The following is a 72,089-nucleotide window of genomic DNA, read 5'->3' as shown; positions in this document are numbered from 1 at the left end:
TTCAGCCATTCGCCAAATCTTGTTAAGTCCCCGAGTATTCCTACAAATCCTCTTTAATCCCAATGGACCCAAATCATTACAAAATTACTACCCGTTACTCAATAAATACCGAACTCATTTTATGTTCCCAAAATACCCCTAGGCTCCTCCCGAGCCGGGTATTTGATCCCGTTGTGACTTTCTAGCTAAACCGCTCCCTAGGATCGTCTCAAATCACACATCTCAGATATATCCCCATAACACTGGGGTCTCACTCACAACACATGCATATTTACATTTATGCCCCCCAACAGGAAAAAATTACAAACACGCCCCTATTCACAGAAATGGGCCCACATGCATATTTAATACACACAATCATGCATGTCCAATCACATAAATACCAAGTTCATACAATATCACAGTTAAATCAACTATTGCCCTCCCGGCACACTAATCAAGGCCCTAAGCCTTATTAGAAAATTTGGGGCGCTACAATTTCGATGGAAATGGTTCAACACCGATGCAAGCAAGGGTCGAAATGTGACTGAGAATAACATAACTAGTATCATGATTAATTTTGAATGGTACAAGAACGATCAGTTTATTCTCGCCACTCAAGCAAAACAAGTTTTCTACTTGGAAGATCCTTCAAGAAACAGAAATTGGAAGGTAGTAGAAGAAGTCAATCATCGAAAGATCTGGGATCATCCAAGTATCAATGATGATAACGAGGTTGATGTCATGCATGATAGCACTTCATCAAATTTCGTACTCACTGTGGAATTAGGAGAGTTGGAGATATGCATTTATCGACCTGGTCACGCTAGCATAGTTGGGGAAACGTCTTTGATAAGGTCATTTTTATATTAATATTTGATTAGTTTTTCCATGCTTATATGGTGTTATGATAGCATTTTTAGTAGTTTTAACTTAGTTTCGTGACTCCACAACATATTTTCTACATTGCATTTTATGATGATAAATCTGACATTTTGATGGCAAGTGTAGTTAAAATGAAGTTTTAGGAGTATTCGAGGCTTTCAGGATTGAAATGTTGAAGTGGCGGCAACGTATAAGCTGTCTAAGGTCATGAATTGAAGAAATTGAAGACAGGTCGCGGTTCATAAAATTCAGGCCGCGACACTTTAATTGGAATTAACGTTTCAGTTTTTTCTGTTCCAGACAGGCTGCTGCTCATTTTTTCCAGGCGACTGCCTAGTGAGTCAGGCCACTGCTCAGTTTTTTTAGGGCGCTGCCTGCGTGACCAATTTTTGCACATATTTTGTTTTAGGCCGCGACGCAAATTTTCCAAGTTGCAGCTTGCGACGTCGTTTTCAGATTTTTAATTACTTTTTAGTTAGAATTTAATTGAGACTATAAAAGATTACTAGGGTTAATTTTAGAGGAGGTTTATTATTACGGTTTAGGAGAGAAAAAGACTCAGAAAGGGCTGGAGAAAATACTACAACACTATTGTCCATCAATCTAATTTTTTTTCTTCCCTTCATCTCCTTAATCTTAATTATAATTATGTTTGTGATTATGATTACTATTATGGAGTAGGTTCTTTTTAGGTTAAGGGTTAATTCAAAGCCCAAGACATGAATTCTTGATTGTTGATAATGAGTATTATTCTTTAATTTCTCTCAATATTAAATATTTTCTATTTTTCCAATTGAATGCTATGAATTTTGTGATTTCTTGTTAGGTGGCCAACTAATTAAGGTTTTACATTATTCAATTGTCTTCTTAGAATTACTACTCACCTAATAGTTTATGATTCTAAGTGTAAGTGATAAATTGCAATTGATAGTGATGTCAAAAGAATTGTTGATTGTGATGAAAAATAGAACCTAGGTTAAATGAATTATATGCTTCATTAATTTATTGCCTAGATTAACTTGTTTCCATAGGAATTAATGCTCTATCTAAGTTAAACAGATTGTATGCTTCATAGATTTATTGCTTAGTTAAAAGAGTTAAATATTGAGTGTTATATTATCTTATAATATAATGTAATATTATATTATATTATAATATAATGTTTTATATTATATAAATGTGTCAAAGAGTGTCACATATTGTAACATATAATAGAGAGTTACAATTTTTAGGTATATGAGATATATCTAAATAATGTAACATATTTGGTGTTACAAATTTGCAACTTCCAAATATTACCCTTTATTGTGTAAATTTGGTGTTACACAATATTGAGATGAATTTCATAAAGCCATATGTGAAATGGCTGTTAGAGATATGATTTTAACACCAATAATATGTTTTGGGAGTTACAAAATCATTTGGGAGGGTTTGGAACCGTTTGGAAAAACAACACATTTTTAAGTGCTGAAAATGGTCAGTGGCCGTGGCCACTAAATGTTGGTGGCCACGGCCAGTGGGACAGGGGTACTCTTGCCGCGGCCACAGGCCAAAATTGACCATTTTTTCTTCTTCAGTTTTTTCAATCTTTGTTGAACGACACAAAAAACTCAAATAACTCCCAAATCTCATTTTTAATTCCATATTAATCCAATTAAACATTGGTAACAGCCATGGGGGTTGGTGTAATTTGAAATTCAAAGGGTGTCTCTAAACTCTATAAATAGGAGCCTATAGCTCACTTGAAAGACACAACATTTCTATCCATTAGAGCACTTGGCTAGAAACACCTTGACACTTGATAATTTCAGAAAGAATTTCCAATATATGAGAGAGATCCCTTAGTGCTTGAGTTAGGGGGAAATAAGCTTTAGGACAAAGGTTTTAAACCTTGTTCAAATTGGTGATCCCCAACCCTCTTCACTTAGGTTGTGTATGTGAGAGTTTACTTGTGTTTCTGTTCTTCATTTTATTCTATTGTTTTTCTTCTTATTCTCTTGTTCTATTTACTTGTATATTTTGTTTAAGAGTTGTAATCTTTTCTTTTGGTCCAAACACTTTATTTTACTTGTAATCTTTTACTTAGAGTTGTATTCTCATTATTCTCTTCTTCATCATCATCTTCTTCCTTTTCTTTATTTATTTGTAATTTTCAGTTATAGAGTTGTAACCTTATTTAATCAATCTATATTTATTTGTAATATTATTGCATAGAGTTGTATTATTCTTACCCATTTCCATTGAGGCAATCTATTTGTTCCTAACATTCAAAAGCTTACCCTTGTTTGTTTCAATGGAAGGTGAGACCATTAAGATCATGAATCAAGACCTAGTGAGATTGGATAGGTTTGATGGGTCCAATTTTACTAGATGGCAAGACAAGGTGAGGTTTCTTTTAACCACTCTCAAAATCGCCTACATTCTAGAACCTCTCTCAACGCCGTCCGACAAGGACACTCCCGAGGAGGTGGAGAAAAGAAGGAAGAGGGAGGAGGACATTCTCCTTTGTAGGGGTCATATCCTCAACGCCCTATCCGATAGGCTCTATGACCTCTACACCGAGACCAAATCGGCCAAGGAGATATGGGATGCACTTGAGAAAAAGTTCAAGGTGGAAGAGGAAGGTACCGAAAAGTTTTTGATATCTCAATACTTCAATTTCAAATTTTTTGGTGATAAACCTATTCTTCCTCAAATTCATGAATTGCAAATAATTGTTAACAAACTGAAAGTTTTAAAGATTGAGCTTCCCGAGGCCTTTCAAGTTGGTGCTATAGTGGCTAAATTACCACCAACTTGGAAGAGCTATAGGAAAAGAATCCTTCATAAAAATGAGGATTATTCTTTGGAGGAAATCCAAAAGCATATTTGAATCAAAGAGGAATCGATATGTAGAGATAAACTTGTGGAGGGGTCTAATGGAGATACTTCCAAAGCAAATCCGGTGTAACAACCAAAACATCCCAAAAACAAAGGGAAAAAGGGTAACGAGAAACCTTTGGGTCCAAAAACCAACCCAAACAAGTTTAAGGGCGAGAAAGGTCCTTGCTTTGTGTGTGGGAAAGAGGGTCATTATGCTAGAGAGTGTAGGCATAGAAAAGACCAACAAGGACCTAAGGTGAACGCAACTCAAGAGGAAAACATAGTTGCTACCCTTAGTGAGGTGAATGCGGTCAAAGGCAAGGTGAAAGGGTGGTGGTATGATACATGTGCCACCGTCCATGTCACCTATGACAAATCATTGTTCAAAACCTTTGAAGAGTCAAAGGGCAACCATGAGGTTCAAATGGGCAATGAGGGCAAATCCAAGGTACTTGGCAAAGGTACCATTGAAGTATTTTTCACCTCCGGCAAGAAAGTTACATTAGTGAATGTACTTTATGTTCCTGAAATGAGTAGAAACTTGGTAAGTGGTGATCTGTTTGGCAAGCCCGACATTAAAGCCGTTTTTGAGTTCGGTAAACTTATACTTACCAAATCAAATATATTTTTGGGAAAGGGGTACTCTTGTGAGGGTATGATTAAATTGTGCACCAATGATGTAACTTTCAATGTTATCAATAAAAATGCTAATTCCGCCTATATTGTTGAGTATGATTCTTTATTTTTGTGGCATCTTAGACTATCGCATATAGGTTTTTCAACCATGAAAAGAGTACTTAAATGTGGTATGATTGCATGTAATATTAAAAACTATGGTAAATGTGAAACACGTGTTAAGGAAAAAATGATTAAGAAACCATTTCCTAGTGTAGAAAGATCATCTAATTTACTAGATTTAATCCATAGTGATCTTTGTGAATGAAATGGTGTTTTAACTAGAGGTGGTAAAAGGTATTTTCTTACTTTTATTGATGATTTTAGTTGATATACCTATGTGTTTCTTTTAAAGCATAAAGATGAAACTTTTGATGCTTTTAAATTGTATAAATTAGAATTTGAAAATCAACTAAATAAAAATATTAAGGTGCTAAGAAGTGATAGAGGAGGAGAGTACTTCTCTAATGAATTCAATACATTTTGTGAAGAAAATGGTATAATTCATGAATGCACTGCACCTTATACACCACACCACAATGGTGTTGCCGAAAGGAAAAATAGGACTTATCTAGAGATGATAAATTCTATGTTGGTGTTTTCTAAGTTGAACTTCAACTTATGGGGTGAAGCGCTTTTAACCGCTTGTCACATTCTTAATCGAATATCGATGAAGAAAAATAAGATATCTCCATATGAGTTATGGAAAGGAAGAAAACCCAACATAGGGTACTTCAAAGTGTGGGGGTGTCTTGCATATTGCAAGAAAAATGAACCTAATAGAACAAAGTTAGGTTCAAGAGCCATAAAGTGTGCTTTTGTTGGTTATGCCAACAATAGTAAAGCTTATAGGCTATTAGACTTAGAGTCTAATATTGTGATTGAATCTAGGGAAGTTGAATTTTTTGAGAATATGTTATGTGACAACAATTCTCAAGCTTCAACATCTCTAAAGGAGAATTTGTTATATGAGAACAATTCTCAAGCTTCTACATTTAAAGTTGATTCTCAAGAGGAGAATTCTCAAAAGGATGTAAAGCAACCCTTTGAACCTAGAAGAAGTCAAAGGCTTAAACATCATAAAAGTCTAGTAGTGGATGAGATAGATTCTCAACGAATTTCGTTCTACATGGTAGAAGGAAATAGAGAGGAAGTTATTAGGAGAATTCCTATTGTACTTCTCGTTGAGGATGATCCTAAGACTTATAGAGAAGCTATGCAATCGACCGATATTGCATTTTGGAAAGAAGCCATCAATGATGAGATGGATTCCATTCTTTCCAATAACACTTAGGAATTGGTAGACCTCCCAACAGGGTCTAAGCCAATTGGGTGTAAGTGGGTATTTAGGAGAAAATACCACACTGATGACACTATCCAAACCTTTAAAGCTAGATTAGTAGCTAAAGGATTTATGCAAAAAGAGGGTATCGATTATTTCGATACCTATGCGCCTGTTGCAAGAACAACTTCTATAAGAATTTTGTTCGCTTTAGCTTCTATACACAACTTGTATGTTCATCAAATGGATGTCAAAACGACATTCCTTAATGGTGACCTCAATGAGGAGGTCTATATGGAACAACCCGAAGGGTTTGTCCTACCAAAATATGAACATAAAGTATGTAGACTTGTAAAATCCTTGTATGGATTGAAACAAGCTCCTAAGGAATGGCATAAGAAATTTGATCAAGCCATCATGTCTAATGAGTTTAGACATAACAATGGAGACAAGTGTTTGTATTCCAAAACTTGTAAGGGATTTGTGATCATTGTTTCCTTATATGTAGATGACATGCTTATTCTAAGTAATAGCATGAAAGGGACAGAAGAAACAAAGAGGTTTTTATCATCAACCTTCAAGATGAAAGATCTTGGAGAAGTTGACACCATTCTTGGTATCAAAGTAAAGAAACATAGTGGGGGTTTTGCGTTAGGTCAAGCCCACTATGTTGAGGAAGTATCGAACAAATTTAACCATCTCAAGGTTAAAGATGCCAATACTCCATTCGATCATAGTGTAAAACTAGAGAAGAATGAAGGAAGAGCGGTGGCTCAATTGGAGTATGCTAGTGCTATAGGGAGTCTAATGTACGCTGCCCAATGTACTAGACCTGATATAGCATTTGCGGTAAGTAAACTCAGTAGGTTTACAAGTAATCCAAGTGTGGATCACTAGAAGGCAATTGGAAGAGTCCTAGGTTATCTCAAGAAAAACAAAGGACTAAGCTTTCACTACTCCAAATTTCCTTCAATTTTATATACAAATGTAAGTTGGATATCCAATCTTAGGGACAAATTGTCCACAACTGGTTGGGTATTTACACTTGGTGGAGGTGCAATTTCTTGGGGTTCCAAGAAACAAACATGTATATCTCATTCCACTATGGAAGCAGAGTTCATAGCTCTAGCTGCTATCGGGAAAGAGGCCAAATGGTTAAGGGATCTGTTGATAGAGATTCCCCTAATCAAAGAGAATGTATCTACTATATCGATACATTGTGATAGCCAAGCGACATTGGCTAGAGCATACAGTGGAGTGTATAATGGGAAGTCTAGACATATTAGTCTAAGACATGGATATGTAAGAGAATTGATTCAAAGAGGAGTCATCTCAATATCCTATGTGAGAACAAGTGAAAATTGATGGTATTATGATGGTAAAAATTGATAAGGTCATTTTTATATTAATATTTGATAAGTTTTTCCATGCTTAGATGGTATTATGATAGCATTTTTAGTAGTTTTAACTTAGTTTCGTGACTCTACAACATATTTTCTACATTGCATTTTATGATGATAAATCTGACATTTTGATGGCAAGTGTAGTTAAAATAAAGTTTTACGAGTATTCGAGGCTTTCAGGATTGAAATGTTGAAGTGGCGGCAACGTACAAGCTATCTAAGGTCAAGAATTGAAGAAATTGAAGATAGGACGTGGCTCATAAAATTCAGGCCGCGACACTTTAATTGGAATTGACGTTTCAGTTTTTTCTGTTCTAGACAGGCCGTTGCTCAGTTTTTTCAGGTCGCTGCTTAGTGAGTCAGGCCGCTGCTCAGTTTTTTCAGGCCGCTGCCTGCGTGACCAATTTCTGCACATATTTTGCTTTAGGCCACGGCGCGAATTTTCCAGGCCGCAGCTTGCAACGTTGTTTTCAGATGTTTTATTACTTTTTAATTAGAATTTAATTGAGACTATAAAAGATTACTAGGATTAATTTTAGAGGTTTATTATTACAGTTTAGGAGAGAAAAAGACTTAGAAATGGCTCGAGAGAAGACTACAACACTATTGTTCATCAATCTAATTTCTTTTCTTCCCTTCATATCCTTAATCTTAATTATAATTATGTTTGTGATTATGATTACTATTATGGAGTAGGTTCTTTTTAGGTTAAGGGTTAATTCAAAACCCAAGACATGAAAACTTGATTGTTGATAATGAGTATTATTCTTTAATTTATCTCAATATTAAATTGTTTCTATTTTTCCAATTGAATGTTATGAATTTTGTGATTTCTTGTTAGGTGGCCAACTAATTAAGGTTTTACATTATTCAATTGTCATCTTAGAATTACTACTCACCTAATAGTTTAGGATTCTAAGTGTAAGTGATAAATTGAAATTGATAATGATGTCAAAAGAATTGTTGATTGTGATGAAAAATAGAATCTAGGTTAAATGAATTATATGCTTCATTAATTTATTGCCTAGATTAACTTGTTTCCATAGGACTTAATGCTTTATCTAAGTAAATAGATTGTATGCTTCATAGACTTATTGCTTAGTTAAAAGAGTTAATTATTGAGTGCTTCGCCTTGATTACTTATAGTAGGGAGACTGGAATAATTCATTGCTTCTGTGTTATCTGCAGAGTTAATAGTTTAATTGAGAAATTGGAATAATATTTATTATTAGTGATTGGGAATGATTGTTGAGGGTAGAGATTAACCTTTAACTGTTTCTTAATATCGTAATATAAATCTTTATTTGTTTTCTAGTTTATGTTATTTAATTTTGAGTTAAAAAATCAAAATCCTCTTCTTTGTTAATTTTTATCTTTTGAATAATAAATTGAATAGTAGTCCTCGTGGGTTCGACCCTTATTTATCACTATATTGAAATAGTTGGTATAAGGAATTAATAAAATCAATAATTAAATTTGATACGGCATACAACACCCATCAGTCTTGATCTGTTCCAGATGTGGATGATGATTTCATCAATGACGATGATGACGACGAAATTAGTGAAGATGGTTTAGAAAGTACAGATGATGATGTGGGAATCGACATTGATGAGGAATAATATTTTCTTATGCATATTCATATTTGTAGGTTTAATGTGTATGTTGTAATTTCAAGACTTTTCCATCAATATATGATTTTTCTCAACAATGTTTGTTTTTTAAGTTATGTAATTAACCTCCAACTATAACTGAATTTAAGTAAATAATTATTTAAACTGCAAAGATATGTCTGCTACTGTTGCTCGTTCTCATGGCGGTGATGGAGCGGATCTTCCTCCTCCTCCTCCAGATCCCACGCGAGTTCCTACTTCATGTGTGATAGGTAATATACTATAATTATTCTATCTTTTATCAATAAATGACAAACTATTATTATTTTATTCAATTTAATTGTATTATTCAATTAACAAATGCAGTGGCTGCCGCAAAAAGAAGAGGTCGGTATCGATCCAAAATTTGCAGTATCTCGTCAACGATAATAAATGTCTGTTGGCTCTACAATTTGATCTGAAGGAGGGAACCTACAAAACAGTTTGTGATTTTGGGACGTTGTTCACGAGACTTATTGGCAACCTTATTGGTCACCATGTTCTGTTATATTATGACTCGTGGCAGAGTGTTCCAGATGAGCACAAGATTGGATTGATGCAAAAGCTTGAGGTAAATTTATCTACTTATTCACATGTCATTTTTTTAATTTAAAAATCTCACCATTTTTTTTGAAGGAATTTTTCATTCTTCCCCGAGCTCTCCCTGAGTGGCGACTAGAGACTGGGATTGAGCGAGAGTTTTTGGATCGCTACAAGGATTATTAAAAGGTCTCAAGAAAAGACACTTCGATGAACATAGAAGGTATGATGATATTGAGACAACCAAAATGAATCCACCGGAGGACATTGACAATGAGAGTTGGCAGAAGTTGGTTGACCTTTTCACCACTCCACAGTTCATGGCATGCTCAAAGGAAAATGCTGCCAACAAAGCAAAACATAAGTATCCAAGTCTCCATGGATCGACTTCTTATGCTTTTTCTCGATTTAAGAAGGTAAATAAAAAAAAATATATAATTTCAAATATTTTAAGTTATCTTAATAATAATTTCAATATTTAACTGAGATTTTGTTAAATTTTGTTTTCTAAAGATGAATCTTCAGACTAAGGAACTGCCCATCATTATCGATACGTTCCATGACATGCACAATCATCTGACACGTGGATGGGTGAACACGAATGCTAAGGATGCGTATGTAAGTAACTTTCTAAGTTTTGTATCTATGTATATTATTCAATTATATTATGTATTAATTATCTTGTTTCTAAACTGCAGGATGCCTTGCAGCAAGAAGTCCAGACACAATCCCAATCCCAATCTCAATCTCAATCTGAAGCAGGAAGTGCCACTGTCAATGAGACATAAGTCGTCTCAAAGGTACTTGGTTAACGTCGTGGCCACAACCGATGTATTGGACAGAAGTTGAAGGGCACTAGTACCTTTGCCTCAAGTGCCACTGGATCCTCTTCACAATTAGAAGCATCACCGTTTCCATCCACCACAGTTGGCCCTCCAACCATACCGCCTGAGGCTTTCCAATCCATGATCCAACACTTCAGTCAAGCCTTTATGACCTAGAACAACAACTTCCAGCAAACGCAACAATATTTGGAAACAACAAATCCAACATTCAACCTCCACAATTTCAGCCTGTCAACTTGGACATGAACATGATACAGTCCATGATGACAATCTTTCAACCACAACAACCACAGCAGCCACAACTACCACAACAACTCGACGATAATGACTTTGGAATTGATTTTGATGACATTTAGTTTTATTATATTACTATTTTTAAATTATTAATATTTTTTGTTGTTTTTTATTTTATATTGGAGACAATACTACTTATGTTTTGTTATCTTACATTTTGGAGACTATCGATATTGTTAAATTGGTTTTATTATTTAATTAATAAATTTGTTTTATTATTTAATTAAATAAGTTGGTTTTATTTATTTATTTAATTAATATTTAATAATTTATTAAATAAATTTTAATCAATATAATTAATTAAATATATATATTTTTAAATTGTATACATATAGCGATGACATGTCGTCGCCGTAGGGTGCACACTGAACACGAAAATACGAGTTTTCGTGACACTACAGCGATGTCATGTCGTTGCTGAAGGCATATAAACCCACGCACTCTTCAGCGACGACATGTCGTCGCTGTAGAAGTCTTTGAAATTCAAATTTTCAAATTTTGCAACCACCAACAGCGATGACATGTCGTCGCAATATCCCACTCCAACCGAAAAAAAAAGATTCCCTACTGCGACCGACATGACATCGCTGTAGTAAAACACTACTGCGATGACTGCGTGTTGTCGTCTCCGTAGATTGCTACACATACGAACCTACAACGACACCGTTTTGGCGACAACATGTCGTCATTGTATACCTACAGCGACGATTTCTTAATCTACAGCGACGACTATAGACTCTTTTTCTTGTAGTGAGAGTGGGAAGTTTAATGAAATGGGTATTATAGTCAAAATTATACAAAATGTCATATATTTGAGATGCCTATTAAATTTGTCATATAGATGAAATAGAGTATATTATTAAGCATATAACTTGAAATTTCCCTTTATGGATTACGGAGTCATTTTTATTTATTTATTTTTTGACAAAGCCTCTTATGTCTACCACTACCAGCCGATGATTGTGAGCAATAAGTCGATGATTGACTGTAGTGAGAAATATTTTCTTCTCTAACAAAAGTTGAAAAAAAAAATTAAAATATTATTTTAGTAAAAGAAAACATATTGAAGTTAAGAAATTATCTGTAAGATTGTAATTTTCTCAATACTTGCAAGTCAAATGTCGAGTATTTCAAGTTTATAATTTTCTCAATATATACTTGTCAGTCAAGTGTCGAGTCTTTCACGATTATGATTTTACAAAATATAAAAATAATAAGGTAAATGTTTGTATGATATCTTGTGTTTTGTCAAAATACACAGTTGATACTCTCTATTTTGAATAATGATCACTTGGTACCATCAGTTTGCAAAAACTACCCACTTTGATACCCTAAGTGCATTTAAAATTTTAATATTCCCAAAATACCCATATTTAAATATTTAATCAGATTATTATATATCTTATTTTATTTATTTAATAATAATAAAAATAAATATTTTAAAATAAATTATAAAAAAAATTAAAAAAATTATTTCTCTCTCCCCCCTCACACGAGCAGCCCCCCGCCGACCCCCACAGCCCCCCTCTGACCACCCCCCAGGCAACCCACGACCCCCGTAGGGACCTCCCTACAGCCACCTCGACCCCCCTCGACGAACCAACCTCCCCGAAGCCCCCCACTCCAGTCCCGAGCCTCCCCATCCAACCCCCAGCCTCACCATCCTGACCTCCCACACCCTTCCCTCCCTCCACCGGCCTCAATCCCAACTGCTCCTTACCAGAGAGGGAGAGAGAAAGAAAATTTTAAAAAATATATTTTTATAAATTATTTTAAATTATTTAAATAATTTGTTAGTTATAAATTATATAAAAAATATATAATAATCTAATTAAATATTTAAATGGGGTATTATGGGAATATTAAATTTTTAAATGCACTTAGTGTACCAAAGTTGTTAGCTTTTGCAAACAAATAGTACCAAGTAATCATTATCCAAAATAGAAGGTGTACCAAAGTTGTTAGTTTTTGCAAACAGATAGTACCAAGTAATCATTATCCAAAATAGAAGGTACTAAGTATGTATTTTGAAAAAACACATGGTACCAAAAATGGGTATTTACCCTATATAATAATAAAAAGAAAACAAATTATTTCTTCAAAGCAAGATATATATTAATTATATAATTGGCAAACATCTCTTCCAATAATTTTTCTTAGAAATAGCACACATTACCTAACAATAATAGAGAGCTTACAGGTTGGTTTATGTTTGTTAATTCAAATTTTTCTACGAATGGTTGGTGCTGGCCGTTTGCTGTGGATTTTATTTCGAAATAATTACGATAAATATTTTTAAGCTTTGTTCTTTGAAACATACAGAGTTTTGAGAGAAACCCAATGTCTAAAAATCTGTAGAGTCCAAGAACTTTACTTAGCTAGTTAGATAGTAGTAGTTGTAGTATTTTTATGACTGTGAATTTTGGTTCAAGCTGAGACTTAGTTGGAAACTCCTAGCAATAGTTATGAATTTTATAAGTTTAACTTATAGTTTAAGAATATTAATTATAACATAAGGTTTGATTAACATTGCTGGTTATTAATATGATAATTATTATAACCTAAGGTTTAGATAGAGCTAATAAGAATATGACACTTGTCATGAGCATGGTTATTCCTAAGGTTTAGATAGAGCCAATAGGAATATGACACTTGTCATATGTATGATTATTAATGAATTATTATTTTAATGATAAAATAAGGGAAATATAAGACTTAGTCTTCACCAGAGTTTTATTTATTTGAGATTAGATAATTAAATATATTTTTCATAATTTTAGGGTACTGTAACTTGTGACCTATTTTTGACCTAATTATGTTATGAATTTCGAAAAATAGTATTTCCAGAAAGTTGTAGATAATTGAATTATCTTTCTAAAGCTATAAAGAGAGTTTAAATCGGAGTCCTACAGCTCCAAATATGTTGATTTTACTGCAGGTGAGTTTAGAGTTACGAGATTTAGGGAGTTAGAAGTTAGGATTCTATTTGCTTTTATTATTTTTGTTTTAAAAATCAAGCTTTGACTCCATAAATCTCTCTGAATAATTTGACCAAGTCCTAAGCCTTTGGCTGAAGTATATTCAAATATTTTCAATTAAATTCATTATTGTTATTCAAAGCCAAAAGGAAGATTTTTATTCGTAGAACTCTATAAATAGGACCTAGCACCAAGCCTTTTCATTCATTCTTCAAGCATTAATCAGAGTCTTCCAGGTGCTAGTGAGACTATAGAGTGATAAACACTTGGGTTGGGGTTATAAGCTTAATCATTATAAGCTTAATAAACACTTGGGAAGTAAGGTTATAGTGTATTTCGGTTTCGAGGTATAGTTCGGTCATAGAAGCATTCAAGGTATTCCTTATTCTAGTTCCTTTCTATATTGTTCTTATATTTTTTCTACTCAAATCCTAACTCGTATTCTCTATTCTTTGTTAGGCATCTAAGATCTTGAACGTAAGATTCTTATTGGTAAGTATCTTTTCGATAGTGTAGTTCATTCTTTTCATCCCTTTTCTTTAGTATACTCACCTCTCTATTATGGTTTTTAGGAGTGTTCCAAAATCCCGACTTTGTTCTCTTCATCCCGGTATATTGGTAAGGAAAATAGGATAGTTTTATATGCTTATATGTTATGTTGATATGTTATGATAAGTTATGCTATAGTATGTTATGTTATTTTTTCTTATGTTTCATAGTTATGATTTACCCTACCTCAGATATTAGACAGGGGATGTAGATGGGTTATCATAAACCTACCATGTGATCTAACCTACCTCATATATTAGAAAGGGGACGTAGATGGTTTATCACATGTTTTAATGGCCATTAATAGTATAGTCTTATATGATGTACGTCTTTATAGATATATGTTATATGTTTATAGCTTATAGTTATGTGTATGATTATGTTTATGCTTGTAGTAGATTTTCCTTGCTGGCATTAGACTCATTCCTTTATGTTTCATATGTGCAGGAAAATAGTTATGGCGGCGGAAAGATTCTTAGCAGCTTGGGGATGTGTATTGAGGCAGGATGGAATCAATGGACTTAGCGTTCGATTAGAGGATGAAGTTTTTTTTTAGTCTTTTAGTTATGATTTCTATGTATTATTTTTCCGCACTTAATTTTGTAACCAATTTATTTAAGTTATGTTTTGTTTTATTTTCAAAACAATGGGATTCCATATCCTAAATGAATTTTTATGTATTTAACCTTTACTTTACAGTTTTTTTAATAAAGTTATGGTTATTTCATATGTATGTTTTCTTAAGATTAGTATAGTAGTTATTAATGGTCCAAGGTCTAGAATAGTTGGGTCGTTACAGTTGGTATCAGAGCAACGGTCCATTTGCATGAAGTTCTCCTTGATACACATGCTCAAGCTCAGAATCTAACCGCCAATGTAAGTGTTTATGTTTTAGTTGTTTTGATTATGTGTTTAGTTTTCAGTTAAGAATATTTGTAAATTAGTTTTTTTTTCGTTATTTATTTTATTTATTATCTTTGCATTTATGATTGTACATAGTGAAAACTTTTTTTTTCCAAATAAATATCATTGTTATTTTTGAATGACATGTATGAGTTTGATTTTTTTTACAATCGTAATAAATAATAAATTTAATAAATAATGACCAAGTTCGGTGAGGGTGGATACAAATCAATGGACCGGGTTCTATATTGAGAGTTTAGGGGGCCATAGTAGTGCGAACGATTGTACTGATCCTAGCCCTCCCTCCATATGGTTAACTTTGGAACAACGATGAGTTTCGAGCCTGAGAATTAAGTCATATAGGATGATTGAAAACATACTTAGTAAATTATAAAGATGGCTTATTTTTCTAAGTTTAGAAACACACCCTAATTATAAAGAAGGCTCACATATTTTTTCATAAGAAGTCATAATTAATAGGTCCGAGTTATGTTTGTTTAGATTAAGTTTTGCCTTAGAGCCTATAAGGGTAACTTCTAACATGTTCTCGATTGTTAGAACTTTGTTGAGGATGTTGCTCAGAAGATTTTCTCGCACTAATGGAAATGCCTCAAGCGTCGCTCCTAAAACTTATGAAGCCCCTACAGTTCACAGAAGGGGAAGGCGTGCAACCAATGCTGCTGCTAAAGAAAGAGCGCTGCCGCCGCCGGTTGACAACACTGCAGAAATTGCAAGACTACAACAACAAGTGGAGGAATTACTACAGCAACAGTGACAGCAGACTCAACCTCCACCTCAGCCACAACCATAGCCTCAGCAGATGGCTCAATACCCCATCAAGTAGGTCCTTATGGGGCATGGCCAATGGTGAACTATGCGCCATGCCCAACTGAGAACATGGGACAATCTACGAGCAGTTTCGTAAGCAACACACTCCAAACTTTGAAGGGACAATAGAACCCTTTAAGGCAGAAGAATGGCTCAGAAATGTATAGCCGATCCTAGAACATATGAATCTCAGCAACGTGGACCACATATCCTGCGTTTCTTCTTTGCTTAAGAAGGATGCTAGAATATAGTGGGACTTAGTTCAGTAGACTAACGATGTCACCACCATGACATGGACAAGATTTGTGGAGCTGTTCCACAAGAAGTATTACAACTCGGCAGTCATCGCTATAAGGGTCAAGGAGTTCGCTAGTTTGAAGCAGGGCAACTTAACGGTAGTAGAATATGCTCGGCAGTTCGACAGATTAGCCAAGTTTGCACCAGAGTTGGTTCCAACTGACTTTATAAGGGTGACCAAGTTCGTTAGAGAACTTAGACCAAAGATTGAATTAGGGGTTAAGCTAGCAAACCCGGAAAATACTACCTATGCCGATGCTCTAGAAACGACAATAGAAGTAGAAAGGCTTCAAGCGAATGTTGGTAAGGAGAAGGCTAGTAGGCCTGAGCCTAAACAGCATGGTCAACCTTAGAATGGTCGAAACAACCATAACAACAGCCGTCAGCATAGCAATAGTAATAGTAATGGTCAGAAGAGAAGGCATCCTAATGATAAGCAGGCCAATGGTGAGAAAAGAGCACGTACAAACAATGGAGGCAATAAGTCGGGTTATGTAGAATACCCGCAATGCTCTAAGGGCCAAAAGAAACATCAAGGGATGCTTCAATTGTGGTTAGGAAAGTCATCGAAAGAAGGAATGTCCACAGCTCAAGTAGAAGGAGAAAAGGTATTAAACGATGGTTCCAAACCGAAGTCTTTGCCTTGACCCACGGAGGAGCCAATGCTAGTAACAAGCAGTTACAGGTTAGATTCCTATCCTCGATAGTATATGTTCTAGTATTGTTTGATTCGGGAACAACATACTCGTATATCTCGTTAGGAATGATAGAGAAATTAGTCAAACCTTGTAGAACTAGGTTTGTGACATAGTTGCCTTTGGGTAAAATAGTCCTATCATTACGGATAGTACGAGGCGTACCAATCAAAATCGAGGACGTAGAACTAGAAGAAGACCTGATAGAGCTGGAAATCAAAGACTTCGACATGATATTAAGCATGGACGGACTAGCAAGGCATGGCATAACCATCAATAGCAGACGTAAGCAAGTGATGTTCGAGACTCCTGACGGTCAGAAACGATGCTATATGGGACAAGCTTCAGGACTACGTACACTGCTAATATGATCTCTCAAAGCCCGAAGAATGATAGAAAAAGAATGTCACACATTCTTAGCTAGCGTTGCGCATGTAGTTTAGGGAACACCACTAAAGGTCGGAGACGTAAATATTGTAAGGGAATTTCCAGAGGTATTTCCTGACGACTTGCCAAGATTGCCGCCGACGTGGGAAATTGACTTCACAATCGAATTAATATCGGGCACCGAGCCTACTTCCAAGGCACCATATCGGATGGCTGCTACCGAAATCAAGGAGTTAAAGATGTAGTTAGAAGAACTCTTAGACTTGGGTTTCATTAGAATGAGCCATTCTCTATGGGGAGCACTGGTACTATTTGTGAAGAAGAAGGATGGAAGCATGCAGATATGTATAGATTATCACGAGCTTAATAAGGTGACAAATAAGAATAAGTACCCGCTACCCCGAATTGATGACTTTTTTGATCAACTCCGAGGGGAAACCATTTTTTAGATTGATCTACGGTCCGGGAATCACCAGCTCAAGGTACGGGAAGAGGATATTCCCAAGACGTCTTTTAGAACTCGTTATGGACATTATGAGTTTCTAGTTATGTCTTTTGGTCTTACCAACGCTCCAACCGCGTTTATGGATTTAATGAATAGGGTCTTTAAGGACTACTTGGATAAATTCATCGTAGTTTTCATCGATGACATCTTGGTGTACTCAAAGGATAAAGTCGAGCACGAGAAACATTTAAGGTTAATCTTGCTACGACTGAAGGAGCATCAGTTTTATGCCAAGTTCAAGAAGTGCGAATTTTGGCTTTCACAAGTAGCATTTCTCGGCCACATAGTATCCAAGGACAGGATTGCGGTAGACCCATCTAAAGTAGTGGCCGTGAAGGATTGGCCAAGACCAAAGAACGCATCTGAAGTAAGGAGCTTTCCGGATTAGCGGGTTATTATAGGAGGTTCGTAGAGGGCTTTTCTAAGATAGCCACTCCACTCACCAACCTGACCCAGAAACAACAAAGATTCAAATGGAATGATAGATGTGAAGAAAAATTCCAGTTGCTTAAGGACAAGCTGTGCTCAGCACCAATACTCTATGTACCGACACCCAACGATAAGTTCGTAGTCTACTGCGATGCATCGAAGCAAGGGTTGGGTTACGTGCTGATGTAGAATGACAAGGTGATAGCCTATGCCTCACGACATCTGAAGGAGTACGAGCAATGCTATCCAACACATGATATGGAGTTGGCAGCAGTGGTCTTTGTGTTGAAAATATGGCACCATTATCTTTGCGAAGAACGGTGCGAGATTTATACGGACCACAAAAGTTTAAAGTACTTCTCCACACAGAAGGAGGTCAACATGAGGCAGCGCAGGTGGTTAGAGCTAGTGAAGGATTACGACTGCGAAATCATATACCACCCAGGAAAGGCAAACGTAGTTGCCGATGCGCTAAGTAGGAAGAGTTATGGAAGTTTAGCAGCGCTAGAAGGAATAGAAAAGTTGCTACAGCAGGAGCTGATCAGTGCCGGAATAGAAATAGTTGTCGGTAAGCTAGCTAATTTGTCTGTCCAGTCAAATCTGCTAGAAGATATTCGGATTGGGCAAGGGCATGAAGACACACTAGCGGCACATATGGATGCAGTCAGAGAAGGCAAGGCCACAGATTTCTCAATATCAAGTCAAGGATTATCGAGATATAAGGATCGGGTATGCGTGCCAGATAATTAAGGGATTAAGATGACGATTCTAGAAGAAGCGCACAGTATCCCGTACTCAGTTCACCCAGGGTTGACCAAGATGACTCACGACATCAAGGCAATCTATTGGTGGCCAGGGATGAAGAATGACATAGCAGAGTTTGTGTCTAAGTGTCTAGTATGCCAGCAAGTGAAAGCAGAACTTCAGTGGCTTGTAGGCTTATTGCAACCACTTAGCATTCCAAAAGGGAAATGGGATGATATTGCCATAGATTTCGTGACGGGTTTGCCACGAACAAGTAAGCAGCATGATTCAGCTTGGATAGTAATAGATAGATTAACCAAGACAGTTCATTTCCTGTTTGTTAAGACTTCGTACACCACAGATCAATACTGAGACGTTTAAGTCCAAGAAAGAGTACGACTGCATAGAATCTCTAAGACAATAGTATACGATAGAGGATTGGTATTTACATCGAGATCTTGGAGTGAGTATTTGCCGCTGATAGAATTCTCCTACAACAATAGCTAACAGTCAACGATCGGGATGGCACCTTATGAGTTGCTTTATGGAAGAAGGTGTCGATCACCGTTGCATTATGACGAGGTAGGATAAAGGCAACTACTTGGAACTGAAGCTATTAGAGGAGCTCAAGATGTAGTAGCCCTGATTAGAAAGTGTATGCTTGCTGCTCAAAGCCGTTAGAAAAGTTATGTGGATGCCAAGCGGCGTGATGTGGAATTCAAAGTCGGAGATCAAGTTTTCTGAAGAATATTACCTATGAAAGGTGTGAAGCGGTTCGGGAAGAAAGGCAAATTTAGTCCCTGATTTATAGGTCCTTTTGAGATATTGGACAAAGTGGGAGCAGTTGCGTATAGACTAGCCCTACCGCCAGCCCTAGCAGATAGTCACAATGTGTTCCACATCTCAATGCTATGCAAGTATGTGTCAGTCCCATCTCACGTCCTCAAGTACGATACGATAGCACTCCAGAAAGACTTGAGTTACGAGGAACGACCGGTTAGCATCCTGGATAGAGGGATGAAGCAGTTACGGTCCAAGAGTATTCCAATAGTCAAAGTCCTATGGAGTAATTGTTCTGAACAGGAGACAACGTGGGAGTTGGAGGAGGACATGCAAGGCCGGTATCCGGAATTATTTGGTAAGTAAATTTCGAGGACGAAATTCTTTTTAGTAGGGGAGAATTGTAGAGTCAAAGAACTTTACTTAGCTAGTTAGATAGTAGTAGTAATAGTAATAGCTAGTAGTAGTTGTAGTATTTTTATGACTGTGGATTTTGGTTCAAGTCGTGACTTAGTTGGAAACTCCTAGCAATAGTTATGGATTTTATAAGTTTAACCTATAGTTTAAGAATATTAATTATAACATAAGGTTTGATCAATATTGCTGGTTATTAATATGATAATTATTATAACCTAAGGCTTAGATAGAGCTAATAAGAATATGACACTTGTCATGAATATGATTATTCCTAAGATTTAGATAGAGCCAATAGGAATATGACACTTGTCATATGTATGATTATTAAGGAATTATTATTTTAATGATAAAATAAAGGAAATATAAGACTTAGTCTTCACCATAATTTTTTAGGAGCATGACATTTGTCACAATTTTATTTATTTGAGATTTAGATAATTAAATAGATTTTTCGTAATTTTAGGGTACTATAAATTCCTACCTATTTTTGACCTAGTTGTGTTATGAATTTCGAAAAATAGTATTTCCAGAAAGTTGTAGATAATTGAATTATCTTTCTAAAGGTATAAAGAGAGTCTAAATCGGAGTCTTACAGCTCCAGATATGTTGATTTTACTGCAGGTGAGTTTAGAGTTACGAGATTTATGGAGTTAGAAGTTACGATTCCATTTGTTTTTATTATTTTTGTTTTAAAAATCAAGCTTTGACTCCATAAATCTCTCTGAATAATTTGACCAAGTCCTAAGCCTTTGGCGGAAGGATATTCAAATATTTTCAATTAAATTCATTATTTTTATTCAAAGCCAAAAAGAAGATTTTTATTCGTAGAACTCTATAAATAGGACCTAGCACCAAGCCTTTTCATTCATTCTTCAAGCATTAATCAGAGTCTTCCAGGTGCTAATGAGACTATAGAGTGATAAACACATGGGTTGGAGTTATAAGTTTAATCATTATAAGCTTAATAAACACTTGGGAAGTAAGGTTATAGTGTATTTCGGTTTCGAGGTATAGTTCGGTCATAGAAGCATTCAAGGTATTCCTTATTCTAGTTCCTTTCTGTATTGTTCTTATAGTTTTTCTACTCAAATCCAACTCGTATTCTTTATTCTTGGTTAGGCATCTAAGATCTTGAACGTAAGATTCTTATTGGTAAGTATCTTTTCGATGGTGTAGTTCATTCTTTTCATCCCTTTTCTTTAGTATACTCACCTCTCTATTATGGTTTTTAAGAGTGTTCCGAAATCCCGACTTTGTTCTCATCATCCCGGTATATTGGTAAGGAAAATATGATAGTTTTATATGCTTATATGTTATGATAAGTTATGCTATAGTATATTATGTTATTTTTTCTTATGTTTCATGGTTATGATTTACCCTACCTCGGATATTAGACAGGGGACGTAGATGGGTTATCATAAACCTGCCATGTGATCTAACCTACCTCAGATATTAGAAACGGGACGTAGATGGTTTATCACATGTTGTAATGGCCATTAATAGTATAGTCTTATATGATGTACGTCTTTATAGATATATGTTATATGTTTATAGCTTATAGTTATGTGTATGATTATGTTTCATGCTTGTAGTAGATTTTCCTTGCTAGGCATTAGACTCATTCCTTTATGTTTCATATGTGCAGGAAAATAGTTATGACGGCGGAAAGATTCTTGGCAGCTTGGAGATGTGTATTGAGGCAGGATGGAATTGATGGACTGAGCGTTCGATTAAAGGATGACGCTTTTTTTAGTCTTTTAGTTATGATTTCTATGTATTATTTTTCCGTACTTAATTTTGTAACCAATTTATTTAAGTTATGTTTTGTTTTATTTTCAAAACAATGAGATTCCATATCCTAAATGAATTTTTATGTATTTAACATTTACTTTACAATTTTTTTAATAAAGTTATGGTTATTTCATATGTACCTTTCTTAATGGTCCAAGGTCTAGAATAATTGGATCGTTACAAAATCAATCTAGGAAAGGTCACAAAAATGATATAGATACTATAGTCTTTAATTAATTAGGCTGTTAATATGTGATGTGATTAGTAATTTTCATCATCATGAAGTAGAGAAGTTCAAGACACAGAGATATACATGATTAGTATAAATGTATTATAAAAATCTATAAGAAGGAGAAAGGAGTTCAAAATCTTATAATGCTATAAATTAAAAGACATATATAGGAGGATAATTAACAAGGAACTGAAGCCAGCGTATGAGTGCAAATTAATAAGTTGGAAAAGTATGCGACCATATATAAACTATTCAAAGCTTCAAAAAGTAAACGAAAGACTTTTCAATTTCTTTTTATATTTGTTAGATTCGATTTTAAAATGATTAACAAGATATAGTGTACATATACAGCTAAATATTTAATATCATTTTAAGGTCTAGTGTGGGTAATCAAACACTACCAGTCACTAAACCCACGTGGGATTTGTTGGACCCATAAAGAAGAAGATATATAACCCCACATGCCATGTATGAAAGCTAATTATGTCATCTGACATAGAATACTCACCAACATTATTATTATTATGCCTTAATTGTACGTATATAACTAATTATTGTGAGATTCACAATTGTATAATGAAAATCACACATCATACATGATAATCAAAACAAAACATATATGCAAATTAATGTAGCTTACAAAAATTAACTAGATATACAGCTAGGTATACGTTATATAAATATATTCATGAACACATGTTTAGAAAAAGTGAAACAAAGTAAAAATGAGTACTGTCTCAAAGGACCAGAAGACCCCAGGTCAAGCTCATATGAATTATTACTTGGTTCTGCCGCGCGCGCGCGAGACCATCGATCTTCTTCTTCACACCACCGACGACGGTGTTGTACTCTTCTACTAAAGTCTTCTGGAAGAATACCCTACAAAAAATGAAACAGAGAAAAAAACTCCATGAGTCGTTGAGGGTAAGTAAAGATCATTCATCATCCAAGTAACGTTGACTTTGACTTAAACGACATACGTACATGCAAACTGGGCTTGTATTGAGATTGCCAGTGCAATAAGTTACCGGCTACGTCGTGTGTTAAATTATGATGTATTCACATTGGTGCATTAATAAAAATTCAACTTTCACGTGTGTGGAAACCAAGCTCTACAGATCTTTTTTGAACTTTGGTTTATATATATAGAGAGAGAGAGATATAGTGTCTGTGTTTTCAACCCCGTGACATATTATATGCAATTTGAAGTCCAATGTATGTGTAAATTTAATTGCTAATTACGCATTGATCGGCTTTGCGCATCTTTGTCAAAGTAAGCGCTTGTAATTAAATACTGCATTTATCAGATCCCACTGGTCAAATTTCTCTAGACCTATTTTATTTTGGATATTGATTTACTAGACCTATAAATATTTATTAATTATATTAATATAATCAATAAATTTTAGTGTTTGATTTTTTCCCGCCTCTTAGCTTTTGCAGCTCTCTCGTGGGCTGGTGCCATGGCGAAAACAAGAGCCAAGTTGCAGGGGAAGATGAAGGGTTCTGCTAAACAGAAGAAGAAAAGAGGTCCTAACTCTACGGCGGATGTGAAAAAGACAAAATCTATGGAGGAAGTTTTAGGAATTGAGCCTCTGGAGTTCACAGATGAGGATGAGGGTACGGAGGACCAAGGTGATGACCCTGCATTACAGGATGTGTTTCAAGTTCCGTTGTCCCCGCAATCATCTCTGAAGGTCCTACAACGGCAAGATGAGGTGCGGTCAGAGTTTGCTGCTTTTCTTGAAGCTACTCAGAAGTGTTCGAATGATCTATCGAAAGGTATCTCCTCCACCCCTCCAATTCTTAGATCTGGAAATGTGGTTCGGAATCTGGACAACTCGTTTAAGGACAAGGCTAACAAGATTAAAATCAATATGGAAGACATTGAAGAGGAGATTTCCTTCTGGAATTCTTCAATCGTCTGTTATGTTCTGGGAGCCAATCCGCCTCTTTCAGTGATTGACGGATTTGCCAGAAGATTATGGAATGACAGAGTAGATAAAGTGGGTAGGCTTTCCTATGGCATTTTCCTTATTCGATTTGATAGTATTGAATTTAGGGATGAAATACTCACGGGGGGATATATATTCTTCAACAAGAGACCTGTTGTTATGAAAGCTTGGGATCCAAATACTAATTTCAAGAGAGAGGATATACGAACAGTCCCAATTTGGATTCAATTGGAGGATTTGGAATTGAAATATTGGGGTCAAAAGTCCTTATTCAAGATTGTAAGTCAAGTGGGAAAGCCTTTAATGGTAGATGCGATTACACAGGAGAGAGACAAACTCAACTTCCCTCGAGTTCTGGTAGAAGTTAGTCTTCAACAGGAATTTCCAAATTGTATTGATTTTGAGAATGAATTTGACTCTAATGTTACAGTAGGTGTCACATATGAATGGAGACCAATCATTTGTGGACATTGCAAGGGTATGGGACATGCTACTACAGAATGCAGAAGGAAAGAAAGTAGGAAGCAACAATGGATAGCTAAAGAGGTGGTTCAGAAAACAGAGGAAAAAGAAAAGGAAAAGGAAGTAAGTAAAAAAGCAGATGATGGGTTTCAGCCTATTTTGAAAGGGTGGAGGGTCAAAGACAAGGCTACTATAACTGGTCCATCAACTTTGAACTCTTTTCAGGTGTTAGCAGAGCCTATAGTCTCTTCAAGTGTGCTGACTGGGGAGAGCCAGAATGATATTATGCCAGAGAACCTCCAGCAAGTAGAGGAATTTGGAAAAACGGGAGGAGGGGGAGTGCCTCCTCTTTCCAATGGATAGGGTTATGTGCTGGAACGTCCGAGGGATCAATTCTCAGCATAAGCAAAAGGTAGTAAGGCAATTTATTGCTTATCAGAAAGCTGGGTTAGTTGGTCTGCTCGAGACGAGAGTGAAGGCTCCAAAGCTTGGAGCCTTGTATGTTCACATGTTCTCAGGTTGGTGTTTCACGTCCAATAGTGCGTGGCAAAAGGGGGGACGGATTATCATTGCTTGGAATCCCATGAGATACACTGTAAGTATACTAAGATGTTCAAACCAGTTTATTGATTTGGCTATTACTACTGTGGACAATAAGAACAGTTTTTTTGCCACCTTTGTATATGGATTTAATGATGAGGAGGGGAGGAAAAGTTTATGGAAAGGATTACAGGAGATGACTAGATTGGGACCATGGGTTGTGCTTGGAGACTTTAATGATATTTTAAACAGAGATGAGAGAATTGGGGATAGAGCTCGGCATAACTTGAATAATGAATTTATTAACTGTATATCTAGTTGTCAGTTGGAGGATGTCAAATACAGTGGCAATTTCTACACTTGGAGTAATAAGCAGCAAGGAACCGACAAAATATACTCCAAAATTGACAGAGTTATGGTGAATCAAGCTTGGATGGACAATTTTCCAAATGCTGAAGCTATTTTTCATAATGAAGGCTTATTTGACCATACACCAGCAGTTCTTACAGTGCATCCAGATATACCTAGTGGAAAGAAGCCATTCAAGTACTTTAGAATGTGGTCCTCTCATCCTCAATACCATCAAGAAGTGTATAGGGGGTGGCATCAAAAGGTTACAGGGACAAAAATGTATCAAATTGTATCTAAGCTGAAGCATCTTAAGACCATTTTTAAGGAGCTGAACAAGAGGGGTTATTCAGAGATTCATATGACCTATGTGCAAGCTAAAGAGAAGTTAAGTGACTGTCAGAATAAAATGCATCGTGACCCTCTGAATGTTATTCTGCAAAATCAAGAATTGGAAGCCAGACAACAGTATGCAGCAGTTCAGAAAATTTATAGCTCATTTTTGTCCCAAAAAGCTAAGGTTGCTTGGGTCAAAGAAGGTGATGAAAACTCTGCATTTTTTCACCCTAGTATCAGAGAAAGAAGGGTCCTCAATAGGATATGTTCTATTATTAATGCAGAAGGGACTAGGGTGGAGACTCCTGATGAAGTTACTGAAGCTTTCCTCTCTTATTATCAGTCTTTGTTGGGTACTCAAATGCTCAAGAGGCATCGAGTTAACCATGCTGTTATGGCCCAAGGGCCTGTTTTATCTAGGCAGCAAGCAACTTTTCTAACAGCTGAGTTTACTAAGGAAGATATTAAAGCTGCTATGTTTAGTATCCCTGGTATGAAAGCTCCAGGTCCGGATGGGTATTGCAGCTACTTCTTTCAAGATAATTGGGAATTAGTTGGTGATGAGATAAGTGAAGCTATTTTATCATTCCTACATACAGGGCAGCTATTAAAAGAGATTAATTCTACATTGATTACTCTTATCCCTAAATGCAAATGTCCCAATTCTGTAAGTGATTACCGCCCTATTTCTTGCTGCAATGTTCTTTACAAAGTAGCTACAAAATTGATTTGCAGTAGGCTGAAAGTCATCCTTCCTGATCTAGTGGCTCAAAACCAAGGAGGGTTCATTCAAGGCAGAATAATCTCTCATAATATTATGATTTGCCAGGATCTCATTAGACATTATGGACGGAAATCTAGTAGGCCTAATTGCATGATAAAGCTGGATTTACAGAAGGCTTATGATACCATGGAATGGGGATTCATAGAAGAGATGCTACAAGCCTTTAAATTTCCTGTCCAATTCATTAGGCTTATATTGGCTTGCATATCTATACCTAAGTATTCTCTCATGTTTAATGGATCTATGCATGGTTTCTTTGCGTCGAAAAGAGGTTTGAGGCAAGGGGACCCAATGTCCCCTTTGCTTTTTGTACTTGGAATGGAATACTTGAGTAGAATCATGCAAAAAGTTGGGGAGAAGGAGGGGTTTCAGTTTCATGACAGATGCAGCGAGTTAAAACTAAATCATCTTAGCTTTGCCGATGATGTGCTATTGTTCTGCAAGGGCGATTTCAAGAGTATATATCTAATGTTGCAGGGGCTCAAGTTGTTTTCGAAAACTTCTGGTTTGTTTCCAAATATCAAAAAGTCAGCTGTTTACTGTAGTGGTATGCGTGAGGAGGAAATAAGGAGAGTGACTGATATGTCAGGATTCAGTAGAAGTCCTTTACCATTCAAGTATCTTGGTATCCCCATTTGTGCCAAGAGAATTTCAGCTATTGATTGTAAACTGCTGGTTGAGAAAATGACAGCTAGGATTAAGAGTTGGAGTACTAGGAATTTATCATTTGCTGGTAGGTCAACATTGATTCATTCGATCCTGCTGTCTATTCATGCCTATTGGAGCCAAATAATGATTCTACCCAAGGAAATTATGGCTGAGATTGAAAGGGTATGTAGAAGTTTCCTCTGGAAAGGGCAGAGCATTATGGTTGGGTCTGGTAGTGTGGCTTGGAGTAGGCTTTGTAAGCCTAAGAAGGCTGGTGGAATCGGATTCATGAATATCTCAGAGTGGAACAGAGCAGCTATGTTTAAAAATGTCTGGTCAATTGCAACAAAAAAAGATAATCTATGGGTTAAGTGGGTGCATAGTGTGTATATAAAGAATGAAGAGTGGTGGAGATACAAGGCTCCGCCCCCTAGTAGCTGGTATTGGAGGAAATTAGTGATGCTTAAAGATCAAATTCAACAACTTATGGATCCTAGGCAGTTTACACAGAAGGCTTATCAGATTTCCTATGGGTATAAAATGCTTACTCAGGTGCAAGAGAAGTTTCATTGGAGCAAAGCAGTATGGGGCAGGTTCAACATACCCAAACACAGCTTTATACTCTGGCTAGCAGTACAGCATAGACTTAAAACCAGAGACAGACTTAGCCGATTCAATATAGCAGAGGATTCAGCTTGCTTACTGTGCGCTGGAGCAGAAGAATCAGGGACCCATCTCTTTTTTGAATGCTCTTTCTCTCAGGAATGCCTATATCAAATGAAGACTTGGCTGGGATGGCAAGCTCATACAGAGGCGTTGCAAGGACTACTTCGATGGATAGATAGGTCAAGGAGAAGCAGATTTCAGAAGAAAGTGCTGGCTGCCTCAATTGCCTCGTTAGTTTATCATGTATGGCAGGCTAGAAATTCTAAACTCTGGCATTCAAGCATTATCTCTCCCACGTTGTTAGTTCAGGAAGCTAGATGGCAACTTAAAACTAGGATAACATGTATAATGCCTAAGCAAATAGATCAAGTTGATAAGGAATGGTTTGAATCTTTATAGCTTTGAATGTCTATAGATATGTTTATACATTGTATAGAGAATGGGCCTTATTTCAACAGGTGCCTTTAGGTTGTAAATTTGTAAGTGGAGTAATGAATAGCTGCTGATTCATCAAAAAAAATATATATATATAAATTTAAATATTATCATTACATATTTATTAATATAAATTCAAATGTTATAAAATATAATTATTATAATAATATTTAATACTAGACTAAATATTTATTAATTATATTAATATAAATTTAAATGTTATAAAATATTTTTATTATAATATATATAATATAAGACTAAATATTTAATAATTATATTAATATAAATTTAAATGTTATAAAATATTGTTATTATAATAATATATAACATATAATCTAATTCTAATTTTTATAAAATTTTGCTAGAAATATTTAGTAATTATATTAAAAACATTGAGTACATTTACTATAAAAAAAAATATTGGGTATAAAAACGAAACATTTTGAACACAATGAATATATTTACTGCCGAAAAAAATTTGAATATAAAAGTGCAACATTTTAAAAATATTAGGTATTTTAGCCGCAATTTACTTTATAATTTATGAGTATGGTACCAAATATGATTTTATGGTACAAAATATATATGATTTTAAAATACATAGTACCATATAAACATTATTGAAAAAAAAAATACAAAAATAATACTTTGCAAACACATATAGGATATCAAATAAGTAAATTTCCTTATTTATTTGAGTTGACAAAGAGGCTCACCCAATAGTTTCTTCAAATTTTAACCCAATAATGGACTCTAAATTGATTTATTTACCAATTATATAACAACATCAATCCAAGATCAATAATATATTGCATTGCGTATCAATTTCTTTTACCATAATAATAGATTTATCATCATGCAAATAAATAGAGATGTAGAAAAGCTCAGCAAAAAAAAATAGAGATGTAAAAGATATTTAAAAAAAAAACGTACATACACTCTCATGGACATCTTCGTATATTATTATTATTATTATTATTTGCTTTCCTGCTACATATGACATTTATTTCTCTATGTATCAAAATATATGTAGACAAAAAAGAAAAAGGAAATGTATAGTAACTCTTATAGAAAATATGAGGCTTGATATCCAATATCATCTTTCTCTACTATCGACTTCAAATAGTTTAACATCAAATTTATGCATTATTGATTTAGTACATTAAGAAAACCACTTTACCACATACTAGTATAAAGTAAAACATGTTTGGAATAAAGGTCTTGGCAATATGATTTAAATTTCAAAAGGATATTCTTTTTTCTAAAGTTGGTTCATGATCCTTTTTTTTTAATAAATTAGCAACTTTCATTAATGGAAAATATCATCCAACAACAAGTAGGACAAACTAATGGGAATATCACTCCCACTAATACTATAATCAGCTTGATAACAAGATGCTCTAGCAAGATAGTGACCGACTTTGTTCGCAGATCGCTTAACAAAACACAATGACACATTGCATAGTTCAAAAGGCAACAACTTACAGTCACTAATAATAAAACCATATGGAGAAACCATATGGATTCAACTCGTAACAGCAAGGACTACGTTAAGGCAGTCATTCTCCACTTCTACATGCACCCAATGCTTCCTTTTGATCCATCTCAATGCCTCCTTAACACCAATGGCCTCTGCTACATCTAGTCTGACACGGCCAAGCCTACTAGAAGAGAAAGCTTCTAGGAGTGCTCCTTCATGGTTCCTAGCAACAAGACTGAACCCAAAGTAACCTTCAGAATCAAAGACAGTAGCATCAACATTGACCTTAACTATATCCTCTTGTGGCTTGGTCCAACGCTCTTCCCCATCTCCAATAGGAATCGAAATATGAAATGGTACTTTATATCTTTCTTAAGCAGCTACCCATTGATCAAGACTTGTCTTAGCCAATACAACTATCTCTTCAACCGATTGAAACTTGTTATTCCAAACCAAGTCATTTCTTGCTTTCCAAAGAGCCCAGTATAACATATTTGCTTCATTCACTACCTCCTTAGAATGATTAGAAAAGACGCCCTGCAGCCAAGATGCAAAGACTAAACCGTCTGTGGTCTGGCCACCCACCAGTACACGCTCCCAATATGCTTTAGCAAACATGCGATCAACCAAACTATGCACAATTATTTCAGCACCCCCTTGACACCTCGAGCATTTAGTGACTACCTACACATGCTTCATATGAAGTTGTAGTACTCTTGTTGGGAGACACCACGTTGCAGCCTTCCAAAGCATATTTTTAACTTTGGGAGGTATCTTGAGTTGTCACAACCTCTTCCAAAAACCAGAACTATCACCTGGAACCCAATTTCCTTTGAGTGTATGCGTGAACTTATAAGGACTCTTCACAATATAAATGCACAAGCTTTCCTTACTCCAATACCAATGATCCCGCTCAACCGAATCACTTAACTAGATTCTAGTCACTAGCACCACATCTCTCCCCTCCAAAACATCATTCAGCAAATCAATATCCCACTCTTTGCCACCTGGAATTAGTAAACTACTCACCTTTTTATTCACTAACCTAGGATGGCCCGATATAACATATGGGTTATCCTCTTCCAAAAGCCATGGTTCAGCAATGATATTCGTTTATCTACCCGACCTTATGATTATTCGAACCCATTTCCTCACAAGATCCTAAGCTTCCCAAAGACTTCGCGAGATATAATTTGGATTGCTACCAATAGTTGCCGACAGACACGAACCCTTAGAGTAGTAACGCACTTTGAAAATCTTGCTTACCAAGCTATTCTCAATCACCAAAAGTCTCCACCCTTGCTTGCCAAGAAAAGACAAATTAAAGTCCCTTAAACTCCAAAAACCCATCCCGTCCATAGACTTATGATTACTCATTCTCTCCCAGCTCATCCAGTCCATGCCTCTTCTTTGAGTGAAGCCCTAATTCCACCCAAAACTACTCGCATAACTTGGTAAAGACTGGACTACTAATTTGATGAGCACCTCCTTACCTGCCCTTGACAATAGCCTCCCATCCCAACTTTGTATTCTTTTCCTCACCCTATCCTTCAGAAAACCCAAGATGACACTTTTATTACTTCCCATAATACTTGGTAAGCCCAAGTACATACTTCCTTCATCATCCTCCCTAATTCCCAAAATAGAGCAAACATGTTCTTTAGTTTGGTTACTGGAGTTAGAATTAATGAAAACAAATGACTTGCTTATATTTACTTGTTGACCTGAAGCCTTCTTGAAATCCCAAAGCAAAAGCGAAACTTGAGTTGCTTCCCTCTCAATTTCCTTACAATAAAGGTAACTGTCATCTGCAAATAGCATATGAGAGACAGTAGGAGCTTCATACCTTTTGATCAACGATGAGAACCCCTTAGCAAAAATGATGAAAAGATAAAGAGATAGTGGATCTCCTTGTCTGATCCCTCTCGTTGAAATAATGGTGTCCATCTTCCGCCCCCCACACACTAACCCATCTGTCTCATCAACGCTATAAGATAAGGCCACTCAAGCGGGTCGTATGCCTTACTTAGATCAAGCTTTAACGCCACATAACCCTCATTTTCTTGCTGCTTCCTCTTCATCTAATGAAGCACCTCAAAAGAAATCATAGTGTTATCTATGATCAGTCTTCCTTGGATAAAAGCGCTTTGGTTCTCAGAGACCAGTTGATGCAGCAAAAACTTCAACATATTTGCAAGCACCTTTGAAATAATATTATATAGGACGTTGTAGACCAAGTTAGACCTTAAGCCTCCCATAGTCTCGGGACGCTTCTTTTTTGGTATAAGCACTATATTTGTATCGTTCAATCTATCAGGAATAACTCCTTGATAAAAAAAAACTTCTAACAACCTCCACCATGTCCTTCCCCACAACATGCCAATATTTCTGGTAAAAAGTCGGGCTCATCCCATTGAGGCCTGGGGATTTATTCGGATGCATTTGAAATAATGCATCTTTCACCTCCTGCTCTGAAATAGGCTGTAACAAATCTATGTTCTGAGCATCCAAAATAAATGAACCTATTCCTTCCACCACCTCTCCCCAACTGGTCTCAGAGGCTTCAATTATTCCTTGAAATTAATTTTCCATAACTCTTGATAACCCATTCTCCCATTCCACCCATATCCCGTCACTTCTTTTCAGACTGTGAATCTTGTTATTCCTCCTACGAGCACTAGCAGTTGCATGAAAAAACATACTATTTTGATCTCCAGCTTAGAGCCAAAGCTGCTTGGATCGTTGACGCCAATAAACCTCCCTTTAATTCAACATTCCAAATATTCTATGGTGTTCTTCTTTGAATTGTCCCCTTTGCATCCCTTCTACTCTTGGGCCGTTTAAGGATCATTTTGCTTCTGCTTATACGATGCTTGAAATTACTTGTGACTCCCTTACCTTACTGCATTAGTAGATCACCACAATGACTTAACTTTCATTGAAGCCCATGATTAACACAAGTGTCCCAACTCTCTCTAATAATCAGTTCACACATAGGCTCACCAATCCATGCATTCTCGAATTTAAAGTGTTTCCTACCTGGGGTATGCACATGGTAATGTGTGTTAAACAATAATGGGTAATGATCAAAAGACATAACCTCCATGTTTGTTAGCCTTGAAAATTTGAAAATCTCCAACCAACTTTGTGAAACCACAACTTTGTCAATACAAACCTTGACCTAATTGGTTGTGTTGTGACCTTTCTCCCAAGTATACTGATACCCACATTACTCCATATCGATAAGCCCACAATCTTGTTGGATTACTTGTTGGAATCCCTCAATGAGCCAATTCGGGTATGGATTCCCCCCCTTATTAGCCTGGCTCAAAACATTGTTGAAATCTCCAATTAAGCACCATGGTATGGAGTATTCTTCATGTAATTGCCACATCAAAGCCCACATTTCTCATATCAAACTATGGTTGGGCTCATATATACTTGTAACGACCCCAAAATTTGCTAATAAGGCTTAAGGGTCTTGATTAGTGTGACGGGAGGGCAGAATTGACTTATATGTGATTTGAATGAGTTTATTGATTTAAATGCACAATTATATGATAAAAAAATGCTCGTATGATTATATGAATGTAAATGTGATATATATATATAGTATATGTGAGAACCACATTATTATGTGGACAGGTTTGCAGAGTACGACTTGAGGCGATCCTAGGGCTAGATAGCGGGAAAAGTCGCAACAGGGCTTAATATTTGACTTTGGATAAGTCAGGGATATTTTAGGTATCGGGCAGTTATTTAGACTATCGGGTTATGGAAATATATATATGGAGATATATTTGAGGTTAGGAAGTCTAGTCGGGAATATTGGGGAATTTTTACCGTTTTGCCCTCGGGGACATTTCTGGCACCCCGAGCCTCGGGATTGACCTAAGTAACCAAAGTTAGACTTAGCCAAAACAGAAGCTAGTGGAACAAAAATAGACTGACTTCTTCTTTCTCTCTCCCTTCCAAGGAGAAAACACAAAACACTGGAAATTTAGGGAATTGAGCTGGTAATTAAGAGGATTGAAGTGGGGATTTGGAAGATTAGCTCAAGAATTATCCAAGGAACACTCAACCAAGGCTAAGGTGAGAATTGAATTGTGTTTTTGGGGTTAGAATTCTGAGTTTTTGGCTGAGTATTAAGGCACTTATGATTTTGTTGTTTAAGGGCTGAATTGAAGCTGAGAGCTTGGGTTTTAGCTCATGAATTTTTCAAGGAATTGGTTCAGCAGAAGAGGTAAGCTCCAATTCGTGATTTGGAACTTTAAATTCTAGTTTTGTGTGACTGGTTTTGGTTTTTTAAGTTCTTGAGTTTCAGAAATTAAAAATGGGATTATAGTAGGTTTTTAGGCTGGATTTCTGCTGAGTTACGTTGTTAGAGTCATGTTAAAAGTTTTGTGATTGATTGGTTTTGAATTAGGGAGCTTTGGGATGGTTTTGGATGAGGTTTAGAGGTTAGAAATGGTGGATTTTCTGGGCACGAAGGGAAGGGCCGCGGCTCTGTTCTAGAGCGCTGCGGCCCTAGGATGCAAAGGAGCCAGGGAGGCTCGGCCAAGGGAAGCGCCGCGGCGCGTGTCTGCTACCAAGGATGGCCTTGGCTCTGTTTTAGGGCAGGTCTGCGGCTAGGTTTCAAGGGCCGCAGCCCTTAGGTGCACACTTGAACATTTGAGGATTTTAGGCACGAGAATGTAGTCTAGGGTGCTCGAGATCGATTTCCCCACCGTGCTTGGTGGAATTCGATGTTCCGGAAGCTAGTATTGTATCTAGGAACCCTTATTTGAATATTAATGTAATCCTATACCTTGGTTGTGACTAGGTGTTAAGGCTATGGCTCGGGAACGGATCGTGCTCGAGGAGCGTCGCTCGTAATCAGTGAACGCAGAGACTAAACGTAAGAAAACTACACTTGGTTGTATATCTGTAATGGGACTAAGGGTTCCCTAACGTGTATGCTTGAAAGGATGGTATTATGCCTTTCCTTCAGCCGCTTGAAAACTAATTGCATTCTATTAAAGGTCCATGGGTTACCTCAATGACCCTCTTGATGTCTACCTCATGATAAAACTGGAATAAATATAGGTTATTCTCCAACTCCATAATGAACATACCTTTTCCTGGTCTCCATAATGCTGCTAACCAATGTTTCATCACCTCGAAGTCTATCGATCTTTCTGGAAAAAAAAATCTACCAACTAGACACCACCTTGCAATGGCATCAAAAGAAATGCCCCCCTCTTCCTCTTCTTCCAACCTGATGTTGGCATATTGGGCTTCAACAACTTGAATAGATTGACTACTGGACGCCATGTACCAAACTTACAGACAAACAACAGAGATAGGACTAATAAAATAGAGAGAAAACCATGTCAACAGACAAGAAAAAAGTGGTTCATGATCTATTGGTCACACAAAATATATTCACATATTAATAAGTCCCTTATGCATTCATTTGTAATCTATATTGCTTTTCTAAGAGAACAAAATCAATAAGGATAACTGGTTACAAACATGTCAATGTCAAAGTAACTAGTTATAGTTTTAGAATGGTAATCAAGTAACTGGTTACAAACATGACAAAGCAACTAGTTACAGTTTTAGAATAGTGGCCAATTAAAAATATATGATATAGTTTTAAGAGTGGTAACCGGTTACAAATTAAACATAGTAATTGGGTTGAATTTTTCTTATTTCTAGGTTGGATTTTTTTTTTTTTTTTTGTAAATATGCAAAATCTTGTCACTATAACCTGTTACCACTTTCTCATCTTCACAATGGTAACAGGTTACAATATTTCTTAGGTTAAGAGTGGTAACTATTTACAAGTCTGGAACAAAAAAAAATCATAGGCTTGTAACTGGTTAAAACTCTCAAATTTAGAAAATTTGTAGTCCATTACAACTTTTCTTGTAACTGGTTACAGTGACAGATTTGTAAATGAAATATTGATATTGGGCAACATAAAACCAATTAAGACCCTCACTTCTTAGAGACATTTCTCATAAAATATACTTTATATATATACATATATAAATTGTTGTATAACTATTAAAAAATATTTTATTTTTATAATATTAAACAGTTTACCACTTTTTTTCTTTCCTTTTTCTGAAATGAGAATAATCCGTTTTTATTTTATTCACATTTTTTTAATTTTGAATAAGGAAATATTAATATAATTTTATTTGCATCTCCTATATATAAATAATTGATAAATAACGGAAATTCTTGATTTTAATGGTTTGTTTTATTAACTTTCAGATAATATTTTAAATAGTTAATGGAATATTCTTTTAAAATTAATTAAAAATAAATATTTATTAATCATATTAATATAATTTCAAATATTATAAAATATCATTATTATAATAATATTTAATATATAACTATATATAATAATTATATTAATATAAATTTAAATGTTATAAAAATATTATTATTATAATAAAAAATTAGATATTTAATAAATATATTAATATAAATTTGAATATTATAAAATATCATTATAATAATAATATATAATACATAATCTTAGTTTTTATTAAAAAAAATATCATTTATATTTAAAAAGAAACATGTTTTTTTGATTTGATCTAACTTATATAAATATATATATTCATTAATTACAATAAATATTACAAATATTTTATATATAGGTGTCGTGTATATATAAATAATATGACTATGTAACTACATAAAAACAAGCTTATTCTTGAATCATTAAGGTGTAATTAGAATAATATGATGAATGTTATAAATAGAGTAATTTGTGATCTAAAAAATTATCATATTATATATACTTTTAAAAAAATTATAAATAATGTTTTGGTTTAATTTTTCTTTTAATATGTTTATGTAATTATTTTATATATAATATTGTCTACTTATTTAAAATTTATATAAAAATAATATAAATTTATTAAAATAATTAATAAATAAAATTAGACAAATGTGCATTGCACGTTGCTTGTATCTAATATAAACAAAAATTGTGTATAAGATCATACGAAACAATTAGCTTATGTTTTTTACCTGCCAAATTTTTATTATTATATTGCTATTATGAATAAAAAGAAAAAGGAAAAAAGAAAGAAAAGAAAGATGAATAAATACTAAACATTGACACATTAAATTTTCAAATAAAAAAGAAAGCATTGCATGGAACTTAATTGAAGTCTAACTATTAAATAGTACATTCAGAGATGATTTATTTATTTTTCTTCCTTGTACAATTATTAATTTAATTCATAATCTTCAATTAATTCTTTCTCTGAATGAATAATGATCACCATGAAAGAGCATACGACTTGTAAATGCAGTACATATATGTATATATGTACGTTAATTTGCATATCCAATTAAATATATTTAAACAATTATATATATGAAAAAATATATGCACGTATGCATATATGAGAATTATTTATATATATAATATTAATTTTTAGAAGGTTGATTATATGGCTTGTATAGGAAAATCTAAAAGTTAATTGGTAAAAAAAGTCATATATAATATGGTTTTTGAAAGTTTTATTAGAAAAAGTTAGTGATATGGCAAAACCATATTTTTATATATTAATTATTAAAATGTCATATTTTTAAAAAAAAATCCATTTTTCTTTCCATACTAAAATTTAAGGTCCAAACATAACCTTGATAAATGATGTCAATTATTATTGTAGGGATATTTGCTACGAATTTCTTAAGCTTTTAGATTTATACCACTTAAGTATCTAAGTTTTCTTCTTCTTCATTTTAAGTGGAACAAATGTGTTTGTCCAAATTTGTAACATACTTTTGGGACTTACACATCTTACAAGTCAGTAATCATTTGTAACTAACAAATTGAATTGAATAAGAGGCAATTCTAAATTGAATTTCATGAGTTATTATGTTGAATAGTTGTTGGAGAAGGAATTTTGACTCCCATTAGGTGTATGGAAGTTACAAAATCAAAAGTGAATAAATTGGGACGTTTTTGTGTCAAATTGCAAAATTGGGAGGTGACAAAGTGCTCAAGTTGCGATCGAGGAGGCAGAGCCTCTAGGCCGCATCCTAGGAGGTTGACAGCCGAATTCCTTTTTTCATTTTCATCAATTTGAACGCGTGGAACACTTCTAGTGACTCCCAAATCTTCACTTTAATTCCATAAATACTCAATTTAACATTGGTAACAACCAAGGGAATTGATGGAGTTTGAAATTCAAAAGATGTATCAAAACTCTCTAAGTAGAAGTCTCGTGCTCACATGTAAGAAAACTAATTTTTTATCCACGAAGCACTTGGCTAGAAAATACACTAAAGGCTTGATAATTCCAGAGAGTTATTTCATAAACTTGAGAGTCTTTTAGAGCTTAGAGATCATGGGAAATAAGCTTTTTGATAAAGGTTAGAACCTTGTTCAAATTGGTGATCCCACTACTCTACACTTAAAGTGATGTAACTGTGAGAGTTTCTTTTCCTTGTTTTGTTCTTATTTTTCTCTATTGTTCATATTGTATAATTATTGCTTTGAGTTTGTATTTCATCATTTCTTCTTTTTTCTATTTTCACTCCTTTTATTTGTACTTTAAACATAGAGTTGTAACTTTTATTGTAGCTTTTATTTTATCAACCTAGTTCAAAGTGTACCCTTGAGTATACATTTCTATTGGAATATATATAATATTATTGTACGCCCTAAATATCCGCAAGTTATTGGCGAGCTGGAAAAGGGCATAATTCAGTCCGTCACGTGTAAATCATCCATCCGGAGCTACTGTTACGAGTTTCCACCTCTCCAGTCTGAGCTGATCAGAGAGTTAACAGTCTACTCGAAGGCAGCAGGTCAGCAGTATGGATATCACGAGCTGGCGCTACATCAAGCTCGAGGTGCGGCATAGATCTGACACCCGAATCCTTGTAAAGGCTACCACGCAATGTAAACGTGCACATATCAGACATCACGTGTCTATTCCATTCCTGAATTCTCGGACACGCAGTATAAACGTGCGTATTCAGACACCCCACGACTGGTTTGGGCCATGCGGCCCATTATCCCCCATTACCTATTGATTAGACCACACCTCACTGTTAGGTTTTAGGAATTAATCATCAGTGTCACAGAGATGACATGATGGGTAAGAAGGTCATGAGATGACCCCCTTTACCAACGCCCATGTATCCTCTCCCTATAAATACCAAGACCCTGGGCGTTGCAAGGGGTTGGTGTTTTTGTTGTAAAGAAATACTCTATAAGGATTAACCCAGATAAGTCAATAATATCGACTGGTGGACTAGAGGGATTTTAACCTTCGAACCACCTAAAACGAAAGGAGTGATAACCTTCCCACGATACTAATTTCGCCAGTTTAGAATTAAGTCATTTTCATATTACGGTTCACTATTTAGCACTAATCCATCTTGTTTATTCGTATAATTATCTGTTGGCGAAGAATCGCGTCAATAGTTTGGTGCTTTCATTGAGAGGATTTAGATTGGTGCTATCGCAGAAATCTGATCATGGTGGTTACTCGTTCGAGACATGGTAACGAGGCAGATCAACATGATGGGCAGGAGGCCCACCAGGCCGCCACATCCGATGAACAAAATCCCGAGATCCAACAGCGACCGGGAAAGCAGTCGATGGGCCAGGGCGACACAAGAAGTTCGGCACCTCGGCCACCAAATCCGAACCCGGATTTCTTGACGGCGATAGAAATGGTGAACATACAGTTGAGGAGTCAGCTATCTAGAGCAAACAAACAAATCGAAGAAGTCTTGGCCTGGCTACCCCCTCTTACAAACGACACTAACATTGGAAAGAGGCAAAGCGGGACTCATAAGTCTCGCTGGGATAACCGGGCAAAGCCCAGTCGGTTAGTCAGAGCCTCAACTCCGAGTTCTACCCCCACGTCACACCACCACCAGGAAACTGTGTTTGAGGAGTTTCCTAGGGCTAACCAGCATTTCAGCTGATCAGTCTGAACCTCAACTCCTAGTTCGATTCCACAATCGAACGCGCCCAGAAGGGCTCGAGGAAGCTCGCGGAAGAGATCCGGGGAGGGCTCGCAAAGACAGCCTGCTTCGGCCAGCCGTCCCGCACCACGGTCAGACCGCCGAGCACAGGATGTGGGGGATGGTAGAGAGAAGCGGCCGCGACCTAACTTGATCCGCCCAGACGGGACTAGGATCGCGTCACCAGTTAGGCATCCCCCGTCGCCAATAAGGTACCCATCTCCTCCCCGTCCAGTTTGGGACATTCCGACTCATGGGAGCAGCAGGACAAATCCTCCTTCTGCCGGTCCTTCCCGTCGCAGCCGAGCGCGTGGGGAAGTCCCGGATCCTCACCCTCAGCAGCGGGCTCCGAGTTTTTCAAACGGGAGTTACTGGACCGGGAGCCACCGAAGTGGCATGTCTGGTGAAGACCTGCGCAATCGCTTGAGTTCGGCACAAAGCCCTCAGGCCACCCCGAGGGCCGACCTTTGAAATCGCCTCAACTCACAAAGGGGAGATCCGGCTAGAAATGGTAGTCATGCTCACCAAGGGGATGGTCTATCGAAAGTACATGACAGTGGGAATATCCCACCTAACCAAGCTCAAGCTTGGCGGGACAGTAACTCGTCCAACGCTTACAATGGATCGGGAGCTGTTGAACAGCCCCAGAAAAACCAAGGAAGTAAGGACCAAATCCTAGACCGTTTAGCTCAGATGGAGGAGCTGATGAAGAAGCTCTTGTCGGAAAAGGAAAAAGACGAATATGACTCGGGGGACGAACTCGAGCTCTTCGCCCCCAGCATAGCAACCACGATGTATCCACCTGGTTTCCATATGCCCCACTTATCTAAGTTCGATGGAGACGGAGACCTGTCGGATCATTTGGGTATGTTCAATACCTTGATGATGGCCCATAATATCGGCCCAGAGCTGAGGTGTTTGGTAATCCCTTCCACTTTGAATGGGCCAGCTAGGCAGTGGTTCAAGCAGTGGAAAAAGCATTCCATCAGCTCGTGGAAGAATTTTTTTGCCGACTTCAAGAGGGCATTTCGAGCTTCTCAAGCTGCCCGCGTCAAAGCTGACACCCTGGCGAACATGAAGCAGCAGCCCGGAGAACATTTGAAGGCTTACTTAAGCAGGTTCGCAAATGTCACTGCTCGAGCCAGGGACGCAGACGACAGCTCCAAGCTTATGGCCTTGAGGATGGGAATCCTCGTTGGAGGTGGGCTATGGAAAGAGATACAAAGAAGAGGTGTCAGCACCGTGGATGAATTCCTAAACAAGGCCCAGGAGTGGATAAACCTGGAAGAGGTACGAGCATCGGTCACTGGAACTAGCCAGGCCCTTGATCAGCCCCTTGGAGTGGAAACGGATGTCATAAGAATAAGTCAAACCGTTACCCAGAACAACCAAGGGGGTGGAGGTAAGAGAAAAGGGAGCAGCGAGGGCGACCAACACGGCCCGAAGAAGAACAAGCCCGTGGAAAAATTTAAGCCGGTCTACACGGCTTACACCAAGCTCACTAACACTAGGGAACACATTTTCTTAGCAAACTCTGCTCGCCTCCCCTGGAAAAAGCCGGAGCCTTTAAAGCACCAGAAAGCCAAGAGGGACCCTTCCAAGTTTTGTCGATTCCACAACGATATTGGTCACAACACTGACGATTGTAGGCATCTGAAGGATGAGATCGAGACTCTGATCAAAGCCAGACCTTTGGCTCAATATGCGCGGAACAGAGTTCCCATCAGTCAACCGGCTCTGGAAGCTTCGGTGAGTCAGCTCGGGCCCTGGATAAATCAGGACACCCCTCCTTCTGTGATAGGGGGAGGGATATCCACAATCTCCGAAGGCCCCCATTTGGCCGACACGAGCAGAGGTGCCCGGAAGAGATATGTCAATGAGTTGAAGACTCATAACGAAGTGGAGTTTGTCCCGGAGCAGCATCTACCCAAACAACAACGACTGGAGAGGCAACCAATCATATTTACCGAGGAGGATGCTAGTCACGTCCAGTTCCCCCATAAGGATCCTCTGGTCATAACTGCCCAACTCACCAACCGGAGAGTTAGGAGGATACTTATCGATAATTGGAGTTTGGTGAACTTGCTGTTCCGATCTACACTACAGAAGATGAGGTTATCTGTCACCGAGTTAAAGGCCACCTCCATGATGCTGTATGGATTTTTCGGAGAAGGGTCAGTGGCGATAGGGACAATCGAGCTGGTAATTACCTTGGGAGAGGGGCCCCGGACTGTCTCCAAACTCCTCGAATTCGTGGTCATCGATTGTCCCGCCGCCTACTACGCCATTCTGGGCCATCCTACGTTGATAGCATTTGAAGCTATAACCTCCATCCGCCATCTCGCAATCAAATTCCCATCCTCCACGGGGATATGCATGATCCGAGGTGATCAGCTCGCTGCCAGGGAATGCTATAGCATTTCCATGAAGGGAAAGTCACGACCTGGGCATCAGACGATGACCCTCCACGGCGGGGACGAGGAATCTTAGGAAGTAGGATTTACTTCGGAGATAGAAAAACCTCAGAATGCTAGTGGGGAGAGTATCATCTTGAATGATAATATCGACCCCAGGATAGGTGAGGATAGATCCGAGCTCTAGGCCATTGAAGAGCTCAAGGAAGTAAGCATCGACCCACAAGACCCCTCGAAGGTCGTAAAGCTCGGGAAAAACCTGTGTAGCAAAAGGAAGGTGGAGCTGCTTAGATTTCTACAAGAAAATCTAGATGTGTTAGCCTGGTCTCATGAGGACATGGTAGGGATCAGCCCGAGCGTCATCATGCACACCCTCAACTTGGACAAGAACGTGCCTGCGAAGTCCCAGAAACAAAGGCGACTGGGCACGACCCGAGCTGAGGCCCTAGAGGAGGAAGTAGCTCGGCTCTTAAAGTATGGATTTATCCGCGAGGCAAAGTACCCGATCTGGGTCGCCAATCCTGTTCTGGTCCCGAAGCCCAACGGGAAGTGGCGGACCTGCATCGACTTTTCCGATCCGAATAAAGCCTGCCCTAAAGATTGCTTCCCCTTGCCAAGGATTAATCAATTGGTAGATGCCACGGTGGGGCACGAGCTGATGTCTTTTATGGATGCATACTCGGGCTATAACCAGATCGCCATGAACCCCACAGACCAGAAGCACACTAGCTTCATGACCCCAACTAACGTTTATTGCTACAAGGTCATGCCTTTCGGGCTGAAAAATGCAGGAGCTACATACCAGAGGTTGGTAAATAGGATATTTACTAATCAGATTGGGAAAAACATGGAAGTGTATGTTGACGACATGTTGGTCAAGTAAAAAACTGTCGATAACCATGTCTCCGATCTGAAGGAATGCTTTAAGATTTTAAGGGAGTACGGCATGAGGCTAAATCCCCAAAAGTGTACTTTCGGGGTTGCGTCAGGAAAATTTCTAGGTTTCATAGTCAACACTAGAGGAATAGAGGCGAACCCTGATAAGATCAGGTCGCTACTCGAGATGCCATCACCCTGGTCGCGAAAAGATGTTCAAAGTCTGACAGGAAGGGTGGCAGCCCTTAATCGGTTCATTTCCAAGTCTACCGACAAGTGTTTGCCATTCTACAACCTGCTCCGGGGAAATAAAAAATTCGAGTGGACCGAAGAGTCTGAACGTGCCTTCCTCGACCTGAAAGCACATTTATCCGAGTTGCCCGTGTTGTCCAAACCAACAGCAGGAGAGCCTCTTTTCCTTTACCTGGCTGTCACGGAAGATGCGGCTAGCACCGTACTGGTCCGGGAAGAAGACCGGTCTCAGAAGCCAGTCTATTACATCAGCAAGAGGCTTCTCGGAGCTGAATCCCGATACCTGTTGATGGAAAAGATGGCTTTCTGCCTTATTACGGCATCCTAAAAGCTCTGGCCGTATTTCCAGTCCCATTCAATACACGTCATAACCGATCAACCTTTAAGGCAGGTTTTGCAGAAACCTGAGGCATCGGGACATCTGTTGAAATGGGCTATCGAGCTCAGCAAATTTGAGATGCTGTACATGCCGCGAAATGTTGTGAAAAGCCAAGATCTAGCTGGTTTTGTGGCAGAGTGCACGGGATTCCGAGAAGAACCAGTAGAAGAATCGGTTCGGGCCTCGTGGAAAGTCTTCGTAGATGGCTCGTCCAAGGAGAATGGGTCCAGAGCTGGAATCATATTGATATCCCCGGATGGACATTGATTCCACTCTGCGTTATGATTCGAATTCAAAGCATCCAACAATGAAGCTAAATACGAAGCTTTATTGGCTGGGCTAAGGGTGACCCAGGAGCTGAAGGCCAGCTCCGTCCAGTGCTACAGCGATTCCCAGCTCGTGGTAGACCAAGTATTAGGAGAATACCAAGCACGGGGAACCAAGATGGCTGCTTACCTGGCCAAGGTAAAGAAGGAGCTATCCACATTTGAGCACAACTCAATTGAACAGATACCTCGGGAGCAGAATGCCAATGCTGATGCCCTGGCAAAGATCGCCACCTCCGGGGAGGCAGAAACTTTGGGCCTGGTACCGATAGAATTCTTGGAAAGAGCAAGCATTGAGGAAGCTGGGGTAGAGGTCGAGATGATCGACACTAGACCGACCTAGATGACTCCCATAATCGAGTACCTCACAACAGGGAAGTTACCCGAGGAGCGAAACGACATAAGGAGGGTACTTTACCAGGCTCCGAGGTATGTTATGATAGACGGGACATTATATCGGCGTGGCCTCTCTTTACCTCTTCTGTGGTGTGTTCTGTCAGGTGAGGCAAAGACCATTTTGCAGGAGGTACATGAGGGATTTTACGGAGATCATGCTGGGGGGAAAAACCTCGCCTTAAAGGTGTTGAGGCAAGGGTATTATTGGCCCACTCTATTGAAGGACTCGATCTCTTATGTCAAAAAGTGCGACAGGTGCCAGCGGTTCGCCACAGTCGCCCGAGCCCTTCCAGTCGAGCTAAAGAATATCTCATCCCCGTGGCCGTTCGCAGTCTGGGGGATTGATTTAGTTGGAGCCCTTCCCACGGGAAAGGGAGGAGTTCGCTATGCTATGTTTGCTATAGACTACTTCACAAAATGGGCAGAAGCATAGGCCCTGGCGACGATTACTTCAAAGAGGGTCCTTGAGTTTGTGGTTAAGAGTATTGTCTGCCGAGTCGGGCTGCCAAAGAAGATCGTGTCGGATAACAAAACACAGTTCGATAGCGATCTCTTCAGCAAATTTTGCAAGAGGCATGGCATAGTTAAAAGCTTCTCCTCCGTGGCCTAACCCCAAGCTAATGGGCAGGTCGAGGCTGTGAACAAGACACTAAAAGCGACCCTCAAGAATAGGCTGGATGAAGCCAAGGGAGTTTGGCCTGAACAGCTCCCCCAGGTGCTGTGGGCATACCGGACCTTACACCAAACTTCGACGGGTCACACTCCTTTCTCCCTAGCTTTCGAGAGTGAGGTTGTCCTTCCCGTCGAAGCAAAGATAGCCTCGCATAGAGTCCGGACATTTGACCAAGACAAGAACGACAAATTGCTCTACGCATCCCTCAACCTAATTGACGAAAAATGAGAAGCTTCGCAGCTGCAACTTGCACATTATCAACAGAAAGATCACTCGTTATTTCAACTCAAAGGTCAAGAAACGCATCTTTAGCGTAGGTGAACTGGTGCTCTGAAGAGTCTTCTTGGCCGGTAAGGATCCCAAAGACAGAGTGTTGGGACCAAACTGGGAAGGACCCTATCAAATAATAGAGATTGTGAAAGAAGAAACCTTTAAGCTAGCTCGGATTAATGGAGAAGCAGTCCCATGGACTTGGAACAATGTACACCTGAAGAAATATTATCAATAATACTTTTGTAAGGCTTAGTTAGGAAAGCCACTTTGTTTTATTAAATAATGAGAGATACTTTCTTCGTATCATTGTATATTTTTGTGGACGTAATGTTAAATGAGCACGTTTCAAGTAACCATGAAAGGTCATTTCCTTGTTACTTAGGGGGCATATATCCTGGATACAACCAGGTCCAAAACTTAGAAGTTGATTCAAATTGATTAATCGATGTTTTTCTTAAAAAGCATGAAATGTCAATAAAGAATTAACTCGAACTAAGTTTTTAAAATCAACGGCCTGGATACAACCAGGTCCTAAACTTAGAAGTTGAGTCAAATTGGTTAATCGATGTTTTTCTTAAAAAGCACAAGATATCAATAAAGAATTAACGCGAACTAAGTTTTTAAAATCAACGTCCTGGATACAACCAGGTCCAAAACTTAGAAGTTGATTCAAATTGATTAATCGATGTTTTTCTTAAAAAGCACGAAATATCAATAAAGAATTAATGCGAACTAAGTCTTAAAAATCAACGTCCTGGATACAACCAGGTCCTAAAATTAGAAGTTGATTCAAATTGGTTAATCGATGTTTTTCTTAAAAAGCACGAGATATCAATAAAGAATTAACGCGAACTAAGTTTTTAAAATCAACGTCCTGGATACAACCAGGTCCAAAACTTAGAAGTTGTTTCAAATTGGTTAATCGATGTTTTTCTTAAAAAGCATGAGATATCAATAAAGAATTAACACGAACTAAGTTTTTAAAATCAATGTCCTGGATACAACCAGGTCCAAAACTTAGAAGTTGATTCAAATTGATTAATCGATGTTTTTCTTAAAAAGCACGAAATATCAATAAAGAATTAACGCGAACTAAGTTTTTAAAATCAACGTCCTAGATACAACCAGGTCCTAAAACTTAGAAGTTGATTTAAATTGGTTAATCGATGTTTTTCATAGAAAGCATGGGATATCAATAAAAAATTAACGCAAACTAAGTTTTTACCAAATGCGCTAAAAATAAATAACAATAATGGTAAAAGTAGATTAAAATGAAACTCGGGAAAACCAATTGTCTAGGAGAAAAAACTCGTGGTAAAAGATTACAAATAAATAAAAATAAAAGTTCTAGGCCCCCCAGGCCGTTTCGTTGAGGTCACCCCTTCGGTCTCCTGCTCGCCTGCAGCAAAAGTCTCCCCAGTCCAGAGGGCGCCTCCTGTTGAAGATGAGCCTTGAACTTCTCGAGGAAGGGCTCCCACACCTCCAGCGCCAGGAAGGAGAAATCGCCATCCTGGTTGAAAGCCCAACAATGATAAAGCATGGCCTCCATGGAGGAGCTGGAAGATGCCCTCTTTGCCACAAGGGCGGCCTTGGCCTCCTCAAGCTCGGCCTTCGCAGCAACCAAGGCGGCCTGTGCAGCCTCGAGTTCGGTTTTCGCCGCGGCCAAGGCGCCCTGTGCGGCCTCCAGATCGGCCTTCGCAGCGGCTAATGCGACCTGCGCGGCCTTTTCGCTTCCTTGACAGTCGTTAGGGAAACCTTGGCATCTCGCTCTTGCGGTTGTACAGACGCGAGAGTGACCTGAGCAGTCTAGAACTCGCCCTTGATCTCGTCAAACCTAGCCCTGGACCGAGCTATGCTGCGGTGTAGAGCCAAAGCCGCCTGCAAAGGAAAAGATAGTAAGGCATGTGATAAAGAGAAAGCAGAGAAAATTGACTAAGTTAACTAGGTAACATTACCGTGAGGGTCATCCCTAGCGAAGACTCCATGACATTCTCGGGGCTCCTTGTCTCGATCTATCGCAAGTCCCTCGGGGTGGCGTTGTAGTAATGTGCCTCGGGGATTTTCTCCAGAGCCTGAGGGTTAACTGATTTACGCACGATAGGAGTGGGAGTTAGCGTGGTTCCAGCTGGTGCCTCCTGATCCCGAGCAGGGACCGGAGGTCGCGGAGGAGGTGGAGGCATGTTCTCCACTGTTTCAGGGGCCTGGCCCCTGCCCTTAGCGGGAGACTTGGAGACGAACCCGGGAGGAGTCTTCTTGGTAAACCGGGGTTTCTTGACCAGTGGCCTGGACGATTCGGAGGGAGGATTCCCCCCCTGGAAGATGGACCGCAGGACGTTGTCTCCGGGCTGTGCCATCTCTTCACCTGAAACAAAAAGAAAGAAGTGTTAGGATACATGTAAGGTTACTTGATTATAAGAAAAATCTAAGGATGTATTGAAAAGGTCCTACCCTTCGAGCTGGAGGAGGAATCTATTGCCACGACCTCCGGCCGCAGAGCTTCTATGGGGGAGTCTAAGTTTATAACTATGCAAATGAGAGGGGGCTCGGGGTATGGATCAACCTTAGGATCAGACTCCATAACATACTGCCTAAGCCCCAAAGCGACTACACCCTCCAGAAGGGAGGGCCACAACCTAAGGTTGGTCCCGTACTCCTCAAAAAAGGTTGACCTAAAAGCCAGGATGTTATCTACTGCTACAGTGCCCCTAGGGCGGCTCATGTCATAGGGCAGCACTAGTTGATCTACACACTAGAGTAGGGTTATGTTAAGGTCTGGGTCATCTTGGTGACGATGTACGAGCAGGCTTGGGTTAAACCTAGCGAGCTGAAGGTCTGTGACAACCCTATCTAAGTCGCTAAACAGGTATGGGTTACCTTGGCTGGAGGGGTCGGCTACTGCCCCGGACTGGATCCGATCCGCGTCAAGGCCCTGGGCTACCTCGAGGGCCCGCTTCTGGCGCATGAGCGGCACCTCGTCTTCCTCGTCCTGCTCGTCATTCACCGCAGCACCCCCCTCGGGGATGGGCGCCAACTCGCGAGCTGCTGGGATGGCCCGCGACCTCCTCAAGGCTAGGGTCTGGCCCAGAGAAATTAACTTGCACGCCAGCATCGTCTCGTCGGATATGAGCTGGCGATATTCTTTTTCACTTGGTAGGAGCCCCGCCAAGGTATCGTATTGACCCCCAAGGGTCACCGATTTGGCCGTCCTCGCAAAAATGGCTGCACGATGGTATTCAAATCAATACACATGGAAAGAAATAAAGCATTGTGATGATTTTGAGAGCTGAGGATAGAAAGAACTTACGAGGACGGTTGAAGTAGTGGTGTTCGTAGTTGCGAAACCTCGTCGACATGAAGAACTGGTCCTTGAAGTTGTTGGGGTGGCTGGGCAGCTCAATGACTGTAGGAGAGTTGGGAAAATGGGTCAGGTAGTAGAACCCGTCGCCTCGCCCCCATTGATCCGGGCTAGCTTTGAGGCAGAAGAAATAAAGGATGTCCGCTGGTGAAGGGACCTCCCATTCATGCTTCAGGAAGAGGTACCTCAGCTCGCCAGCAGACGATAGGAGTTAGGGGGCAGTTGGAAGGGAGCCAGCCTCACGTAATTCAGAAAGTCTGCGAAGTACTGGTCCAAAGGAAGGAAGGCCCTGGCCTTGAGGTGTTCGTCGCTCCAGGTCGCGAACTCCTCGTCAAGGGGCGTGCAGCTCCTCTCGCCCTCGAGGGGAGGTCGGGCAACAAGAGCATCTGCCCCAATTTCGATGTTATGGGACAGCAAGATCTTGTTGACCCTCCCTTGGGTCGTAACCTTCGAGACTATCCTCTCTGCCTCAAAGAAGGCGTCAGGTCCCACCTCGACCTCTTTCTCCACTGTGGGACCGAAGTGGGGGATTGGAGATTCTGCTACTATCTCTTTCCCTTTGCTGGCCTGCTGGGATGATGAGTCGGCGACACTCTTTTTAGGTATGTTCCTCCTGGGCCCCATCTGGTCGCCTAGCGAACAAAGATGAAGAAAGTTTAGATAGGCGACCTAAAAATAGAAAAGGGAATCTAGCGCGAGAAGTGATTTTTGTACACGGGCTGACGTGATCTCAGCCCGCAGTGCGTGAGGCCACGCGATGCTGTGATCACGCGCCTGTGTTCCCAATAGATCCCCGATTGCTCGGGATCTATGTGTCAGGAGGGTCAGGATAATGCTTGCCTTGGAGGGAAAGTTTCAAAAAGCAAAACCGCCTAGGAAGCGTGACCCCTAAGCTACCCGGTTTTGCACCCCAGAAACCTATCGCCTTCCCCTCTCCAAGCAGGCATTCCATAAAGCTACCCAGAAAAGTTACCCATAAATTATCTTGTCCTATACATCACATTCCTAAACTTGTTCTCATATGATCGATACCCCTAAGATAGAAACCTACGCACAAAACACCAGCCAAAAACAACCTACAGTGTGCGACTAAGAAAGAAATTTACTTAACAGAGAAACGAAAATATCAAAACGTGCAATAGGCAGAGGACTTACAGTGTTTTTGCCGTGTGAAATTCGCAAAAAGCGTAGGAGTCGGAGTCCTGGTGGAACCTTTAGAACTGGAGTCACGAAGAAACTCTTGTGGCAAGAGCGTAGGGATATTTGGGACGATAACCGAAAGAAGAAAGATTTCTGAGGCTAAAGAGGAGAGAAGATGAGGAAAAAAAAATTCAAATAAAGGGTGGCTCATGAAAAAGGTGGCCAACCTTATATATACGTAAGAGGCAAAGGAACGAGGACTGTTCGATCGCATTAATGCGAGATACGAGGGTCATAACTTGAGAGGCGAAACGACGGCCAAAGATAGGCTAGGCCATTTAATGCAATTCTCGGAAGCCGGACTGTCGCCAACCATGGTGCTCCACGTGTCTGATACTTGCGCAGTGGATGGGACATGAAGAGTCGAAAAAGAAACCTAAAAGCCCCAGCTATAGTCACAGATGACGTCATATATCACGAGCAGGGGCTTGGGGGCCAAATGTACGCCCTAAATATCCGCAAGTTATTGGCGAGCTAGAAAAGGGCATAATTCAGTCTGCCACGTGTAAATTGTCCACGCGGAGCTACTGTTACGAGTTTCCACCTCTCCAGCCCAAGCTGATCAGAGAGTTAACAATCTACTTGAAGGTAGTGGGTCAGCAGTATGGATATCACGAGCTGGCGCTACATCAAGCTCGAGGTGCGGCATAGATCTGACACTCGAATCCTTGTAAATGCTACCACGCATTGTAAACGTGCACATATCCGACATCACATGTCTATTCCATTCCTGAATTCTCGGACACGCATTATAAACATGCGTATTCAAACACCCCACGACTGGTTTGGGCCATGCGACCCATTATCCCCCCTTACAGACCACTCCTCACTGTCAGGTTTTAGGAATTAATCATCAGTGTCACAGAGATGACATGATGGGTAGGAAGGTCACGGGATGACCCCCTTTATCAATGCCCAGGTATCCTCTCCCTATAAATACCAAGACCCTGGGCGTTGCAAGGGGTTGGCGTTTTTGTTGTAAAGAAATACTATTTAAGGATTAACCCAGATAAGTCAATAATATCGACTGGTGGACTAGAGAGATTTTAACCTTCGAACCACCTAAAAAGAAAGGAGTGATAACCTTCCCACGATACTAATTTTGCCAGTTTAGAATTAAGTCATTTTCATATTACGGTTCACTATTTAGCACTAATCCATCATGTTTACTCATATAATTATCTGTTGGCGAAAAACCGCGTCAACAATTATCTTGTAACAAGATATACCTAAACTAAAATAAATTTTAAAAATTAATTAACAAAATATAATCAAAATAAAACAAAACCCTAAATCTCTTTCTGCCTACTCATCTTCTTTTTAAACCTAACACCACAAGAAAAAAAAGAGTATTTTACTTATACCTTTTTTTTACTTACACTTAAGTATGTGTAACTAAATAGAAATATATATTTACATGTAATTTTAAAATTGATCAATAAATGTGTAAATAAAGTTTACATTAAGAAAACTTTTCCAGCACATAAAATCGACATTTGTTAAGATAAATATGTGTAAGTAAAATTATACATTAAAAAGTTTACCCACACATATATGTGTGAGTATTGAAGTCTTTACATGTTTTTGATGGCTTAGTAGATTGAATATTTACTTACACGTAATGTTGACATGTCTGAGGATAAATATTTGTAAGTAAATGTCAAATTTATAAAATTTAGCTATATATATAAATAATAATGCATTTACATATATTGTGACATGACAATTGAAATTCCGTTTTTTTAAGATTATCAACTGAATTTAACAAACAATTTAATTAATGCAGAATAATTAAACAATTATTTGAACAAACAGATATTCTGATGTATCAAGACAAATTGTTGATGAATAAGAATATACGAACAGAAAGTAAAGTAACGTGACACAAGAAGTTTTTTATGTGGTTTGAAAAACCTAGTCTACGGGGTCACGCCCATGGATAAAATCAATTAGTAAAGTTTCAAGAATACAATAAGCAATTGACATATACAAGTTTAGACTCCCTCTAAATCATTGTTGCAACATTAAAGTACTCCACTTTAATAATATGATTTTGATAAACACCAAGAACACAAAATCCCTTCTGAACTTGATTAGTGCTCGCTTCCTCCCGAAGCGAGTCTTATGGAAATCTTCTCCCGAAGATTGTGTGTCACGTTCACAAGCTTTGTGACTTGTTTAAGAATAAACAACATAAAGCAAAACAAACAAACAAAGAGATAGTTGAACAAGGGCTACTCTTTATATATAAAAGATCTCTTCAAAGCATGAAACGTTAGAAGGGTGAAGAGATGAGAATGGTTGCTGCTTAGGTCTGGTATTTATAGAGTATAAAACCCCCTAAGCCAGCCAATCTCGTTTATGGCCCAAATCAGACCAAATCGGAAAGTTACTCAAAATAACTTCTCATTTTATTAACTGCAGGATTTTCTAGATGTGACAGACACATTCTATAGCATCAGGAAATGAACGAACCTGGTCTTAAAACCCAGCTAGGTTCATTTTCTTGGGCATCAAGACTCACTCAGTTTCCTCTTTTTAAAAAGACTAGAATCAATCAAAATATGTAGAGAATAATTCTATAATATACATACTTATTATAGACAAGGTTGCCATAAATAAATAAGGAAACTTGACTATATATAAAATGCATTTAATAAAGAATTTATTCTTACAAAAAAGAGACACAATCCACTTACTTACCCAATATATAATTTCGAAAATACCAATTAAATAATAAAATATATTTATGAAAAAGGTTAGCCAATTTAGGACTTTACAACAATTACATTTTTACTTACACATTATCACATTATGTTATTATTAGGTTGCTTCAATACATGTTTGCTTAGTTTTATTTAGAAAATTTATTAATTTATTTTTATAATGTTTCTTTTGTTGTCATGTAAATTTTAAATAAATAAATAATAGTATATATTATAAAAAATGACATAAATATATTAAAAATATTAAACCAAATTAGATACACACCTTATATATATGTATATATAAATGGGGGTACTCTTAATAGTTACTACCGATGGATGCTTACTTTAATATTAACCATTAGATTAAGATCAATGATCCATATTTATAGTTGTTACTTAATATTTCTAAAAATAAATTTTGATTTTTTAAAAAAAATTTGTGTTGACCCTCGATTTGGCCAACGACACGGAGTCAAATATACGACAGGAAATGAGACGACAATTAAGAGTTTAATCTAATGGAAAAGAAGAAAGCACCAACGATTTATAGTGGTTCGACCCCAAAGAATGGTAATGACCTACGTCCACTTAGTGCTATTATTACTATTGAGTCCCAATGCCGTGATCAAAGAACTAGGGTTCTTGAGTTTCACAAACCTTAGGAGAATTACAATAAGACGATGGATAATCGCACTGTAACTCTCTCTCTCAATATTCAGGAAAAAGATTGAAATATCAAAAATCCCCTCCTTGAGCTATTTCATGCATATTTATAGGCTCAAGGGGGGTTACATGGGCCATTGGGCCTTAACTCTCCTTAATATCTATGTATCAAGGTAATAAAGATGAAATAATAAATATAATTATTACAAGATCACAATCTCATAAGGGAATAAACCGAATCATACGACCAGCATGGTCGTACCTAATAGTCAGTCTTGATGAAGCAATGTGTAGTTGGTCAATAACCGAACAACAGTTCTTCACTTCAACTCTGCCACGTGTCAACCACGTGTGAGAAATCCTTGCCACGTCATCAGCAACTGTTTTTGGGTAAAAATTTGCCCCCCAAGTTTACTTTAGTGCGACCAGCATAAAGTAAACTTAGGTGTCTAACCTTTCATATGCCCCATAAAACCTGTCAGAGTCATCATGCCACTTCAAAAAAAGCAACCAATCATGTCCAACCAGGTCTTTTCGGCTTTCCAAAATCTTGTCTGACGGCTATTACAGTTTCCCATACTTTGTAAAAAGGTAATCTCATGATTACTTCTTTTATGGTGTCTCCATTACTATAAATAATACCCCAAATTCATATTTTTACTTTTTACTTTTCACTTGCCTTCTGTTTTTTCAAGAACTCCGAAGAACTTTGACTGTTTGAGCCAAGAAAATCTTAGAAGCTCTTGCTGCTAGTCTAAGGAACCTCCGTTCAGACGCTTAAATCTTTCGTTTTCATACTCCACCTTTCATCCAAGTAAGTTTTACGAACCTTTCAGTTGTTTGAGTTGCCATGCAAAGTTGTTTTTTATTCGTTGCGTATCTGTGTTCTTGACCAAAACTGTCTGAGTAAATGGGTATGTTGATCGATGGTTGATAAGGTAGTGAAATAACACTTCATAGGAGTTATGAGTCAGTTTGGTAGTCGAGATTGTAGATTTAGGGCGTAAAATCGAAGTAAAAATTTGATTTTTAAGCTAGTTGAAAAACTGGGCTTTTCCCGCCCTCTCGGAGTCGAAAAAAGTTTTCTCTGAAAAAACTTTTTACTTCCGCTTTTTAATCCATTTCTCAAACTGCTCGTAAGAGACTTCATGTTTTTGCTAGAATGCCGCTGGTCATATAAAAGCTTAACTTTTATATGCGAGCAACGTTATTCTCACTTTCAACACAAGTCTTTAGACTCCAAGTTCTCATCTCCCCTTTTCTGTTCGCAGATTTTGATGCAAGATCTGTGGGGAGGTGAGAGACCAATTGACGACAACCTGCTCGCTCAATTGCTCGTGGACGTAGAACAATTGTAGTTACTTATTCCGGACATCCCATTTTCTCGAACTACACTTAACAGATCTCATTCAAGCCTTTCAGCCATGGGTAGAGTAAAATTCACTGCCCAGAAAAAGAAAAATAAACCTTCTGAACACCAGCCTGCTCCACATGTAGAAATTCCCTCGACCAGCGATAGAGCTGAGAACACTCTTGAGCCAGGAATCCAAGTTCAAGCCCAACTCCGAAGTGGAACTCAACCAGATGTCGAATGGTACGTCACCCCTCCTAGTTGAGTAATGATTAGAATGATCGCCAATAATATTAAGAAGTACAGGCTTCCTGGGGTGACGCTAGTCCAACCCACCAGAGACCAAAGGGTGAATCTGCCTGGAGGTGCATATAGCGCCTGGTCGATATATCATATCGAGGCAGGAGTGATCCTGCCTCTCCACCCTTTATTCCAAGGAGTGGCCAATTACTTTGGGGTCGCTCATTTTCAAATCACCCCAAATAAATATAGAATGCTCTTTGCACTCTATATCCTTTATAGTCATAAGAAGGGGCCGATCCCCATGCCACACAAGGTCAACTACCTATTCGACCTTAAATCCAACCCCAACCAAGAAAACACGGGGTCGTATATTTTTTTTTCTTTGATTCTTCCTGCATTTCCCTTAGAAATTTAGTGCATTTCAGGCCCCTGGTTGCGACCATCCCCCACCCCAGACATGGAGGTTTGATCAGCCCTCCTGGCTAGCATGACCGACATAGAGAAAAGTGTCAAACAGCTGGTCACATGGGCCAATCTGAGACTAGTCGGCCTTCTGGAACCTCACCAGGATGTGAGGGAAACTACTTTGGGGAGTGCCACTGGCACTGAAGTCCCCGAGCAACAACAAGATGTGTCACAACCTCCTTCGAGGAGGGCAACTGGGGTGACCATCAATGAACTAACTGGTGCCCCATGACCTGCTGCTGCACCGGCCCCTCCAAGGAAGGGAAAGAAGAAGTCCTCAAAGCCTATTCTTGAGTCATCGGACGAGAACGGTATTGATTTTACGCTTTTAGATAGTCTGCCTATTCCCTGTCACCTCTTCGATGGGGATGGCAACTTTAAATACCCTCCTGCTTTAAATTCAAACTTCTTTAGGCCAGAGAGTGAGTGTAGCACTAGTAAAGTAAATAGTGTAGCGACCAGTAATTATAGCTCGGGTATTATACTTTCAATTTATCTGCCCTTGTTTCCTAAATTTAGCAAGTTCCTTTTATTATATTACCTGACTGTTCGCTCATTTCATTTTTGCAGACATGCCTGTCGAACGCGCCTTTGACTTGTACACCAATTCGGCGAGCAAGAAAAAGTCTCACAGGCGCCAGTCTGGGGAGGGTTGTAGCAATCCCCCAGCGAAGAAATCTCGAATAGACGACCCTCTAGCGTCTACTCCAACGAAGGAGACAACTCCTCGACCAGCTCCTGCCAGGGAGGTAACTCCTCCAACTCCAACAAACCCAGATCCTCCGTCTCCGGTCGGACAGACTCCTCCTTCAGCTCCAGTCGACACTACGCCTCCACCATCCACCGTTCAACAGTCGGCTGGTCGCCGAGAAGAGGCCTCGGGAGATGGCTTCACGGGTGTGGTGCTTAACTCAGCCAAAGATAGGCTGTCGAGAATAACAAAACACCGACGCAGTCGGGAGGCAATTCAGGAGACCGGCTTTATGGGGGTCAACCAAATCCTCAACCGCGCACTGAACGAAGTGCTCGCTGTAAGTTGTTTTCTTTATTGTACTTCATGAATTTTCTTTTTAACTTGCTCCTATTTACAACCTTATCTTTTTCTGATCATAGGGGGTGCTTACCTTTACTTCTAGCTGGCGGTTTTTGAGGATGCAGAATGCTCAATTCGAAAAGAGACTTAGCGATCAGCTTAGTGCTGTTGAGGCTTGATATACCGAGAAACTCAGGGCGGCAGAAGCTTCATATGCCGAGCAGCTGGAGGCAGTCAAGGAGAAGCAAACTGATGCCCTTAAGGAGGCCAAGGCGAAGCATACTGAGGCCCTCAAGGAGGCTGAAGCAAAACACCTCGAGGCACTGCAACTGACTGAGGCCAAAGTCGCTTCTCTTGAAGAAGAGGTGAAGAGGAAGGATGCGAGTATCGCCAAGATCACTGCATCCAAGGAGCAGTACAAGGAGGTATCGCTCAATAATTACCGGGAAGCCCACAAGCTTCAAGATGAGTTAGCGATAAGCCGCAAGGAATTTGCTGCACTGGAGGAACAGAATGCCCGCAACCTTGAAGATTCTGAAGGGGCGTCGTTCGAGTGTTTCTACTTGTTCTTGAAAAACAACCCCAATGCTAACTTCTCCTATCTTCCAGACCATATCAGGGAGGCAGAGTTAGCTAGGTGCATTGCTCCCCTGGAGGAAGAAACAATTCCAAGGTCTCCAGAGATTTCTCTAGCAACCGACATCGAAGGCACCCGAGAGGAGGCTGGGGATGTAGTCGACCAACAGCAGTAGAAATCGCCACAAGACCCCCCGGCAGCCTCATGATTTTATCTTTTTTCTTTACTTTTGAATTACATGGCCTATGGGTAATGATGTAAAAACAATTTTATTTATGTTTTAACTTTTATTACTGCATGGGCATCTTTTTTCTTTTAATCGAACAATTACATCCGAGCAGCACTGCTCGCAGTGTAAGAGAATTCCTTTTTGATATTATAATACCTGCATTTTATTATAACATCTGTTCGCATGACCGAACTTAGCATTGTACTTTGGATTGATTTAACAAAATACAAAATTTTGAAAAATACTCTAAGTACCTTAGCATGCTTTCACTTATTTTGCTCATGTGTTTACATACCTTTCGATATGCTTTGCTTACTAGATGCCATATATGCCCCCAAGTGATTGAGGAGCTTTAGGTCCTTAGTCACTTGCCTTGACCAGGACATGTGCGAACATTACTGCTCGGAGCAAAATAATTAAAATGATAATACAGCAAAACAACACACGTAATGAGCAAATACTTGTAATAAATACAATAATTGGCAAGAATGACTAGCTGCGGATAGTCCCTTATATTTCTCGTATTAAAAGGACAAAACATGTCTGCACGAGTGATCAATAAGATCTTACACTTATAAGCGATCAATCACGTAAAGTGACCAACCCTTTTTTCATAACTTGTAAAAATTAAAATTAATACAAGCCAATCCTTTAAGAAGAATTGTTTATTGATAGTACTTGCGCAGATGTTCTCCATTCCAATAGCGAGGAATGAGATCTCTGTTTAAGCGAGCAAGTTTATAGGTGCCTGGATGAAGGACTTCTTCAATCTGGTAAGACCCTTCCCAATTAGGTCCGAGTACTCCAGCAGCCTGGTCGCGGGTGTTTAAGAAAACTCTTCAAAGTACTAAATCTCCGACGTTGAATTTTCTTTCACGTACTTTAGAGTTGAAGTACCGGATGACTTTTTGCTGATATGCAGCTACTCGGAGTTGGGCTTGCTCACGCTTCTCATCGATCAAGTCCAGAGATTCCATCAATAGTTGGCTGTTAGAGCCTTGATCGTACGTTATTATGCGATGCGAGGGTGGATCTAACTCAATAGGAAACATAGCCTCATACCCATAAGCCAAAGAAAATGGAGTATGGCCTGTCGCTGTTCGATGGGAAGTTCTGTACGACCAAAGGACTTCAAGCAATTGCTTTGGCCATGAACCCTTAGCTTCTTCCAGTCTTTTCTTCAGGGTATCCTTTAGCATTTTATTGACTGCTTCGACTTGTCCATTAGCTTGGGGATGAGTGACTAAAGAAAAGCTTTTGATAATCCCATGCCGTTCGAAAAAGTCCGTGAATAAATCACTATCAAACTGCGTGCCGTTATCTGAGACAATTTCCTTGGCAATCCATAGCGACAAATGATGTTTTTGACCACAAAATCTAGCACTTTCTTAGTCGTTATGGTTGCTAGCGGCTTGGCTTCGGTCCATTTAGTGAAATAATCGACGGCAACCACATCAAACTTGACGTCCCCCTTTCTTATGGGTAAAGACCCAATTAAATCTATACCCCACACTGCATATGGCCACGGACTTTGCATCTGTTTCAGTTCATTAGGGGCTGCTCGCGGGATTTTTGAGAGCCTCTGGCACTTGTCGCACCTCCGTACAAATTCCATCGAGTCTTCATTCATCGTTGGCCAGAAGTACCCTTGCCTCAGGATCAGCGTGGTCCCCACAGAAGCCTTCGTGTACCTCTTTCATTAATTCTTTGGCTTTCTCTTTCGAAATACATCTGAGGAGTGGCATTGAATATCTTTTTCGGTACAAGATTCCATCGACCAGGATATACCTAGCAGCCTGTCGCTGAAGGGTCCTAGCTTTGTTTCTGTCTGTTGGTAACACGCCTTGCGTCAGATACTCTACGTATGGTGCCATCCATGTATCTGCCACCTGGATCACCAAAGTGGTCTCCTCTGCTAGGATGCTGGGCACAGATAGCCGCTCAACTGGCACTATGTTTAGAGTATCAGCATCCTTCACACTTGCTAACTTGGCCAAAGCATCAGCGTTTGAATTCTGGTCGCGAGGTACTTACTGAAGGGTGTACTTGTCAAACTGTGCCAATAGATCATTTGTTTTGTATAAATAAGCAACCATCATTAAACCTCAGGCCTGGTACTCTCCCATGACTTGATTTACCACCAGCTGAGAGTCACTGTAGATGTCAAGTACCCTTATATTCATGTCCCTGGCTAATCGTAACCTAGCAAGCAACACTTCATACTCAGCCTCGTTGTTGGAAGCAGTGAAGTCAAACTTGATTGCACAGTGAAATCGATGCCCTTCAGGCGTAATCAGGATCACCCCCGCCCCTGCATGATGCTCATTGGAAGAGCCGTCTGTAAATAACTTCCATGAGGGAGATTGGTTTTGAGACTCAGGCTCTCCAAGCTCTTCGGTCTGCTTGCTATCTGTAAATTCAGTGAACTTTGTAATGAAGTCAGCTAAGGTTGCCCTTTTATCACTGCTCGCGGCAAGTAAGAGATATCGAACTGCCCAAGTTCGACTGCCTATTTCAACAATCTACCCGCAGCCTCCGGCTTTTGCAAAACATGCCGTAGAGGTTGGTCGGTCAAAACTATGATTGGGTGAGCTTGAAAGTAAGGCCGTAACTTCCTAGAGGCCAAAATTAAGCAATAGGCTAACTTTTCAATAGGTGCGTACCGCAGCTCTGCTCCAATTAGCCTTTTGCTTACATAATAAACGACCTTCTGTGCGCCTTCTTCTTCTCTCACTAAAACAACACTAGCAGCATACTCAGTAATCGCCAAGTAGACAAACAAAGTTTCCTCATCGACCGACTTCAATAGAATGGGTGGTTGCGCCATATGAGTCTTCAATGCTTGGAAAGCCTGCTTTCATTCCTCTGTCCATTCAAATTTTTTTTGCCTCTAAGTAGATTAAAAATGGGATCGCACTTGTCCGTTGATTTCGAAATAAATCTACTGACAGCGGCAATTCTTCCGGTCAAACTTTGAACATCCTTAATCTTTGTTGGCGATTTCATATCGATCAGGGCTTTGATCTTCTCGAGATTGGCTTCAATTTCTCTCGAGTTAACTATAAATCCCAAGAACTTCCTTGATCCTACCCCGAAGGAGCATTTAAGGGGATTCAGCTTCATCTGATATTTGTTCAAGACGTTGAAGCACTCTTGCAAATCCTCTATATGCCCTTCTGCCTTCTTCGAATTAACCAAAATGTCGTCGACATAAACCTCCATGTTTGTGCCGATCAGCTCCCTAAACATGTGGTTGACCAGTCGTTGGTAAGTCGCACCAGCATTTTTCAAACTAAAGGGCATTACTTTGTAACAGTAAAGCCCGGTGTCAGTCCGAATGCTAGTGTGATCCTCATCAGGAGGATGCATACTAACTTGATTATACCTGGAGTATGCATCCATGAAAGAGAGAATCTCATGCCTTGCAGTGGCATCGATCAGTTGGTCGATTCTTGGGAGTGGGAAACAATCTTTAGGGTAGGCTTTATTAAGGTCTGTGAAATCCACGCATGTTCGCCACTTGCCATTCGGCTTGGGAACTAGTACGGGATTAGAGACCCATGATGGATAAAATGCCACCCTGATGAACCCATTCTCCTTCAGCTTCTCGACTTCTTCTTTTAAGACCTTTGATCTATCTTTGTCGAGCAGCCTTCTTTTCTGTTGCACCGGTGGAAAACTCTTATCGATGTTCAGGACATGGCTGATGACTGCAGGGTCTATTCCTACCATGTCTTTGTGCGACCAGACGAAGAATTCCTGGTTGCTCCTAAAAAACTCCACCAGTGCTTGTTTTGTTGTTGTCTCTAAGATTTTACCGACTTTCACAACCCTGGTCGGATTTTCTTCATTGAGTTGGGCCTCTTCAAGGTGCTCGATGGGTCCTATTTCTTCCTCAAAATCCCCAAAGTGAGGATCCAAGTCTCTATCCTCACTTTGGGCAACGCCCTATTTGGTGACATTATCACCTGAATGGGCCTGAACATCAACTGCCATTTGCAACTCTTTTCCGGGAACATCTCTCGACATACCTTTCTTTGCTTTGGTTATAGAGGCATTGTAGCATTCTCTTGCTTCCCGCTGATTTCCCAATACGCATCCTACCCCTGCGTCTGTTAGGAATTTCATGGCAAGGTGCCATATTGAAGTGAAAGCTCGTAGGTCGACCAGAATTGGCCTCTCAATTACGGCATTGTATTCCGAAGGACAATCAACTACTATGAAAGTAGTGAGTAATGTCATGTTAGCAGGTGCAGTACTTGCTGTAACTGGAAACCTAATCAACCCAGTTGGGGCGAGCCCTTCGCTGGAAAAACCATAGATGGTTTGGTTGCATGGCTCCAGGTCCTTAACGGACAGCTTCATTCTCTCCAGTGAAGACTTGTATAGGATGTTGAGCGAAATTACTGTATCAACCAACACCCTCTTCACCATCATGTTGGTGATATGCACATCTACGACCAACAGATCAGAGTGTGGGAATCGTACGTGCTGGGCATCGCCTTCAGAGAAGGTTATCAACTCCTCCTCTGTTCGAGCCTTCTTTGGTGCTCGATCCTCCATACTTATCATCTCGATGTCCTGGTCATGGTGTAGGGTTTGGTGTATCATTCCCTTGCCTTCTCACTGCCCCCTGCAAGGTGTGGGCTGCTGCAGATGGTGAGTAGAGTGCCTGCCACAAAAGCTGGCTGTAAAGGTGGCAAGCATTGGCGTGCAGGCGCCTGCTCGTTGCCACCTTGAGTCTCTCGCTGAGACCCTCCTACGGCTCGCACATATCTTCTTAGATGTCCCTGGCTAATCATGAACTCAATTTCGTCTTTCAACTGGTTGCATTCGTTAGTGTCGTGCCCGTAGTCGTTGTGAAAACGACATAACTTTGTCATATCTCTCTTGGAGATATCTTTCCTTATAGGTGCGGGTCGTTTATAAGGCACGCTGGAGCTAGTCGCCTGGTAGACTCCCGCTCAGATTTCGACAAGGGCCGTGTAGTTGGTGAATTTCGGCTTGTATCGACTACCTTTGGGGCGTTTATTCTCAGAAGTTGAGGGTTCCTTGTTCGTCCGTTTTCCAACATTCCTACCATTGCCATTCCGATTGCCCTTGCCGTTTCCATTTGATTTCTCCGACCCGTTGGCGGCCTTGGCGGGCTCTTCCTTTGGCCCCTTGTCTTTTGTTGGCGATTTCCCCTCATTGGAAATCACGTCCTCAAGCTTGATATATCGATCAACTGATCCAAAAACTCCTGGGTACTCCTTACCCCATTCTTTCTTAGGCTACTCCAGAGGGGTGAATGGCACCTAACCCCAGCAGTTAGGGCCATCATCTTGCCTTCATCACCCACTGTCTTGGCTCCAGCTGCTGCTCGCATGAGGCGCTGGACATATTCCTTTAAGGGCTCTCCTTCCTTCTGGCGTATCTCGACCAGCTGGTTAGCCTCTGTGGGGTGTACACGACCCCTATAGAATTGTCCGTAAAATTCTTTCACGAACATCTCCCAGGATACTATACTAGCAGGAGGGAACTTAAAGAACCACTCCTGGGCGGTGTCAGATAGTGTTGCGGGGAAGATCCTACAACAGGCATTTTTCGACACTTTTTGTATATCCATTTGTATCTCAAACTTATTAACCTAAGATACTGGGTCTCCGTACCTATCAAAGTTTGGAAGTGTTGGCATCTTGAATTTACTGGGGTTTCAGCCGTAGCAATCCTCTGTACAAAGGGAGTGCCCCTCCTCCTATTGTACTCTATGTGGGACGTTCGTCCCCGACCAGCTGTTGTACTGCCTGGTTCAGAGCATCAATCTGAGCCTGAACCACTTCTGGGACTGCAGGGGCGACCTGTGCCGGGGGAGCGTGCTCATCATGTCTTTCACGTCGGTCATTGAGTACATCCCTTAAATCTTCATCCCTACGTCTCTGCTCGCTAACTTCTAGCCGATCAAAGACGTTCTGTTGCCTGGGTTGCCCCCCAGCATTATGGCTAGCTGGCCTGTTTTCTCTGGGTGGGGGGCTCCTGCCTCCACCTCTTTCCTCATTTCTACGACCAGCATTTCCTCTGCCGGAATCGGCTTCGTTATAGTCATGGCCATCTCTAAACTGTGGCTGACTACGACGTTACTGGCTATTCACGTTATTTCCTCCTCGGGCTGGCATTTCCCGAGCATCAGGGGGAGGCCTGCACTGGTCGTTGGGACCCCGTGCATTGTTATGCCGTGGGGGGCCCCTGACCGCAGAGCTTGACTCGATGTTCCTTCTGTTGGCAGAAGGACACTTTCCCCTGCTCGGTGCATTTGCCTCTTCGTCCCCTGGGCGTCTAGGGCTGCGGGACGATTTCCCGGCCCTATTCTGCCTCGGGCACTGAGGATTGCCTCGACCAGCCTGAGATGGAGGCTGCTGTTCAGGATCCCTAGCCGGGACATCATCCTGAGCCACAAGTGGCTGCTTCGGCCTTTGAGGGCTTGCTAGCTGGAGCAGGGGACTAGGATTGGGAGCCCTCTGAGGCGGTGCACTTGGCGACTGATCTGGCTGAGAGGCTGGCACAGCCTGACTCTGAGCCACTTGGATGCCTGCTTCGAGAGCGACCATGGCATCCCTCTGTCGACGGTTTATGTCCGCTTGCCGCTCACTCAGCTCTTGACGCTGGCGTTCTGTTTCTCTCTGCTGCAGCGCCATTGTCTCCGCAACATTCTCCTTATTGGCCCTCAGATTAGCCAACTCATCCTACAACACCCCCAGTGTTGCCCTCAGCGTTTCTGAATCTAACTCCTCCTCTTCAAACTCCAAATGTGGTTCATTCTCAGCCACATTTGGGGGAGGAGGTTGGGATGATGCAGCGCCAGCGGTCTATCCAATCCTCTTAGATGTCTTCGCCATTAGATTTTCTTACAGTTTTTGTATCAATCTCTCAATTTTTACCCTCGATTTGGCCAACGACACGGAGTCAAATATACAACAGGAAATGAGACGACAATTAAGAGTTTAATCTAATGGAAAAGAAGACAACACCAACGATTTATAGTGGTTCGGCCCCAAAGAATGGTAATGACCTATGTCCACTTAGTGCTATTATTATTATTGAGTCCCAATGCTGTGATCAAAGAACTAGGGTTCTTGAGTTTCACAAACCTTAGGAGAATTACAATAAGACGATGGATAATCGCACTATAGCTCTCTCTCTCAATATTTAGGAAAAAGATTCAAAGATAAAAAATCCCCTCCTTGAGCTATTTCATGCATATAGGCTTAAGGGGGGTTACATGGGCCATTGGGCCTTAACTCTCCTTAATATCCGTGTATCAAGGTAATAAAGATGAAATAATAAATATAATTATTACAAGATCACAATCTCACAAGGAAATAAACTGAATCATACAATCAGCCTGGTCGTACCTAATAGTCAGTCTTGATGAAGCAATGTGTAGTTGGTCGATAATCGAACAACGCCTCTCCACTTCAAATTTGCCACGTGTGAGAAATCCTTGCCACGTCATCAGCAGCCATTTTTGGGTAAACATTTTGAAAGGCTCCTTGATTACATGGCGGTCACATATTTATTTAAAGAATTAAAAAAAAATCTTATTTAAGCATTATATATATGAAAGTTCGAAATTAATGTAGAAAAAAAATATTTACATGTTGGTGACTTGCTATAACAAGTCACTATATTGTCACATCATCATAATTGTTAGTACCCATCTATGGGTACTAATTATTGAGAAGTCTTCCATATATATAAAGATGTGTGCATTCTACTTTTAAAATTAATTTTTTTTTCTGATTTATATTTTATAAAAAATATCTACGAATTTTAATATAATAAAATATTAAAAAATTCTAAATTAAAATTATGAATTTAAAAAGTTTATTTAACCAAATTTTAATTATTTAATTTAATTTTTTTTTAAACTAACAAAAAAATTATATATAAATATATATTATTTAATTAATAGCTAGAGTAATTAAAATAAGTAATTTCTCATTAAAAAAACTAAATGGCAAAATTAAAATATGTATATTTATGTTTTACTTCACTATTAGATTTATGTTTGGATAAACAAAAGATATATTTACACATAACACTTATTTAATGAAAAAAATAACAATTTTACTATTACAAGGGATTTTTTTTACATTTATTTGGTATTACTAAATTAATTTCTTTTATACAGACTCAACAAGTAGAGCAAGAGATTGGGGTTGGTATCTACTTTTCGGGGTAGAGGAGAGGTCGGAGGTGGAGCTAAGACTGAGAACGAAGCCGGTAGTGAACTTGCATCAGGCTGATTGGTTATGGAAGGTGTTCCTGCCGGAAGGTTCGAATCGGGACCACGAGGGCTTTGGAATTTCATTAATAATAATTAGGCTTGGACTATCTTCGTGGCCTTGTTGAGGCATATCACTTTGCCATTAACAATATCCATAGAAATGATATTTACTCGATTGTAGCAATAATTGAAGAAGCAATAACATCATAATTTATTTCAAAATGTTTTATTTTTTTAATTATTTTAGTATCATTATTTATATATTTTAAAATAAACATTAATCCAAAATAAACTTAAAAAATAACAAAAGAGCAACCACAAAATAATTACCAATGCATCTTAAAAGTGTAAAAATAAATTAATAATATATCTCAGAACAACTTAATTTATACTTAAAATAAACAACAAAATAACTGGAAGCCAACATAAAAAAAGATTAACCAACACAAAGATTTAGTGGATAAATGTCTTGTTGATTTTTGGTTATTTTATAATTGATTTTGGGTTTATATTCACTCAAATCTGTTTTGAGTTTATTTTTTACTCTTTTTAAAATGCAGGGATAAGGTTTTTGATGTTACTTTTTTGTTGTTTTTTATTTTATTTTGAGTTGATGCAATGATTTGATGTCTAATTGATTTGTAATAGCTTTTTTAACACTGTATTGTTGTGAGGTTGTTGTCGTGTTGCATTTAAGTTATTTTTTTTTATATTGTATTGTAGTTTGTTGCTTTTTTTTAAATGTAAGAATGAATTTTTTGAGTTGTTTTGTGATTTTTTTTGTAACTGCAATGAGTTGCACTGTGTTATTGTGAGGTTGTTGTCGTATTGTTTTCTTGTTATTTTTTTAACGTTATGTTTTGTGGGCTGATGCTTAGTATAAATCATATTTTGTAATTTTGAAACATTAAAATCTTATTTTTTAAAACTTGAGTTAGTAAAAATGTAAAAGAAAAAATGAAGGACCATAAAAATGTAAAAAAAATCATAAAAAGTGGGTATTTATGAAAAAAAAATGTTAAATGAAAAAATAACTAATTAATAAAATATAGAAAAAATAAATTTAACCACATAAATATTTTTCGGTTATAGTTTTGAAAACATAATTAATAAAGTAATTTTAATACTTTAATATGAAATTTTAAAATATATGATGAGAAATTATTATGACTAATTTATTACTTGTTACTTTATTTTTCAATTTGTTTACCTTATTTAGAAAATTTTATTATTTTTTAAATATATTTACCTTATTTATATAACTTTAAAACTAATGTTATTAGAAAATAAAAATAAAGAAAAGTGTTAAATCTAACAGAAAATAACAATTTTTGTTAAACTCACATTTATAATATATACTAGGTAGAAGTAACGTGCAATGTACGTTTACTTAGTTTTAAAGTTGTAAACATTGTCTATAATTTTAATGAAAACTGATTCACTGTTTTAATATATATATATATATAATATAATCAATTATAGTTCTATAGTATATATAAATATTTATATCAATAATCTCTACATGTGTGACATCTAAAAATAACGTTGACATAGATATATATTTACATGACTACATGACATATATATATAATACAATAATATTTAAAAAGAAATTAATAATAAAAATAAAATAAGAATAGAAAAATTCATAGTGTAGATAAAGCTATACATGCTTCAACGATTTTTAGTTTCCAATGTATCTCACAATGTCATTTGGTGAATTTGATGAAGAAAAATAGCTCCAATCACTTGATAAAAACAAACCATCACACAAATTTATAAGATAAAAAAATGATATGTATGCATTTATTATTTTAAAATAAATATAATTTAATTAATTAAATTATCATAAAATATCTTTAAAATGTCATATTTTCATTTATTTATTTATTTTTGTTTAAAATATCATATCTTTAAAATATAATATTTTATGATAATTTAAATAATTAAATCATATTTATTTAAAAATAATAAAGTCATAGATATCATTTTTTTATCTTATAAATTTGTGTGATAGTTTATTTTTTATCAAGTGATTGGAGTTCTTTTTCTTAATCAAATTCACTAAAGGATACGGTGAAATACATTAGAAACTAAAAATAGTTGATGCATGTATATTACTATTTACACTATGAATTTTTCTATTATTAATTTATTTTTAAATATTATTGTATTAAATATATGTCATGTAAATATATATGTATATATATAGAAATTATTGATATAAATATTTATATATACTATCGAATTATAATTAATTCTATTATATATATTTATAAAAAAAATAGTGAGCCTGTTTTTATTAAAATTATAGACAATATTTATAATTTGGATAAATATGTATAAATAAAAATTACATTTATTAGCTACATATATGTAGGTGATAAAATGTTTATTTTTATAATGTGGCAAAGTATGTATATACATACACATGATAATGACATATATTAAAATAAATACTTGTAAGTCAAAGTTACAATAACAAAATTCAACAAAAATAACCAAAAGAGAATACCAAAAATATAAATAATTCCGATAAATTGTGGCTACACACTTATCTCTCCATGCCACCTCAGCATGCCTACTCTGTCATACCAAACAAATCTCACAAATTGTGGGAGTGAGACATGCAAACAATACTTGTTCCCCTCGTCAAATTTGGAATTTTTAAGTTACTTTTAAAACATTATGGTTGTATTTGGTAAAATTTTTGTTTTTGAATTTTTTAAACACAAAATTGGAAATATTATTTTATTTTTGTTTTTCCATTTTTAAAAAACTAAAAATATATTTGGTAATTATTTTTGTTTTTTATTTTTAAAAACAAAAAATAATAAATGTGTTTGATAACTTTTATTTTTATTTTTTGTTAAATAATATAAGATGTTGATTTGAAGAAGAAAAGAAAAAAAAAAGTAAAAAACGGTTTAAAAAAAATTTTGAAAATGAAAAAATATTTATTTTCAAAATTTAATAAATTTTAATTAAAATTTAAAAAAATAATAAATAAAAATAGAGTTACCAAACACATTTTATGTTTAATTGTCAATGTTGACGCCGTTTTTCGTCAACTTAAATCGTAGAGCAATTAAACAATGTAAACTATGGTGCAAACGAATAGTAAGGAGAAATAAGAAGGTTTTTACATGGTTCAGCAGTTAAATTTGCCTAGTCCACGAGTCAGTGTTATTAAGACTTGGAGTTTTCTGGAAATTCTTCAAAGATGAATTACCCAGAATTTTCTCTCAAGATATCAGATAATCCGTCCTTTACAAGTGGTCATTCCTCCTCTATTTATAGAGAGGTTACAGAGTTCATTCTCACATATTTCGGGAAGATATTCTGTATATCAATTCAAATAATTACATTAAATGTTGTATCTCCTATATACAAGGAAACGTCCCCTGAAGACCTGGGGACGGATAACAAACTAAATAATATCCCTTAAATATTGGGATTATACAACAATAAATATGTTCATACATAACGGGTTGTCCCAAATGACTCATCAGGTCTTCGAGATCAGCGATCGACCCTGTGGCTGTCGAAACTTATGGTTTTGCTACGAGCTTGCCACCTTACTCCAAGACATGCTTGGAATAGATAAATACTGTCGAGGCTATTACGCTCGAGCCTACGTTTCCCAAGCTTGGGCTGCTCAATCCGAAGGCACTCGATAACGGATGTATCCCGATGTCATGTCATTTCAAGCTCAGAAAGAATCCTAAGGTTACACATTTTCGAGATCGTCATATTACTTCAGAGATCTTACAACTGGACCATACATTGTATTTCATATATTTCGAGCTTACACTGGACGAGTCTAGTTTTCGAGGTCATAACTTCTGGTCTCGAAATCTGGGTGTAACAGTTTGCCCCCTCAAAAGTATCAGTTTGAATCCTATGAGAAGAAAACTTTTGAACTGCTCCCATTGGAAACTGTACCATAAAAACACTTGAGTGTGGACACGCGTCGATCGAGTATTGATAAAAAACTGTACTTGAGTACCTTGGAACCTGCCCACGTCTATTCGCCTGCCATTCTTTATGGTACTATCAACTCACAAGTCCCTGACCGTTTGATCCGATACGGAATCTGTCCAATGGCCCAGATTAATCCAGCCCCTTACACTTCCATGGGTTTATAAATAGGACTCTGTTTGTCGTTCCCATTTCACTTTCACGTTCGAGGTTTTTACATAGAGAAAAGAAGAGAAAAACCAGAGAATACTGCCCAGCTCTTGCATGTTCTCCAAGCCACGAAGACAGAACAACGTGCACCTCTTCGATTCTGTGAGGTCTTTTTTGCAGCCTCTTATTCAATCATCAATCTCTCTGTTTCCGTTGATCGCATTGTGTAAGTTTCCTGTTCATAGCTTCGTATGCCCGTATATTTTTTCATGCATGTTTACATTGTTGTATTATTTGTTCCCTTGCTAGTTTTACACATCAGATTGTTTCAGTACATACTAGTCTTAAGGTTTGATATCATGGGTTCCAAACCCAATTCATGCGTAGAAAACCCAATTATGGTTCTTTTACTAAATTTTTTGAATTTTGAATGGCGTATCTTGTACACCAAGATATCGGGTAAAAAATTAGGGCTTTGCAAAATGCACGTTTCCCAAAAATTCCACTCTTTGGGTAACTGCCAACTTTTTCCCTGAAATATCGGGATCTTCAAAAAATAAATCCACCTTCCTTTCCTTCGGTGGAATACATGCTCTGAGAGACTGTCCTCGTCCATTGGATCGAGTTTTCCTTGTAGCCTCGAATATTCGAGCTTAGGTCATCCCGTTTTTTCATTATTTCTTGCTCGCTTGGCCCTCACCCTTTTGCTCTCTTGCTAGATGCCGCAGAACTCGGGAAAGTGGTGGGGGTCAAAGCTCGCGATTCCTTATTCACCAGTAACTCCGAGCCTAGAGTCTCCTTTCACACGGACTGAGGTGTGAGCAGGAGGACATCCGAGATCACTTTTGACGTCTAGATAAGGTCAAAGAAGGAAAAAGGAAAAAAACTAAGGGTCTCCATCTTTCCAGATCCGAACCCCGAGCCTAGACTGATCCCCCTCGAATCTACGCTCAAAGTGACAGTTGCTTTCAAGCCAGGTGATCTCCAATTCTCGCTGATGGGGGAACCTTCTACCTGGCAGCCAACCTCCGTGCCTACCCTGAAGAGGGAATTTTTCGAGGCTGAGCATTATTGGAGCTCGATCTCATCATTAGGGAAGATCTTAGACATGCTTGGCCTACACAACATCAGACTGTCGGGCTCTAGCCTCCCACGAGCGAAGTTGCCACGCCCCGGGAGATGGGAATCCTGATAGCAAGCTAAGGTATGCAGCTTGGAGCCAGGAACATATGAAGGCAGGGGGTGTGTTGCCTTCAAAGTCCTTTTTTAAAGACTTTTTGGATTTCGTTGGGTTGGCTCCCTTCCAGCTCAATACCAATTCTTACAGGGTTCTGTCCACCCTGAGGTCGCTTTACCACGAGCTGAAGTGGGAAGGACCTTCACCAAAGGAGATCTTGTATCTCTTTTGTCTGAAAAGTAATCCCTCCCGAGCTCGGGGAGGAGATGGCTTCTAATACCTCTCAAGCTATCCCAGGGAGAAGAAGATCTTCGAGGATCTTCCCAACCATCCTCTAAATTTCAAGAAGGCTTTCTTCTGGACAGATGGCCTATCTTCATCCAGATACTATTCGTTCAGACGAATTCGTAAGTATCTAAAAAAATTCCTTCTTTTTTGTGCTCAAGTTTTTGTTTCAGCTTGCGCTTAACCATGACATGTTCATTTTTCCAGCCAACTTCCATCGTCCCTCCCCCTCCAAGGAGATGAAGGAGCATAAGGAGGCTCTTCTTCAGCTTGCTTACGGCAAGAGGTCCCTCTCCTATCTACTCCACGAAGATAATCTCCGAGCCCGTGGCCTCTTGGAGAAGAATTAGTCCACATTTGACTGGTCCAACAAAAAATATGCCCAGTGGGAGCTTGTGCCTCTCCTAACTGGTAGCCTTCCTCTGAGGCAAAATGCTAGGCCTCCATCTCCAGTTCGACGCCGCAGGAGCCCACAATCAGGGAACGAGGGCAATGATGAAGCCTCAAGCTCGAGCTCGAGTGACAGATGTACAGTCATCCTTAGCTCGGATTTGTGGTCTCCTTCACTACTTAAGCGTAGACCCGATAGATTAGTATTGTGCAAGGACGATAGGGACCATTTTTATGTTTGGTTCTGGGTATATGAGAGAGTACATAGGTTCAATAGTTGGCTCAGGAAGTATGACACTATGTATAGTCTGAACGAGGTATGGAACAAAATAGCCATTAAATACGGGACAAACGACTATAGGGACCTTTCGAGGTTGACTTCCACTTATGGGGAAGGTACTCCCCCCGCCTCCTCTGAAGATGGGGGAGTTACATGGTCGCCGAGCACGAGCTCGGGGGAGAGTTCTAGTTAGGTTTCTCTCTACTTGTCTTTTTTTTCTTTGCTTGTCTGCATCATGCTAACTTGTTTTGTCTTGGAATATCTCATTATGCTGTGTAACTGTGTAGGTGATATGGATTCCGACCTCGACAATGTGCTCGCCAGTGGTGAGGGAGCATAAAGGAGTAAGCGCCCGAGGGGGTCGCTGAGGTCAGACCGACCTGCCAAGGTCCTTAAGAGGACTGAGAAGACACCTCCTCCACCAGCTCCGGCTACTCCGAGCTCAGCCGTGGATCCGACTCCTCAGGTTGAGGCGTCCTCTACGACCATTCCTCCTGCTCCTCCTTCGATCCAGGCCCACTTCACGCTTGGTCCACCTCCGA

This window comes from Humulus lupulus, chromosome 5, assembly GCF_963169125.1.
Source record: "Humulus lupulus chromosome 5, drHumLupu1.1, whole genome shotgun sequence".
NCBI lineage: Eukaryota > Viridiplantae > Streptophyta > Magnoliopsida > Rosales > Cannabaceae > Humulus > Humulus lupulus.
Note: the sequence above shows the minus strand (reverse complement) of the source record.